At 36.5% G+C, this 72,089-nt stretch overlaps 2 pseudogenes; both read left to right on the plus strand.

The window, feature by feature from the left end:
* Positions 1-12,164: 12,164 nt before the first annotated feature.
* LOC127108028 (acyl-CoA-binding domain-containing protein 4-like) lies at positions 12,165-26,330 on the plus strand (annotated as a pseudogene).
* Positions 26,331-35,210: 8,880 nt separating this feature from the next.
* Positions 35,211-36,554, plus strand: LOC127137677 (uncharacterized; annotated as a pseudogene).
* The last annotated feature ends 35,535 nt before the right edge of the window (positions 36,555-72,089 follow it).

Here is a 72,089-nt window from a genome sequence, read left to right on the forward strand (position 1 = left end):
ATACGATTGTGATCGAGTTGAAGAGATTGCAGAAGCACTTGAAGAAGATCTTAAGGATTGTCCCGAAATGTTTGAGAGGTTGGTAAGTGATGCAGAGAAACCTTTGTATGATGGTTGCACTAAATTCACAAGATTGTCTGCGGTATTAAAGTTGTACAACTTAAAGGCGGGCAATGGATGGTCGGATAAAAGTTTCACAGAGTTATTAGCCCTTTTGAAAGATATGCTTCCTGAGGATAATGTTCTTCCCAATCGAACATATGAGACCAAAAAGATGTTGTGCTCTATTGGCATGAGCTATGATAAGATACATGCATGTCCAAACGAATGCGTTTTGTTTCGAAATGAGTATGCATCGTTAAATGAGTGTCCTAAATGCGGTGTCTCGTGATATAAGAACAAGTTGTCTCCGGCAAAAGTCTTGTAGTATTTTCCTGTTATTCCGAGATTTAGACGCATGTTTCGTAGTGAAACCGATTCAAGACACTTGACCTGGCATGCAGATGAAAGAATTATAGATGGAAAGTATCGACATCCGACAGATTCACCACAATGGTTGAAAATTGATAATGATTATCCTGAATTTGGAGAAGAATCAAGAAACCTTCACTTGGCATTATCTACTGATGGAATGAACCCACACGGTATCCAGAGTATCTCACACAGTACATGGCCTGTGATTATTATGATTTATAACCTACCTCCATGGCTATGTATGAAGCGTAAGTACATGATGTTGTCTATGTTGATTTCTGGACCTAAACAACCAGGGAATGACATAGACGTGTACTTGAAGCCCTTAATCGAAGATTTAAAGATTTTGTGGGAGACCGGTGTGGAGGTTTATGATGGATATAAGAAAGAAAGTTTCAACTTGAGGGCGATGTTGTTTGGCACAATTAATGATTTTCCAGCATACGGAAATCTATCAGGGTATAGCATAAAAGGTCAATGTGCGTGTCCTATTTGTGAAGATAAAACAGATTGGAAGCGCTTGGAGTTTGTTCAGAAGAATGTCTTTCTCGGTCATCGGAGATTCTTAAATTCAAATCATCACTACCGTGGATGGAGAAAGGCGTTCAATGGAGAGACAGAACAAGGCAGAGTTCCACCTATATTGACGGGTGATCAAATTTTTGAAAAGGTGAAAGAGTTGGATACTCAGTTTGGCAAGCCTTTTGCCCACACACTTGTCAAAAGTGGGTGGAAGAAGAGGTCAGTTTTTTTTGAATTGCCGTATTGGAAGTCCTTGTATGTGAGACATTTTCTTGATGTTATGCATATTGAAAAAAATGTATTTGAAAGTGTTATTGGCACGTTACTCAATATACAAGGAAAGTCTAAGGATGGCCTTAAGGCAAGAAAGGACTTGATAGCGATGGGAATAAGAACTGAATTAGGACCCTTGAAGAAAGGAAAACGAACATATCTACCGCCTGCTGCTTATACTCTATCTAGAAAGGAGAAAAAAACATTGTGTAAGTTTCTAAGTGAAGTTAAAGTTCCAGAAGGGTACTCTTCAGATATTAGAAGACTTGTGTCTATGAAAGACCTCAAGTTAAAGAGTTTAAAGACCCATGATTGCCATGTTATAATGGAACATTTTCTCCCAATATGTATACGTTCTATTCTTCCAGAAAAAGTAAGAAGCTCTATAACTAAGTTGTGTTCTTTCTTCAAGTCAATTTGCAGTAAGGTGATCGATCCTGCGATCTTACCAATGTTGCAAAAACAAATCGTTATTACTTTGTGTGAGCTTGAAATGTTTTTTCCTCCATCATTTTTTGACATAATGGTACATCTAGTTGTTCATCTTGTGAAAGAGATACAATTGTGTGGACCAGCTTATATGAGATGGATGTACCCTGTTGAACATTATATGAAAATATTAAAAGGGTAAGTGAAGAACCGAAGTCGACCAGAAGGTTGTATGGTTGAAAGATACATTGTTGAAGAAGCGATTGAGTTTTGTACTGAATATTTGTCTAATGTTTAGTCAATCGGACTCCCCAAGTCTCAACTTGTCGAAAAGAAAGAAGGAAAAAATCTAATTGGAAATAAAATCGTGGCAGTATCAAGGGTCGAACGGGATCAAGTGCATTTGTATGTTCTGCACAATGAGAATGAGGTTGAGCCGTATGTTGAAATTCACAAGGATGTTCTCTGAGGTTTAAATCCCAATAGAAATGAAAATTGGATAGTACGAGAGCACAATCGGTGTTTTATACCTTGGTTTAAGGATCATATTTATTCAAAGTATTATTCAGATCCCGCTTCAATAACAGAAAGGTTGAGATGCTTAGCATATGGTCCAAGTTTCCATGTTTTTTCTTATAGTGCATACGCGATTAATGGATACACATTTTATACCAAAGAACAAGATGATAAAAGTACTATGCAGAATAGTGGTGTCACTGTGGTAGCTGAAGCAATGCACATATCAAGTGTGAAGGACTTAAACCCCAAATTTGCAAATCTGTCGTATTTTGGTGTTATCGAGCGCATTTGGGTGTTTGATTATGAGAAGTTTCAGATTCCTATATTTGGTTGCAAGTGGGTTGAAAATAATAATGGCATTCGAATGGATAAGTCAGGATATTTGCAAGTGGATCTTAATAGGGTGGGATACAAAGATGAGTCTTTTATTCTAGCCTCTCAAGCTAGACAAGTGTTCTATGTCAATGATCCAAAAAGTACGAAATGGTCTATAGTTCTTTTTTCCAACAAAGTAATTGATGAAAACACTGGAGATCAAGGTGATATTGATGTTGAGATTGAATCATTTACTAGAAATGATCAAGATGAGAATATTATATCAAATGATTCATATATTAGAAATGATCATAATGAGGGTATTTGGATCAATCCAACCGTCTGTGTTGTTAAGAGACATGTAGAACATATTCCAACCAAGAAAAGAAAGAGAACTTAGTGAAAAAGGTATAGGTCAAATGATTTTAATTGTTTTCTTTATTACAGGTAAAATGGCTTTTATGATTTTAATTGTTTTTATATTTGTCATCTGATTTTAATTGTTTTCTTTATTACAGGTAAAATGGCTATTATGAAGTCAATCATTCGTGCAAGGGGCAAGGGATTGAAAGTATCAATTGATATTTGTGTAGATGGAGATGTTCCATTGTCGTCAAGCCTCATTCGCGTAGATGATGATGCTGGATATTTGAAAGTATCCCTCTACGACAATGGAACATGTCCATCTAAACAAATATCAATTCTATCTTCAAAAGATAAGGGACCAAAAATATAAGGGGATTACGTAGCAAATCGAGTCAGTTGCATAAAAAAAAAAGGTATAAACACAATTATATGATATTTATGCATAGAAAATGTTAATTCTTGATCTTATACTTCACCTAACTAATTTTATGATATTTTAGGTTCATGCTATTGATATTGAACAAAAAGAGGTTGTTGCTAAGAAGACTGCGGCTAGCAAAAAAAACATACATCTCAGAGATGCTTTTGCTACTTAGTTTAATTTCTTTTTAAGTTATGAATTGGTTGTATATTTAGAATCTTTAGAAGTTAAACGATTATATATCAGTGGATTGTTGTATATGTATGGATTGTTGTATATAAGGCTTGTTGAATGCAATGTGTGAAAAAGGGCTTCAAATTATACAGTTTTGGGTGTACTGCTTCAATATACAGGTTGTCTAAAATAAATAAAAAAATAAAGCGTTTTTAAAAAAAATAAAAATAAATAACCACCCACTTTAGAGGGCGCTTTCCAAAATAAGCGCCCTTTAAACCCTTTACATTTCACCTTTAGAGGGCGCTTTCCAGTAAAAGCGCCCTCTAAACCCTTAAAAGTTTCCACTTTAGAGGGCGCTTTCCAGTAAAAGCGCCCTCTAAACCCTTAAAAGTTTCCACTTTAGAGGGCGCTTTCTTTAAAAAGCGCCCTCTAAAGTGGCCCTTAAAGGGCTTAAAGAGCCACTTTAGAGAGAGCTTTCACCAGGAAAAAAAGCGCTGTCTTTACCTATGCCAGCGCCAGATTAGAGGGCGCTTTAAAGCGCTGTTATAGGCCAAAAAAAGCGCCGTCTTTTCCCTTATTTGGCGTAGTGATGGCACACTAACTATTAACCACTAACCATTAACATTTACTTTTTGCACTTTAGATTTATGAAATTATCATTCTTGTACATATTATTAATTTGCTTTTTCCTTTGCTCATTGGAGCACATGTTTATGTTAATGCCATTTGCCTTTTGCTCACTTGAGCATATAATTATGTATATATCTTTTGTGCTTGTGTTTGTCTGTGTGTTGTGAATCAAATGCAAAGAATTGGACAAAATGGACTTAGACTTTAGGACTTTCCCAAGCAAATGAAGTTTGAAGAGCAACTAGGCCTCATGCCTTTAGAGTGCTTAAATGTCAAAGAGCAACTAGGCCTCATGCCTTTAGAATGCTTAAAGCTTGAAGATGAACATTGAAAGGACCATATTCTAAACTCCCTCTTGTCCATTCTTTGATTGTTAATAGAACTTTTTGATGTGTGTGTTTTCTTGTGCTAGGGATTCTAACTTGAGCCACATTGGGGAACCATTACCATGAGCTTCTAAGAGAGAGATATCCAAGATACCCTTGAAGAGCCTTGTCCAAAAATTCATTGATTGTTGATTCCTTGAGTTTATGCTTGTGATTACTTATTCCAAAGGATGGGAGCTACTTGGATCATCAATATGATCTCAAGAGAGGAACTCCTTTTGTGGTTTTGTTCCCTTTTCCCTCACCTCTTGTATGCTTAGGATCTTAGCAATTCTTCTTCTTCTCTCCACTCTAACCCAAGCCAAAACTTTTGTGCAAACATTTAACATTTGTTTTCAACATTAGAAACCTAAGCCTTATGCTTTTGATTTTTTAAACTTTGTTTTCACAACACTTATTTTGAATTGAACTTCTAAGTCAACTTTGACCATTTTTGTAAATCTCTTTTCATTGGTAAATATAACCCATTCAAATGTCTTTTTGTGGTTTCAATGGCCACTTTCTAAATCAGTTTTTTCATAAGCTTTAGCTATTAGGTTTGAGTTATCCTTGAGATAGATGTAATACTCACCTATATCCTTAGTGAGGGACAATGAGTCTTCCATGCTTATTATAGGGTTAACCCCTTACTAGCATGTTGAAGCTATCCTCACATGGTGGATTTGTGGTTTTAGGTTGAGTTTTCTCCCTTGGATAACAAAAAACCTTAAGGCTTTTGGACCAATCAATCCACTCACTCATTTTGAGATTTTTACCCCGAACTACGAGGTTTTTATCCTAATCTTTTTAAGATGGTACGTAGGCAATGGGTTCATCCATTCAAACACAAAATGTAAATAAACTTGTATATTCTTTTCTCATCTCATCAATCATGTTTGCACAAATAAATTGTTCACAAAATACCAATCTTACAACAAATGTAAAAAGGGCTCCCTAGGAGTACCTAGGATGTTTTGGATGCTTAAAACCTTCCCATTGCATAACCAACCCCCTTACCCAGATCTCTGACATTTTTACTAGTTTTTGATTCGATAAAACTTTTAGGTTTTTGTTCGCTTTCCAACCATTCCTTTGGATAAATAGAAGTGCGGTGGTGACTCGACTTGTATAGTTTATCTTGGATTTAGTCAATATCTCTAATGGTAACGAATACCCCGCTACAAATACTATTGGGACGAACCAATCTTATTTAAGAGTGATGTCAATGTTTTCTTACTTTTTTTACGGAATGTGATCGGTGTCAACACACTGTAAAACAAGATAATCGTAACTTTTCATTCCACGTAACTTCCCTGTTTTCGCGTTAGTACACCTTGTTACCTTAGAAGAATAACCATCAGGCATTCTCAACTCATTTAACCACTAGCAGATTGCTTTAACTTTTGGGGGAGTTTCAGTGTAATTAGCCATGGGTTTTAATAATTTTCAATTAGGTGGGTATCAACTCAAATTCTTTTCAATTTATCATAATATATTAAATCTAATACAACATATTATGTTATAACACATAATATGCCATTTAGGTTATATTTGTCACATCAATTAAAATCTTATGTGTCACCTTTAAGATTGAATCTTGAAACAAATTTACACAATTATACCTTTACTTTTATTCTAAAAACATATGTTACAAAAATATTATTATTAAATATCTCACAAGAGTTAATAATTAAACACAATTATTACTCTTTCTATAACTTAGTTTTTTCACCTTACATCTATAAAAAATAATAATAAATACAATTTTTTTTTAATAACTACACTATTCTCTTTTTATAGAGTCTAATCTCAAAAAATATAATACCTACACTATTTTGTTAAATTACAAAACATCACAAGAAGAAACGATCATTTAAATATAAAAATAAAAACCTAATGACTGACAAAACAATTTATATTAAATATTTAAATTTCTTACAAAATTTAATAATTACAATAATTTTATTAGTTTATCAATTTTTATAATAAATTTAAATTTTATTTACGAATTAATAAAATATAGTTACACTTCAAATTTTATTCCAAATATGTTACAAAATCTTAATACTATATATCTTTGAAGAGTCAATCACAACTAAACATAAGTATCACTCTTTATATAATTCAATCTTTTAACTTTACACCTAAAAGAATAATGACTATACTATTTTGTTAATAATTACACTATTTCTTTTTTTTTTCTAGGGTCTAATACCTGAAAATATAATAACTACACTATTTTGTTAAATTAAAAACCATTTAGAACAAAAATAAACGGATCATTGAAAAATTAAAAAAAATAAACAGATGGCTAACAAAAAAATGATATTAAATATATAAGTTTTTTACAAAATTTAATAACTATAATAAGTTTATTAATAGATCATTTTTTGTAACTAATTTGAATTTTATCTACAAATTAATAAATAAAAAAAATATAAAATAGAAATATTTTGGTTTCTAAAAATTAAAAAATAATAATAATCATGTGATTAAACTTTTTAACAGAAAATCATCTTAATATTTGATCAACTTTTCTAACTAATTGGAATTTTTTTATTTTATAATTATAAAACTCTAATGTATAATTTAAAAACAGAATATACACTTCCTCACTAACATGAAATATTTCCAATACCTATAAATAAAAAATTACTCTAAACTAAAAAAAATAGGCACAAAATTTAAAATAATTAACATAGTTTAGTCCGACAAAAAAAATCTATTTTTTATCTATTATAATATATTAAATCTAATCCAGCGGATTATGTTATAGCACATAATATGCATGTAGATTATATTTGTCACATCAATTAAAATCTAATGTATCACCTTTAAGATTGAATCTTGAAACAAATTGACACAATTATACCTTTACTTTTATTCTAAAAACATATGCTACAAAAATATTATTATTAAATATCTCACAAGAGTTAACAATTAAACACAATTATTACTCTTTATATAACTTAGTTTTTTCACCTTACATCTAAAAAATAATAATAAGTACAAGATTTTGTTAATAACTACACTATTCTCTTTTTATAGAGTCTAATCTCAAAAAATATAATACCTACACTATTTTGTTAAATTACAAAACATCACAAGAAGAAACGATCATTCAAAAATAAAAATAAAAAACTAATGACTGACAAAAAAATTTATATTAAATATTTATATTTCTTACAAAATTTAATAATTACAATAATTTTACAATTTGATCAATTTTTATAATTAATTTAAATTTTATTTACAAATTAATAAAATACAATTACACTTCAACTTTTATTCTAAATATGTTACAAATATCTTATTATTATATATCTTAAAAGAGTTAATCACGTCTAAATACAAGTATCACTCTTTTTATAATTCAATCTTTTTACCTTACATCTAAAGAAAATAATGATCATACTATTTTGTTAATTACTATATTATTTATTTTTTCTAGAGTCTAATACCTGAAAATATAATAACTACACTGTTTTGTTAAATAAAAATTGTTTAGCACAAAAATAAATCGATCATTAAAAAAAAAAGGATGGCTAACAAAAAAATGATATTAAAAATATAATTTTTTTACGTAATTTAATAACTAATATAATTTTGTAAATTGATTAATTTTCGTAACTAATTTGAACTTTATTTACAAATTAATAAATAAAAAAATTTAAAATATAAATATTTTGGTTTCAATTTTTTTTATAAAAAATAATCAGGTTATTTAACTTTTTAATAGCAAATCATCTTATTATTTGATCAAGTTTTCTAACTAACTGGAATTTTTTTAATTTTAAAATTATAAAATTCTAATGTATAACTTAAAAACACAATGTACACTTCCCCATTAACATAAATATTCTCAATACCTACAAACAAAAAATTTACTCTAAACTCAAAAAAATAGTCACAAAATTCAAAACAATTAACATATTTTAGTCCAACAAAAAAGTTATGGAATAATGTTGAAATAATTTTGTAATTTCTTTATTTATTTAACTAAAAACTTAAACATATCTCAATATGATGCTATATATAAAACTTATCTAAAACAATTAAAAATGTAAAAAATTAAATATAAATTTATTTTAAGAAAACAACAATATATTAAGAATTACAATATTCAAATAAACACAAAGTTGATTAAAAAATTGTTAAAACCTCCGCGCAACGCGCGAGTTACCATCTAATAATATATTAAATTTGAAGCACGCATTTAATCCAAACAACTCAACATCATTTGTGAAACATCATCCATATTCCTATGTGGCATCTTCTAATATTTATCTTCACTTCTTAAAATGCAATATTACATAGTGTTAAAAGGTCACAAGTTTGAATCATGACAAATACAAAAAATATATTAACTTAATAATCTTATATGCTCTGATCAATATTATTTTCATAACTATTATAGAACATTAATTCTATTTTTCTTTCAATTATATTTTAATTATAAAAATTATAGAAAAACATTTTATATATATTTTTAATATTATCTCTCTAAAATAATTTTAAATTATTTCTATTATATATTCTTTATACCATATGTCAGTAGAATAAATTAAAGATAAATAATAATATTCTTGACTTTTCACATTAAAAATATAGAGTTTGCAAAATTTGATATATAGTTTGCCCATTTTTTGTTACGGTGATCATAAGGAGTATAATAAAATAGAGGTAATAATGTCGAAAATAAGAACTCTCGTTTTTCAACTACTATCAACAATAAAATCACTTAAAAATATTACAATATATCATTACTAAGAAAATAAGATTAAAAAAATTAAAATAACATACAAAACATATTAACCTATTAAATACTTGCAAACTTTTATGTATATATTATTTTCATACAATTTATAAAATATCTATTATAATATATCAAATAAAAAACGTGCACTCTTAAAATGAAATAAAGACTATTTTGATATATCATTTTAATATAGTGTCTCTAAAATAGTTTTAAATTCTTTCTATTCTACATTCTTTATATCATGTCAAACAACAAATAAATTAAGTACAAACAACAATAGTATTTTCTATATAATTATCCTCATATTTTAACTAATAACAACAACAATATCACATAAATATTTTTTAATATCATTCATAACAAATTAAAATAATTTGTTTTCTTGAAAAAATTTATTTACTAAAGTCATTAGCAATTGAAACATTGATATTCATTCTATAACTAATATTTGACAATATAGACATAAGTTTGAATATATTTTGAAAATTTTATTTAATAACAATTGAAAATAAATTTTAAACTTTATTTAAGACTAAGAATCAAAGCATATCATCAACAACTTAAAATTAAATATCTAAAGAAAAAGATAACTACCAAAATTAAAAAAAAAATAACAACGCATATCTTTTGGAATTATTTAATTTTGTAAAATTGTATTTTAGATATCATTCAACTTATAAGGATATATCTTTTATTTAAAGTAAAATTTAGTTTTTATTTTTAATTTATTGATATCATTTTCTTAATTACAAATTCTTTATAAATCATTAAAAAATTAAAATTATCGATCATCTCTTATCTATTATCTATTATCTATTATAATATATTAAATTTAAAGCACACACTCTAATACAAACAACTCAACATCAGTTGTGTCACATCATCCATATTCTTCTGCGACATCTTCTAAAATCCATCTTTATTTCTTAAAATATAAATTTCATAGTGTTAAAGGTCACAAGTTCGAATCTTAACAAATAAAAAAACATATTAACTTAATAATTTCCTATATCCTTTAACCAATATTATTTTCATAAATATTATAGAACTTTAACCAATATTATTTTAATAAATATTATAGAACTTTAATTCTATTTTTCTTTCAATTATTAAAACTATAGAAAGAATTTTGGTATATACTTTTAATAAAATCTCTCTAAAATGACTTTAGATTATTTCTATTTATATTCTTCATAGCATATGTCAGAAGAATAAATTAAAGACAAATAATAATATTCTTGATTTTTTACATATAAGATATAGAGTTTGCAATATTTGATATATAGTTTGCCCAATTTTTTTTACGGTGATCATAATGAGTATAATTAAAAATAGAGGTAATAATATCAAAAATAAGAACTCTCATTTTTCAACTACAATCAACAATAAAATCACTTTAAAATATTACAGTATCATTAGTAACAAAATAAGATAATTCTTTTTTAGAAAATAACATACAAAACATATTAAGCTATTAAGTACTTGCAAACTTTTATATATAAATATATATATATATATATATATATATATATATATATATATATATATATATATATATATATATATATATATATATATATATATATATATATATATATATATCATACAATTTATCAAACATCTATTTTGATAAATTAAATCCAAAGTGTGCACTCGTAAAATGAAAGAAAGAAATTTTTGATGTATCATTTTAATATAGTGTCTCTAAAATAGTTTTAAATTCTTTCTATTCTAGCTTCTTTATATCATGTCAAACAAATAAACTAAGTACAAACAACAAACATTTGGATTTTTCGCAAATAAGGATTTAAAGTTTATAGATTGTTTATTTTTATAATATAAAACATAGTTAGTAGAATAAAAAGCAAATATGGTATTTTATAAACAATTATTCTCATATTTCAACAAGTTATAAAAAATTAAAATATATTTTTTTCTTAAAAAAAATAAGTTAGTGAAGTCATTAGCAGTTGAAACATTGATATTCATCATATAACTAATATTTGACAATATAGAAATAACTTTGAATAGATTTTGATATTTTAGTTAATAGTAATTTTATATAAATTTTAAACACTATTTAGGACTAGAAGTCAAAACATATCATAAACAACTTAAAATTAAATATCCAAAAAAAAAAAGATAACTTCCAACCAAAAAGATATAAGATTCAAAATTAAAAAACAACCAGTCATGTCTTTTTGAATGGATTAATTTTATAAAATTATATTTTAGATATCATTCAACTTATAAGGATATAATTTTATTTCAAGTAAAATGTAGCTTTTATTTTTAATTAATTGATATTGTTTTCTCAATTACAAATTTGTTATAAATCATTAAAAATATAAAATTATCAATCACATCTTTAAAAATAATTCTTAACATAAATAAAATTCAATAAAAAATAAATAAAATTAATTTACACCCGTACATTGCGCTGATCTTAATCTAGTAATATATTTAAACTGAGCCACTAACTAATCTTTTGACAATTCACTATCTTACTTGCTACATCATTAAAAATATGATGTGACACTCTTCGAAATACAACCTTCCAAAACCTCAATTATTCCTCTAACTAAAATTCATATATACCTATTAATTTATTTCCTTTGAGTTTGAATTTCATACATAAAATTTCATACATGTGCAAATTGTGCATTTATAATACATCAAAACATATATTATTATAAGTTACATATGTCTACAATTAATTTTCAAAACTCAAATTATTTAAACTTCACACTATTTTCTATTAGGCACACTTATTCACCACAAAAAAATTAATTAATTAAGTTTTAAAGAAATCAATAGAAAAATTATTATAAGGATACAATTTACTCTATTTTTCCTATACTAAATTTATTTAAAGAAATTGATGAGAAGTGGAAGAGGACTTGACTGATACTAAATGGAGACTACACTTCAGATGCCTCCAGATTGGTAGTTGAGAGAATTTTAAGTAGGACTTGTTGTGCATATGTTTAGTGTTATTTAAATCGCTTTGGTAATTAACAATGTTTGTCTTATTATGTTGTGTAGGATTTATTGGTTAACTAAGTCTTTGAAGGTACCTTTGTTCCACCAAGGCATGATATATTAGTAGAATTAATTGGAATAGAGGAACATGGTCGGTGTGTCCGTGGGGTTAGATACGACATCAGCCTGAGAGTATTTTTTGGTACATCCAAAAGAAGCATTGGACAAGTGTCAAATGAAACATTGGAAGAGCTTTAGAGAAAGATAGATACTCAAAAGCAAGAATTTGATGAGAATTTAGAAGTGGAGCGGGAAACCCGAATGAAAGAATTGGAATAAATAAAAGAGTTATATGTGATATGTGAGAGTGAGAATTGTGCTATCTGAAATGTATGATATATATTGTGTTAATTCTGTTTTGTATTACTTTGTGTATTTATGATGAAGAGGATCACTGGAACCGTTCCACAATATACAAATGAAGAGGATGCTGCTGATGATCAATTTCCTGGTAGATATGTTGTACGTGGTGCAATCACAAAAGTCAGTTGTTCAGCCTCCCCCATCGGTAGAGAGATCCAATATGATTTATTATCTTATCGTGTTATGTAGGATTTATTGGTTAACTCAAGATATGAAGGTACCTTTATTCCAAAACAAAGGCATGATATATTAGTAGAAGCAATCGGAACAAATGACATTGGTGGCCGTGTCTGTGGGGTTGGAGATGGCATCATCTTGAGAGTGTTTTTTGGTACGTCCAAAAAAAGCACAAAACATGTGTCAAATGAATCATTGGAAGAGCTTTAGAGAAAGATAGATACTCAAAAGCATAAACTTAATGAGAAGTTATAAGTGGAGCGAGAAAATCGAATGAAATAATTGGAAGAATTAAAAGAGTTATATGCAGTATATGAGAGTGAGAATTGTGTTTTATGAAATGTATGATATATATTGTGTTAATTCTGTTTTGTGTTACTTCAGTAATTTATGATGAAGAGAATTAGTGGAACCGTGCCATAGTGTACAAATGAAGAGGATGATGCGTATGATCAATTTCTTAGTAGATATGTTGTACGTGGTGCAATTACAAAAGTCATCTGTTCATCCTCCCCCACCAGTAGAGAGATCCAATACGGGTTATTGGCTCCATCTGAAGAATCATATTCCAAAATTACGGCTTACGTTGTGCGCAACGAAGAAGCGGTGTTTACTCTTCTGCTAGAACATGATCCTACGATTGAGGGTTAAAGGAATTATTTATGATTCCTAAATATATAAAGGATATGATTAGTGGAAAACAATGGCTGGACATATGGATACTACAAGTTTGGTGCACGTAAGTATATCTCACTATATGGTACGTTCATTGTTTTGTATAGAAATAATTCCTCGCACGTTTTTTGTATTTTATTTAACCTTTTAGATACATTCACCGTGTATGTATAGAACTAAATAAGTCGACTACTTATGGATTGTTGGATCCAATTAGAGTATGATTTATAAATAATTCCACTAAAAATATTGAAGAGTACTCAAGATCATGGATAGCGGATGGGAAAGAATGTTACTTAGCACCATTCCTCAATAAGTAAGTAGTTTTAAAATTATGGTTTCTCTATTATATTTAGTTTTCATGTTTTACCATATAATTATTATATATTCTTGTATTGTTCATTCAGAGAATATTATCAATTGAACATCATATCTCTTCGAATGAATATGGTAACTAGATTATGTTCGTTACACTATAAACTTGATCTTACGATGAAACAAAATAGTACTAGCTAATTTTATGTTTATGAGACTTTTTGTGAAATTTTATCATTGTTTTTGTAATTATATTAGTGTGTAATATTTTAAAATTATTTTTAATATACAGGGTTTTCGAGAGGCAGTATAGGTTGAAGAACTCTAAATGAGGAGACAAGCAGAGGGATATGAGTGTGGGTACTATGTAATGAAACACATGTTTAACACTGTCTCTGCCGGCATTTTTTATTCGTGGGATCAGATATATAATGTCATGAAATATTTTCAATAACATGTTAATTTGCTATCATAATTCAAATCACGGGATATTAGTTTGTTAATTGAAAAGGAGGGGATGGTATTATGAATGGTTAACTTGATATTTTGTATATATATATATATATATATATATATATATATATATATATATATATATATATATATATATATATATATATATATATATATATATATATATATATATATATATATATATATATAGATATATATATAAAACAGGTAATACAAATACGGGTCTATAATATATGGAGAAATAAAATAAAGTATTTAATCACGTTTACTTATACAAAGCGTTGTTATAGATAGAGCGTAAAATATTACTAACTATACATTCAATAGGTTTCGAATCCACAACCATTCGCTTTATATCACACCGGTTGTATATTTTGACCATTACGAAATATAGGGTGCTATATAGTTTATCACAATGGTCCAACGTCTGTGGTGGAAAGCATCATACATACAATCACACCTTGCCTCACAACGGCTGGTCGGACGTGGTTGTATCCATTTTCCAACCGTTATGATGGGTGTTTTTCGTAGTAATGTAGGCATGTTTTATTTCACAAAACTAGAATCCAACATCACTTTAGCAAATAATTTCAAGCATTGATCAGGTAAATTCAAATTTGACTTAGGAGCGAATAGTCTCACACATATTGATATTCTAGTGTTTGAGGACCCCCCAAACAATAACGTATTAATTTCTTTCAACAACTGATATAACTTTTGCACTTTCTCATTCAATAGCTCTTCCTCATCAAAACTTTGAAGTTCGTCATACGCAACATTTACCTCAAATGCATCACTGACCATTTCATCTATCAAATTAAATTGTTCCTTGTATTGCATATGAAATTGACTTCTTGAAGCCTCTGTATTTATCTCTGGTTCAATATGTGGTAGTTCTTCTCCATTGATTTCTCAACCCAATCATTTTTCTTAAAACCCACTTTCTCCAAGTTACATTTCACCACCTCTTGGTCACTAATTATATATCTACAACCATACTTTAAACACAAAAATTTTACCCATATTTTACTTCAACAACATTCTTGAGCAAACGCAAATGTGATAAACACTTTAAAATCTTTCTTAAAATGTGGTTTATGTTCGTGTCTACCTGGAAATGCTTATCGTATATCCAACTATTATATTAATGATAAAATTTCATACTGCAAAGGACCAATGATGTTGTCATTCGGATTTTTAAATGGGGTATAATTTATCTATCAATTTTTTAATTTTGGTTAATTAAATCAAATAACTAATATATATTTAACCATAACAAAAAATATTAACTAACAAATGAGGTACATTTACGGTAACAACACAACTTAGTAATTTATTAACAAACTAACATACACCAAAGCTAATAAACTAAATTTATTAACATACCAAGATAATAACTCAAACTAATTTAATAACATACCAAAACAATAATAAACAAACATACAACAAAACTAATTTATTAACATACAAATATAATAACAAACTAACATACAACAAATTAATTTTTATTAACATACCAAGATATTAACAAACTAACATACAACAAAACTAATTTTTAAAATACTAAGAAAATAAGTAAAACTATTATTTTACTACATTATATTCTTAATAAATTGTCTTTTAAATATATTATCTATATTTTTTAGTTTAATTATTCTACTGTATTTATTTTCAACTATTTTATATTTTACATATTCAAACTCTATTTTAATTAATTTGCTATATATATATATATATATATATATATATAAGGTCCTTTTTTATAAAAGTCTATTTTAGCAAATTTTAACTTAAAAAATGATTAAATGCACCTCAAGATTTGTGATTTTTTTTTTAAAATAACCATATTTTTCAAATTAAATACTAAAATGACCTATTTTTTAAATTAATTACCAAAATAACCACTTTTGCTTACTTAGGCGCCAATTGAAGTAGAACATCTAATTGGCAATAAACTGAGGCGCCTAACTCATTAGCGCATGCATGCATTACAAATGAGCATAGGCGCCAATGGCCTAGGCCCATGCATGCCTTGAATCCACCTGCATTGGCGCATGCATACACTATATTAGTGTATGCGCCAACGCATGTGGCGTATGCACTTTCCTTTTTTCTATTTTTTAATATTAAATTTTATATTTATACTTAATTAAATTAAAAATTATATTATATTATAAAGTAAAACTACATAAAATTGACAAGAAAATCAATGACCCGCCCGATTGAAACGCCCCATATTCCACATCCAGGTGCATTAGTCTATCTTCAAGGTCTCCCACGATTTCCCTGAGGTGTTTGGGATATTTGAGTGCTGATATGATGCAATGGTGGCTGATGTGAAGGTATGGTGGAAGCTCCACTTGTATTTGATAGGTTTGTCATCATATTACTCTAATGGTTGGGGGATTATCGCCAACGGCGCTTCTGTAATTGAGTTTGATGTCCATGTTGTCGTAGTTTGGTGGATTGTGGATGGTATGGTTTCCCGAATTAAGGCATTGAAACGTTTTAGAAACGAAGCAATGGTTCATGTGGTGTACTAAAGTCAAACAATGGTTGGGTGTTATGACGATGGGATGTTTGGGTGTTCATTGGGTTGTGATGGCATGACGCTAAATCGTATGAATCATCTGAGCTATAGACTTTTTTGGTGGTTGCGTATGGTTATTGGTGGTTAGGGATTGATTCCTGGTTTTGAGTTTGGGTCTGTGGCATGAATTGGTTGCGAGGTTGGATTTTTAGTGGTTAGGTGTATATGGTAGGGTGGTGGTGTGAGGTTGGTCGTTGGGTTTGGGTGGATTGACATTGTTCTTGGGCGGAGATTTGTTGTTGGGAATTTGATGACGAAGCTCGTTGGCATGGATCAATCAAATACCTTGGCTCAGACACAAACTGTGGTGTTGTAACCGACCTAAACCATTCTATATAATGTTGAGTTGGTATAGTACCATGTATGACTGGTACTTTTAAGATGTGATGTTGTCGATTCCTCCAATGATGACACATATCTTTTGCGAAGTCTCTCCAATTGGAATAATCCCATTGGCCATCGACTCTTTGTTGATGCCAATCCCCCAAACACATTGGAGGTTTTGGAATTTGTTGTTGCATGCCGAACTGCAGTTTTACACGGTCACTCTGGTGCATCTCCATAGTAGTGAACTGGATAATTGGTGTTTTTGTTGTCCAAACTGTAGCATCATCATGGTTAACCTGATGATCAAGACCCATATATTTCCTCCAGATAAACTATACAAGAATATGACATGATTAGATGATATGTAATTGGATATTTTTTTAAATCAAATGTAGAGTTGTGTAGTAGTATTACATTGTCTGATCCAATGTGGTCTAAAAAATTACAATAGATTACTACAGTGTGTTTGGGACACCTGTTGTAGTTCATCCCTTTAACTGACCACCTAGACCGAAAAGATTGGAAATATATTAGTTACTGTTAGTTGTAGTATTAAGTCTAATAAATTAGATGGTAAAACGTACAAGTATTTTTGTGGCTTTTTTACACAACGAACTATATAGATGGGATAAAACAGTTGAACCCCAACTATATATGTTTGCCTTATAAACATTTTGTAACAACGACAAATACAAAATATTTACCGTATTACAAGTACTTTCAGGAAATAAAAAATTACCAAATAGAATCATAATATAATACCGAGCTTTAATTATATTTTCATACTAAGTAGGTTCTTCGTTTAATGTTATACTTGAATAATATTGTTTAAGATTTTTTAAAATTGATACCTTGACCCCTAGGTTGACCAGAAGTCTCTCTCGTAGTTGTATCTTCACAGAAAGGGGCACCCAACAATTCATCGCATATAGAGTTATCTTGGTTAACTCTACCATTTATGACCTTACCATCGATGTGTAGACCTAACAACATGTAGACGTCCTCAATTGTGACAGTACACTCGCCAAAAGAAAGGTGAAATGTGTGGGTCTCGGGTCTCCATCTCTCTAACAAAGCAAGAATAAATTTGTAGTCAACCGAGTATGGGACTATGTTGATGAGATTACCAAAATCGCATCCTCAAATATATTGTTCTATCAAAGGATCGTATGGTACATATTCATGTACACGACATTAGAATCTCTTTGGGTCCTAATAAAACATAAGTAAGAAAGAAGTAAGAAGAAGTAATAAACAATAGAGACATTTTGTTACGAAATAAAAATAAGAATAAGAATAAGTAATAAATAATATAGATTAAGTAATAACATACAAATGTCGCAATATTATCGATTGTTCCTCGATGTTCATCACGCATAGTCAATAGAGACATATTGTTGCAGAGAGGTTGACCATTGTAGAGAGTTTGAGTGTTTCAGAGAGGTTGAGTCTTGCAGAAAGTTGAGTCTGACATAGATATTGAGTGTTGCAGATGTTGAGTGTTGCAGAGGTTAAGTGTTACAGGTATTAAGTGTTGCAGATATTGAGTGTTGCAGATGTTAAGTGTTGCAGAGGTTGAGTTGTTCCAATATTTATATATGAGATATGTTGGTAAGTTGTAGCATGTGATGTATAAGTGTAGGTGTCATTGGTAAGGGCACATGCCTTTTACTTTTGCATTCATGTGAGGATGTGCCGAAGGTAAGGGCACATGCCTTGTGTTCAAGCATGCATGTGAGTAGGCGTCATTGAATAGGGCACATGGGTTGCTTTATGCATATGATCATGTGTCATTGATAAGGGCGCATGCCTTGTCCTGTTAGGGAAGAAGAATATTTGCAGAGAATCATGCAGGCGCATGCCTTGGCTTATTAGGGCAGAAGAATCTGACAGACGCCATTTGTAACACCCTTCTAAAATACCCCAATAATTAATTAATTAAAACAACAAAATATAGATCAGAGTAAATATGCCATTAAGGGTGTCACACTTGACACTTCACACACCATTCATCAAAATAGCTTGTCATGCTCATTTATAAATCAAATTAAGACATTGCACAATTCGCAGCGGTAAGGGTGCTTGCCTTGTCTTCTCTCTGCATGGAATCCTGCAGATTCTTAAAAAAATTGATATGTGATTAAGATATTTTTAACTGCATGCTAATATGTGATCAATATACTCCCCATAAAACACTAAACTTACATTTTAAAAAATGTCTCCATCACCATATTACATGATCAGTGCCCGTACCGATGGTGAAATATTTAAGTGTCACTTATTCGGTTTTTGTTTTCGCAACATAGAAGTAACCCGATTTATAATAAATCGATGATAAAAATTTTCACATTTGAAAAAAAGAATAGAAAATAAATTGCATTGTATTCAGGTGGGAGAAATCATATACAAAAATATGGTGTTCTTTGCAGACAACCAAGTAAAGTTTTATCAGGTGAAGATTCGAGATAATGACGATGTTCAGCATATGTGTCTCAGTCATGAACAATCTAGGTACAATGATACAAAATTATATATATTAACACAACAAAATAAATTGTCTGAGATCGTTGATTCGTCACAAGTGTTCTGTGAAATTGATGACGACGAACAAGCTGAAGTCAATGTTGTTGACGAGGAAGAAGAAGAAGTCGAGTTATTGGTTGATTCAATGGTGAATGATGAATAACTAGAAGATCCATTACCATCTATTCATGTAAATTGTCCACCTCAACACACGGCAAGCTTGAATTTGGGTGCAGATGAACCTTCGTCTGATATATTTTACAATCCTTATGTGCAAATTCAAGGATCATGGAAAGAAGGAGACAAATTTCTCACAAAAGAAGACTGTGTCATAGCCATTAAAAAATATCACATGGAATTATCAGCTTATTATAGGGTTGATCGAACTAATGCAACGAGGTATAAGATTTATTTTCGAAATGAGTTATGTTTGTTCCAGTTGTCAGCATCTTAACGGAAGAGGAGTGATTCTTGGGAGATTGGTTCTATGGGTCATGTTCACACATGCTTAATCATGAACCCAATGCATCTGAAACCTTTCTATAACCGCTTTAGTGCAAGCAACCTATTTCAGGCTAGAGGTGTTGTTTGAGACGAGACGTTCCAAATGGAGTTTAGTGTTACAATCTGGACAATTGTTTAGTGATGCTTCAATGAAATTCATTAAAGATGAAGTTGCCAAAGCTAACAAACATGTGGTCACGATGTTTTACCGTACTAAAGGTTGGTACAATGTTGTTGAGTCCATGGATCACAATGAAGGTATATCAAGGGAACACTATCGAGTGGAACTAGATAGAGGTTGGTGCTGCTGCGGAAATTTCCAAGCCTTTCATATGCCCTACTCCCATGTCAGAGCGACATGTTCAATGGTTTGTCGGGATTGATCTTACTTACTATCTGACGCTTACAAAGTCATAAACCTTTGCAATGTTTACAAAATTAGCTTTTAAGTGGTGGCAAAAGAGGATTATTGGTCTGCATATAAAGGGGACATTCTCCAGCATAATGAAATAATGCGAAGAAAGAAAAAGGGTCGCCCAAACAACACCTGTATTCGAACTGAAATGGATACAACGAACAAAATGGTTAGATTATGTAGTTCATGTCACCAACCCCGTCATAATCGTACTAATTGTCCCAGTGTTGGACCAAACAAAACAAGATAATTTTAATTGTAACTATTTTCCTTTATATTGAAAGTAACATTCATTTCGTATGATAACTTTGTGAGAAAATACCATCACAAAAAAAATACAACACAGACAACACATATGCAACACTTAAACAACCACACAAAATACTACAACAAATAAAATACCATCCGTAACAAATACAACACATAAACAACATAACTATGCGATTACAACAACATAACTATGCGACTACAAGCATCAAAACAATTTTGTAATTAGTATACATCATCCTGTAAACATCTTTTTCAGTCTTAATATCCACCCATACAAGAACTTCTCTATTTTGGTTGAACGTGATATCAAGCCATTGAATTCTTCTGATCCTTTCACCCTATGCAATTTCTCCATCTAACCAACAGTTCAAGGTCCTATTAAGACATTCAAATGTTTCTATATTCCAAAATCAGATCTTTATCGGAGGTTACACTGCTGAAAATATTAAATCAACATTTTTCTTGTGAATGTATCAATATTCATACATTTTAAAGAAAATAAAATTGAAGGAAATCGAAGGAAAATGGAAGGAGGGTAAGGAGTTATGTGAAAAATTATTGGAGATACACTGTGTATTTATAGATCAGCACACATGCATACGCCATTGCCTTAGGCGTACACACACACATGGCACATGCATGCGCCAAAGCATGTGGCGCCTTCACATGCATGCACCATTCCATGTGGCGCCTTCAGTGGATGCATGTACCATTAATAAGGGCGCCTCCTTTGAATGCCAATTAGATGTGCTAGTTTAACTGGTGTATAAGAAATGAAAGGTGGTTCTTTCGGTAATAAATTTGAAAATTAGGTTATTTAAGTATTTAAATGAAAAAAAATGGTTATTTTAAAAAAATCAAGATTTATAAAAGTCTATTTTATGAAGGTCTATCTTAATGTGTGTATATTTTAACTAAATGACTAATTCTCATATTTAAATAAATAAATATTTTATTAAATTTTTTAATAAACTTGTTTTTAAATTATTAACAGAATTAATTTAAAATATATATTAAAAATTTAGAATTAAATATATTTTATAATATCTGTTTTTAATTTAGAATACAATAAATCTATATTTGATAAAAAAAAATTGATAAAAAGAGTATTACGATTCTTTTAAACATATTTGACATAATAAAAAAATATATTTATAATTATTTGAAAAATACTATAAGTTCTTAAAATATATATATATATATATATATATATATATATATATATATATATATATATATATATATATATTCTTAACATTCAACCTAGTCACACATGCCCACTCCGTATTCTAGCGTATTGAAACAACTCATGTTCGAACGTCCAACCCGAACAAATTCATAATTGGGAAAGAAGTGAAAAGACTCCATAGTCTCCACTAACTTATAGTTTTCTAAGTTAGATTTACAATGCAAGAAACGATACTCCAATCTGAGTTACGAAACATAAATTATGTAGAAATAAAAAACAACAGTTAGAGAAAATCTGCCTTATGATTCCAAACACGTATAAAATTTTATTTGAATTAATTCAGTCAGAGATGAAACATTAGAAAATGATTTGAATCAAGTATAAAATTTGATTTGAATCAGTTCATCAAGTACAAAGCTATGATTTGAATCATTTCTATCGGAATCCAAAGAAAAGGCTTCTGATTTGACTTAGAACTTCTCTGATTCGAATCAAACCTGTGAAGTTCAATATTTTCATATTTTTCCATGGTTTTCTCAATCCAATCCAAAGGGGGGAATACTTACATTCAAGTCCTAAGGATAATTACATGTTAGGGATATGGATCAAACATGCAATAATCCTTTCATGCATTTTATCAGGAAATCTTATCACTACCATATATCATATTCATGATGTTCTAAGGGTATTCATTACAGCCAAAAGTTGTTCTACACTAACTAAATTATCAAAGGCACTACTAACATATCATGAACAAGAGTCATATTTCCAACATGCATGCACAAGTGATGACACATTTTACAATAGAGTCAAGTAGATGTCATACTTTATTAGATGTTTCACAAACCCTTTACCCAACATGCAAATCCCATTATTTTCCCCAATATCTTAACTAAGGTTCACCTAAATGATTAGTGGATGATGATAAATCAAGATGAAGTTGATGATAGTTGCAAGGTGAAATGAGCTTGGTGTCGAATTATTGAATTCTCTTATTCTTTCCCTTGCTTTTACAGTTCTCTCACCCTTCCTCTTGTCCTCAAAGTATGAATTTTGCCTTCAAAGAACAAGGAAGAAATTCTACACTAGCCCAAATCCCTATTTAAGAGGGAAATGACTTGTATACCCCTTCCACCTAATTAGCTCAACCTCTAAGAAATTTCCAATTAGTAGAAAATGGTACCACTTCATAATTAATCTCATTAACAAATAATTAGCACGTTAATTGGTTGGTAGTCGTATCAGGGTGTTCCAAATAAATGCATACCTAGAAACCTAATGAACTAGACAAAAGGCTTTTTTATTTTTTGTGTGTTTTGGTTGAATTTCTATATTAAATTTTTCTTGTAATTGACAACGATGAAAATGACATCTCTGCAACTTCAAGTTTTCATTGGGTTTGAATGAAGATATTAAGTTGTTGAGATTAATGAGCAAGGGAGAAAACAAATGGCTTTTAAAATAAAAATGTCTTGCTTTTTGCGTGTGGTAGCCCATTACAAATTGCAACGGTAATAATGCCATTCACTGCACTCACCAACTTTCAGCTGCCTTGGAAAAGTGCAAGCGTACTGCGTGAGGGTACTCCTCGAAAACTCAATACAACTCTGATGACACAACTACTTTTTTCTGAATGGGTAGGAAACTATATTCCCAATTGTGTAGGATAACCCCTCACAAAAACAAACGTGGCAGTTTGCTTGGGGCTATCCCTCGCAAACCTTCATCCACTTACCGCCTACAACATTTGAATAAATGTTGGTTTCCCACCTCAAGTCTAGTTAGGGGTGACCCCTTATACACTTGTTTGTTTATTTTATTTCTTTGCTCTATTGCAAGGGGTATCCCCTCGGAATAATGTTTTTTTGTTTTATTTTGTCAAAGACTACCTCTAACAAAGCATGTTTTTTTAATGAGGTGATTAACTCCACGCAAAAAAACTTCTGTCTATAGACAATTTTCTTGCAGTGTCTTAATGTCTCTTTCATAAGCTTTTGAGTTTTTGTACCCTTATTTTTAGGATTTAAAGTCGTATAAAAAAAGAAATAAATTTTTATAGCTATTTAATTTTTGCAAATAAAAAACAACATCCAAATATTGTTTAGATCAGAAGTCCTATTACACGCTTCTCTTTTATTTCTTTTGCCATAACACTAATCTTATTTTACACATCTAGTCCTATTTTTTAATAATATGTTCTATCTTTCTTTTGCCATAACACTAGTCTTATTTTACAAATCTAGTCCTATTTTTTAATAATAATGATATATTTATCTTTTGCGAGTAACACTAGTCTTTTCTGGGCAAATAAAAAACATACGAATATTGTTTATATCAAAAGTCTTATTACACGCTTCTCTCTTGATAAAAGAACACGTTTCTATTTTTTTGCTTTTGCCATAATACTATTCTTTTTTTATACATCTAGTCCTATTTACTAATGATAAGTATTATGTTTGGTCGTTTTTTTTCTCTTCTTAGAGTAACCAGTTGTCATCCATTGATTTTAAATTGTAAGTTGCTTTCAATTTATTATTTCTCACTTCATCCTACATTTATAAGTCAAAGTCTTTTATTTATGACATTTTTTTGCCAAAATCTTTTATATATATTCCTTTTCATAATTTTAGGATGATCGGCCATATATATATATATATATATATATATATATATATATATATATATATATATATATATATATATATATATATATATATATATATATATATATATATATATATATATATATATATATATATATCATACCCCGATTTTGGTCCTGAAAATTTTTTCCCATCAATCACTCGTTTGTGTTCTTTCTTCATGACCATTCCATCTGGTCATGATACTATCCAAAAAAAAACATTAGTTGTTGGACTTGCTACCACGACCAGTCCATGTTTGTCTTTTGGGCTTTGTTTCTTGATTTTTGGTATAAGATGATTAATCTCCTTAGCCATGCGAGATTTGAAAACTTTTTCATTTGTTAGAATCAAGTGAACCTCATATTTCATCTTTCGTTCCAATTTCATCGAGGTGATTATTCATCTGTCATTTGTCTTATTACCAGTTTCATCCCCCTTTCGAGTAAATCATGTGTCAAGTGCAAAATATTTTATTTTGGGTCATCATGCATATTCATTTTCTCATTCATTCATAATTCAAAGAAATTCCATACATACTTCTTCATTCACATTTATATTCTCCATTTCACATTCAAGATTCTACATTTCATATTCAAAATTTTCATTCATATTTCTTCATTACATTGGAAACTTTTTCATTCATATTCAAGAATTTCCACATACTCATTCATAGTTCGATTACTTCGTTCGTTCATTTAATCATAATCATCCATGTACATGGCATATGAATAACTTATAATCAAAAAACATCTCATCACATGAATACATGAAGTTTGTAAGATGCAAAAAGGGCTCTCTTGAATGACCTGCATATTCTGGACTTGGAAACTATGACTTGGGATGAAATTGATGTCGTTGGAGTGCCTCCTTCCCCAAGGTCTGATCATGCTGCTACTATACATGTGGAGCGATACTTGCTCATCTTCGGAGGGGGTTCACATGCAACTTGCTACAATGATTTACATGTTCTCAATTTGCAAACTATGGAATGGTCTCGCCCCACACAACAAGGTGAGATACCAACTCCATGTGCAGGACATGCTGGTGTGACAGTAGGAGAGAACTGGTTCATTGTTGGTGGTGTCGATAACAAGAGCGGGGCTTCAGAGACGGTTATACTGAACATGTCTACACTGGCTTGGTCAGCAGTAACATCTGTTCAAGGGCGTGTTTCTATTGCTAGTGAGGGTTTGAGTTTGGTTGTAAGTTCGAATGATGGAGAAGATGTACTTGTATCTTTTGGAGGATACAATGGACGTTACAACAATGAAGTATATGTTCTTAAACCAAGCCACAAATCCACCTTGAAATCCAAAATAAATGAAATATCCATACCAGCCAGTGTTTCTGCTGTGCCAAATGCTACAAATGCTACTCGAGATTTGGAGCCTGAACTTGGAGCAGGACAAGAAGGGAAAATCTAGGAAATTACTTTGGACAACGCTTATCCAACAACTTTGGATTTGAGAAGATGGACTTGGTCAAAGCTCGAGGCTAAAACTGGAGACGAACCCTCTACAACTTTGGACCCTTGTGCTGGCCATTCTTTGGTTTATTCCATGGGGAAATAAGCTCCTGTCAATTGCTGGCCACACAAAAGATCCTTACGAAAGTATCCAAGTGAAACAGTTTGATCTGCAAACAACAACATGGTCAACTCTAAAGACCTATGGGAAAGCTCTGAGATGCATGCATACCTTAGTTTGTAAGCTTACAGTAGTAGCACACCTGCGACTATCACCACTGTCATATTTAAGTGTACTTGGAGAACCATTGCACGGAGAGGATATTACAACCTCTACTCAGAAGGGAAGTTTGTACTAGGAGAGAGTTGTATGTTGCATCATGCATGCTCTCCATACCACACCTTCACCTGATTGGTGGAGACGGGTACTGGTACTGGCTCCTTGCTACAGGCCTTCATCTCAAGGAATTACTACTAATGCTGTTTTTTCTTCAGAGATGATTTGTGAGGCAGTTATTGATAGAATTGTAGAACTATCCAAATTAACAAATTCAGAGATAAATTGTCGGCGGGACTGGTTTGTCTTCCCTAATATTTTTTATTTTCTTACGAAAAGTGGATGCCAAACTCATTATGTAACTTGTGGAGCTGGTACCAGAGTGTTTCTGTTAATTAAGAGAACTACAATCCTACTACAGAGATCTGCACGTCATGCCCCTTGGCCTTCTCCTTACTTGGATACTTTTGGTGACAAGGATTTTAAAATGAACAAAGGAAAAACCTGCAGCAGCTCCACCAATGACGGCTTTCCTGTTATATCCTTTGTATGTTTGGAGACCTTTTTCCTCCGCTTGAGGATTCTAATTAAGATGGAATTCTCATACTCCTGTATGATAAATTGTTCTGCTAAAAAGAGTGGAACCAGAGAGAACCAATACAGAATAGGATGTTCAGTTCCATTCTGTTCTTGTGCTGAATGCTGCATAATTAAACCTTCAACAGCATGAAAATGTTGGATCACCTACTGTCATGAAATGTGGGCATACTCCACCCTTAACGTTCAAGCTCCAAGATGGCCTCTAAGTACTGTTCTAAGTCTGGCTATGACGGAGGGAGCGTTCACGTATCCATCACAATTTCACCTTCTGGAACTAGATCATACGCACGACGAGAGAGGAAAAGTCAAATTGCTTATGCCGTGGAGGATGCAATTAGATCTGCTGATTTCAAAGATTACAGCCTTCAGACACCAGAGTCTTTGTCATGTTGGAATCCAGATTGTATTGGTTTTAGTCTCATAGAATACATCCTGTGCAATATTTGTAAGGATGAAAGGCCTGGCGCTGTTTTGGTTTTCATGACTAGGTGGGATGATATCAGCTCTCTGAAAGAGAAGCTCCAAGCACATACCTGTAGCGGGGTATTCGTTACCACTAGATATATTGACTAAATCCAAGATAAATCATACAAGTCGAGTCGCCACCACACTTCTATTTATCCAAAGGAATGGTTAGAAAGCAAAGAAAAACCTAAAAGTTTTAACAAAAACTAGTAAAATAGTGTCAGAGATCTGGGTAAGGGGGTTGGTTATGCAATGGGAAGGTGTTAGGCACCCAAAACATCCTAGGTACTCCCAGGGAGCCCTTTTCACATTTGTTGTAAGGTTGGTATTTTGTGAAAGTTTATTGTGCAAACATGATTGAAGAGATGATAAGAGAATATACAAGTTTATTTATATTTTTGTGTTTGAATGGATGAACCCATTGCCTACGTACCATCTTAAAAAGATTAGGATCAAAACCTCGTAGTTCGGGGTAAAAATCATAAAACAAGTTGGTGAATTTATTGGTCCAAAATCCTTAAGGTCTTTTGTTATCCAAGGGAGAAAACTCAACCTACAACCACAAATCCACCATGTGAGGAAAGCTTCAACATGCTAGTGAGGGGTTAACCCTATAATAAGCATGGAAGACTCATTGTCCATCACTAAGGATAAAGGTGAGTATCACATCTACCTCAAGGGTAACTCAAACCTAATAGCTAAAGGTTATGAAAAAGTTTGATTAAGAGAGTGGCCATTGAAACCACAAAAAGCATTTGAATAAGTTATATTTACCAATGAAAAGTATCTACAAAAATGGTCAAAGTTGACTTAAAAGTTCAATTCACTATAAGTGTTATGAAAAAAAAGTTTGAAAATCAAAAGCATAAGGCTTAGGTTTCTAATGTTCAAAACAAGTGTTAAATGTTTGCACAAAAGTTTTGGCTTGGGTTAGAGTGGAGAGAAGAAGAAGAATGGCTAAGGTCCTAAGCATACAAGAGGTAAGGGATAAGAAGCAAAAACCACACAAAAGGAGTTCCTCTCTTGAGATCATATTGATGATCCAAGTAGCTCCCATCCTTTTGAATAAGTAATCACAAGCATAAACTCAAGCAATCAACAATCAATGAATTCCTGGATAAGGCTCCTCAAGGCCTCTTGGATCTCTCTCTTAGAAGCTCAATGGTAATGGTTCTTCAATTTGGCTCAAGTTATGATCCCCTAGCACAAGAAAACACACACATTAAAAAGTTCTATTAACAATCAAAGAATGGACAAGAGGGAGTTTAGAATATGGTCCTTTCATAGTTCATCCTTAGGCTTTAAGCATTCAAAAGGCAGGAGGCCTAGTTGCTCTTTGACATTTATAGCATTCTAAAGGTCCAATGCCTAGTTGCTCTTCAAATTCCATTTTTGCTTGGGTAGGGTCCTAAAATTTAAGTCCATTTTGTCCAATTATTTGCATTTGATTCACAATGAACAGACAAACGCAAGCACAGAAGATATATACACAATTATATAGCCAAGTGGGCAAAAGGCAAATGGCATTAACATAAACATGTGCTCCAATGAGCAAAGGAAAAAAGAAAAAGATTAATATGTGCAAGAATAGTAAATTGCATAAAAGTAAAGTGCATAAAGTAAATGTTAATTGTTAGTGGTTAATAGTTAGTGTGCCATAAGGCAAAATTTAGCGTTATGTTAAGCAATCGTAATTGGACTTATGTAGAAGTCACAACTATCTGAGGCCGGTCAATAATAATGTAGGCAACAACACAAGGTAGAAGTCTTGATTAGTGAACCAAGTTCCAACAACTTGCCATGCCAAAAAGAAGAAGATAATTGATCTTTTATTGGTTTAAGCCCTTTGCAGGATTTAGGAAACAACCTATCCTTAATGCAAATCCATTCACTTGATCAATTGATCAAGATGAATTGGATTTGGATCAAGGAAGATTAAGTCTCCCTAATCAATGCTAACTTATCAACCTTCAACTCATTGATCAAAAAGGAAAAAGAAGAAGAAGAAGGAGATGAATAATGGAAATGAAAATGGAAAAAATTAAAGTGCCTTAAATAAAATAAAATGTACCAATCATCATATGTTGACCAATAACATTGAAAGTCAAAGTCAAACCATCAAAAACAGAAGTGAGATGAAGATTGGAAGTCAAGAAATGAACAAAATATTTTTGGCATTTTTTAATATTTAAAATTGAACTTGAATTAAAAATAAAAGAAAGGTCAAACTTCAAATCACTTCAAATCAACTTTGAAAAGTCCAAGTGATTTATCCCAAGTCCAACAAGGTCAAACAAAGTTTGACAAAAAATTTCAGCATTTTTAAAAGTCAGAAACTATTTTTAATCAATTAAAAATGAATAAAAATAACCTAATTGAACTAAAATCTCAAATAAATCTCAAATCAATTAAAAAATTGATGAGAATATTTTTCATAGATTCATCATCATTCAAATAGGTTAGGAAATTATTTTTGTATTTTTTGAATATCAAAAACTATTTAAAATGAATTAAAAATAACCAGAAAAGAGAAAATTCACAAAAAATATCAAATGACAAAATAAAAAAAATAAAAAAAATCATTTTTAGAAACTAGAAATTATTTGGAGACTGATGCAATTGGTCGCATATTTTTTGGATTAAAAATGAAAGAATTATGAATTTTTGAAATAAAAAGGAATTAAAGAAAATAAAATAAGAAATTAGAAAATGTGGAAAATCCTGGCGCGTTAGATCTCCTTTCATTAAATGACATGGATGATCTGAAGGCAGTGGCATGCGCACGCATCATAGGACCAAGTCAATGCAACCACACACAGATTAAATAAAAGTCATAACATCTAAAGGTTGGGATTGAATCTGGAAATGAGATCCAACGGTCCACATTCAAACTGGCAATGGGACGGCCACCGGAGCCACCTTCTTCTCCGGTGAGCTTGTGTTTTCCGGCCAAAATTGTAGACAACCAAATCTTAACCAAAATGCACGATCTATACATCTTTGGAAAGCTGGGATGATGTACATCATCCCTATGCCACTCAATTCCACTCTAGATCTCTATATTGAGAGAGATCAGAGATGGAAGTTATGTGGTGTTCACCATGAACTTAATGGATTTCAAAAATTAAATGCACAGTCATGATGCCTCTATTGAGAGGACTTCAGCCAACACAAGTTCCAAGCAAATAGGTCAATATATGATGAGTTTCGAAGGAAATACCAGTTGAAGAGCAAACTTCATTTCTGAAAACTTGAGCTCGATTCCTTTCTTTTTTTGCCAAAACAGAAGATCAATGAGTTGAAGGATGAAGGTTTAGAAGCTTTAGATCCAAGGATTCAACCAGATGTAGTTGAATTTTGGATCTGAAAAATTTGAAGAAAAATTGAAATAGCTTCTTTGGTGAGGTTGGGGAATCACTTCAGCAGGGTTTCAGGCGCCTTTAGGTTGAGTTTGAATGAAGCTGAGCACTTCTATTTATAGCAAAACAAACTGCAAGCAAGGTGAATTCTCATGTGCGTGGAATTTGGACTCTTCATGCATGGGCCTGTACAGGCGCGTGCAAAGCCCAAAAATGGATGAAAATGCAAGCTGAACTCAAATGCTAATGGTTTGGATGTGTAATTAGAGCTGCATTGGCTTGTGTATGAAGTTATGATGTGAATTCCATAATTGTGCCTAAATGTTCACCTCATCGGAAATGCCAATTGCCAAATCCAAACATGATCATGTGAGTAATGGTTGGAAAGGTTTTGATGTAAGGAACAATTGTTATGTTGGGCAAAAATCCATTTGAAGTATGGAAATTTATGAAATTTGAGTTTAAAGTGCAAGGTGCATGACATGTGAAGGCAAGGTTTCCAAATTTGGCCAATATTCAAGCCCCTCTGTTTCAATGATGCAAGCCTTAAATGAAAACACTTCCAACATCAAAGTTGTAGATCTTCTCAAGATAATAAAAATGGACTTAAAGTTGGGCACTTGAAGTTGGACTTTTTTGCCTTTTAATGCCTTTGGTCCAAAAGGACCTATAATGTCTTGCATTATCACATGTATTTCCTTTGAGATTTTAAAGTTTTGTTCAACATAACATTTGAAGTAGACATCTTAATATTTCCAATTCATTTGATCCCACCTCAAAATCATAAAAAATGAATGAGTTATGTTCTTGGGAAGCTGACCCAAAATTAGGGTTTCAGTCAAAATGACCTATAATGTCTTGGAATGGATGATGACCTTCCAAGCTTCATATTGTCCTTAAGAACATGTTTGCTTTTGGAATCATCTCCATCTGACCAACACATCAGAAGTTAGGTTTCAGTGCATTTCAAAATAGTCAGATGAATTGACTGATCAACTTCTCAAGTCCATAACTCATACCTTGATGAATTGATGATTGAGGGCACTCAAATAAGTTCAAATATGCATGGAATTATGAATTAAAGAACTTCCCTTTATTGTATTTGGCCATGGGCTGAGGTTGCTTCAGGAGCAAGGCATTGTTGTACACAAATGAATTAGGGTTTCCTTGAAGAACAAGACCTCAAAAACTTTGACTTGATTTGATCAAAATGATGAATTGAGATGCTAGGGAGGCATATTTGATGAATTGAGAGCTTTGGGAACCATTACCATGCTTGCTTTCATCTTCTCTTGGCCATGTCATTGCACAGATGATCTCCTAGAAGCTTTGAACCTTGTGATTGCTCAAGCTACAAACAAGAAATGTTAGTGACATATTTTGGTGCTTTTGGTTAGTAAACAAAAATAAGAAAAGCAATGATATACAATTCAAGCATGCTTGGTGATCTCAAACCACTCACAAGGAGTCCCACCCAATGGCAAGGGGAACCAAGATGCTTATGATCCTTGAGGCTTTTGCAAATGAAATGTTATGATGCCATGAGGGATCTTAGGGCCAAAATTGGGGTCTTACAATACTGTCTTGGGATATCCAAACCGTGTTTTGTTGCTTACGTGTCATGGCTCAATGGCTAGTTCAGAGAAAAAAGAAATATTTGAAGAGCCTGAAGATGGAGTGAGAAAAATAGTGCTAGCATCAAATATTGCTAAAACGAGTATCACAATAGATGATGTTGTTTTTGTTCTGGACTGTGGAAAAGAAAAAGAAACATCATATGATGCACTGAATAATGCGCCTTGTTTGCTTCCTACATGGATCTCTAAGGCTTCTACTCATCAAACAAGAGGAAGAGCTGGCCGTGTTCAACCTGGAGAGTGTTACCATCTTTATCCTAGATGTGTATATGATGGTTTTGCAGAGTATTAATTGCCAGAAATTTTGAGAAAACATTGCTAGAACTCCCCATTTTCCATCACAAACAATGAGCCCTTCAAATATGATTTCAGCTTTTGGTGCTCAACCTACACCTATTACCGGATTCTACCCAATCATCCCAAATCAGCAGTTTTCTATGCAAGCACCACAATAACACCATCACCGACACGCTTATTTGCTAGCTGCTTCAAAAGTGAGCCCGATTTGTCACTCTACCCAAGGATGAGTACAAGGTGTCTTTCGATCACTTCGTTCTTTCCTTTTCTAAGTGAATAAACCTTCTCCGATATGGCATCCGAAACAAACCCAAGCAGCATGCCATCTGCGCTAATTGATACATAGACGATTCTCTGGCCCATTCCTTCTGTTTCAGCATGATTTCCTACGTCGGACACTTAAGTCCATGAATGGCAAAGTGCTTCATCCATGCTACTGCCGGTAACCGTATACCGCGCCAAACCGCCAAAAATATTTCTCAGAAGCAACAAGGGGTACTATTTGATGGTCATATGTCGTGGGCTTGTGAGGCATTTTCAAAGCATCATGCAAAAGAGTTGATCTTATCCCGAGCTCTACATTGGTGTTGGACATTATTCATGATCAAACTTTGGAATCATGGTCTTCTTGGTGCCTGCACAATGAACAACAATCAGTTCATGATTTTCAATATACTTCATTTTATGTTAATTTGACCGGACCTGGAGGAACTTCCACTGTATCCAGATATCCACCAGATATTCCTCATAGCAACCATTCAACTTCTCTTCCGGATTTTGGAGCATCAAGAGTTTCTGCTCACTATAATCCTTATGCATCAACCTTTGAGCAGCCGTTAAGTTCAAAATTCAGTTCAAGCTTTTTACGACAAGAAAATGATATAGTTTATGGTAAAAATTATGGTCCTTCTAGATATAGGGAAGGGGATAGTGTTGGATCAAGACATACAGCATCGCCAAAACCAGCAGGAGCTATTGATCGGATCTTGCCAGGGTCTGGTGAACAATATGATCCACTTTTTAATAGCATTGCGCATTCATCTCTTGCTTAGCTATAATGAAGTTGATCCTGCCATGAAGCACTATTGCAAGTACACTCAGCTCGAAGAAACAATATCATCACTTGAACTTGAAATTCAGGTGCGGAAAGAGTGGGGGTATTTAGCAGGACAGTTTTTGACAGTAGAAGCTAATAAAAGAAAGGTTGAAAGGCTAGAAAAGCTTCAGGAAGAACGTAGGAAGCTGCAAAGAAAGATTGTGTTCCACTCTGAATCCTGGAAATACAAGAAGTTGATGAAAGAATGTGATGAGTTTCTCAATCACATTGCTGCTTTGGAAGTTTTGGTGAGTAATGTTGAAGCAGAGGATCTACAACAAGTTATTGACCGCACTCACAGTTGGCAGGAAACAATAATGTGTTTCATTAATCGGTTGATGGATGAGTACTCAGCATTTAATGACATTATTCAACCAATTCAAGTTGTTGTGTATGAGATGAAATTTGGGTTATCACTTGTTCTATCAAGCATATTAGAAAAAGAATATTTGAGAAAAGTTGGGCATGAAAACATCAACCTGGTTTATGATAACAATGGTGTTCTAAATAGTAATTAACTGATCAATCAAAGAATTCAGAGCCGGCTTTTCTTTTCAAGAGATTAATACAGTTCAGTGCAAACAAAATGAAGTCATTGCTTTGCAAGATTCCAATTGCATGTTTACGGTATACCGTTGTTGTATGTCTGATGTTCATCCAAGTGAAGAGAGTAATGTAGAATTACTGAAAGAGGAGAATCTAAGGAACAAATGGAACTGGAAGGGGAAAGTTCTTTACCCGACAACAAAAGTTGTGATTTTTCTGATGGAAATGAGAAGATTAAGAATGTTGCTTCTGTTGGGTTTGGTGAGCTTTTCAGATTTGCTGATGGGTTGGATTATATTCTCATGACAGTTGGAACTCTTGGAGCAATTGTACATGGTTGTTCATTGCCACTTTTTCTTCGGTTCTTTGCTGATCTTGTTAACTCTTTTGGTTCTAATGCTGACGATTTGGACAAGATAAACATTGTTTCTGATAGGAAATGTGGGGTCCACTGAATCAATGGGTTTGATGAAAATGGAGGGTTTTTCTGATTAGGGTTTTGATTTCTTCTTCTTCACTCTCTTTTGCTGTTAATGACTTGTTTTAGATTAAGAGCTTCTATATCAGTTTATGTAGCTGATAGATTTTCATGTTTTTTTGAGGACATCTGAGTTCTAATATTGGCAGGAATGGATATTGTACAAGAAAGTTTGTTATTGTCCTTCTCGCCTAACCCACCGCAGTTACCAATTGATGAGGAGCTTTATTGATGGTTGAAGAGAGGGCCCAGGAAATACTGTGTACAATTCAGCCTAATGTTGTTTTTGAGGTGAATAGAAAGTAGATCATTGATTTCATTCAGAGGCTGATTGGAGGTTACTATGGGGGAGAGGTTTTCGTGTTTGGATCAGTCCCACTGAAAATCTACCTTCTAGATGGAGAAATTGACTTGACAGTTCTCAGTCAAGAAAGTGTAGAGGAGGATTTGGCGCAAGCAATATGCAATCTACTTGGAAGTGGAGAAGACCTCGAATATGAAGTGAAAGATATACATCATATACGTGCTCCGGTAAAGGTTGTAAAATGCACAGTGAAAGGTATAGCGGTTGACATCTCTTTCAACCAGATGGTTGGACTCTATGCTCTGCGCTTTTTGGCAGAGGTTGACCAACTTGTCGTGAAAAACCATGTCTTCAAACGCAGTATAATCTTAGTCAAGCTTGGTGCTATTATGAGATTCGACTTCTTGGTGCACACCATGGCCTGCTCTCAACATATGCTCTTGAAATATTAGTTTTATATATTATCAATCGTTTTCATCCATCATTGTGCGGTTCTCTAGAGGTGCTATACAGATTTTTTGACTACTACAACACATTTGATTGGGAGAAAAACTATATCACCATAGATGGTCCGCAACCATTATCCTCCCTTCCAGAAATTGTTGAGAAACCAGAATCTAATCGAGGTGATTTGCTTCTCAGTAAAGAGCTTCTGAAAAATTACAGGGAGATGTGCTCTTTTCCAAAGGCATGCGAGACTACACCCAGTGAATTCCCCATCAAGTGCATGAACATTTTGGATCCTCTAAAAAAGCGACAACAACCTAGGCCGCAGTGTCAACAAAAGCACTTTACATCGAACTCGTTACGCTTTTGCCTTCGGTGCTGAAAAGCTTAAGGAGATTCTTGATCTTCAAGGAGAAAGCATGGGTGGAGCACTTGAAGTGTTTTTCATGAACACCTTGAATAGAAATCGGAAAGGACAAAGGCCAGATATCGATGTTCCTGTTCCTGCATTTGGTACGGGAAAATCTGAAGAGCCTGTCCTTGTTGGAGATTGTGACAGTTTCTATGGTGGCTTACAACATGTTCAGATGTACCGTAACTATGATGTGCCGCTTGCACCTCCAATTTCCCCACCGATACCATTTGATGCTGACATGCTTAAGCTACAACAAAACTGGCTTAGGTATTATCATAGAGGTACTAATGTATACGTCCCTAGACAGACATTCTTTCATCCAAATGCTCGTCCGCATCCAAGTTATAGCCTTGATGAAATAGGGAAATCGTGAGGAACAGGCACATACATACATGACATGACTCTTACTACCTACTAAAATACCCGATAATTCTTCTCCTAGACGAGGCCACGAATGCATTGGACTCCGAGTCAGAAAAGCTGGTTCAAAAAGCTCTTGATAGGTTCATGATTGGTAGAACAACTCTTGTAATCGCGCATCGACTATCTACTATTCGCAAAGTGGACCTTGTCGTTGTACTTCAGCAAGGAAGTGTTTCTGAAATTGGAACTCACGACGAGCTCTTTGCTAAAGAGAAAAATAGATTTATGCCAAGCTTATCAGAATGCAGGAGACGGCAAATGAAAGTTCAACAAGCAATTCCAAAAAAGTAGTGCAAGGCCTTCAAGTGCTAGGAATTCTGGTTTGTATTGCAGTGGCGACTTGCCCTTGTTCTCGTTGTTGTTTTCACGGTTTTTGTCGCAGCCACTGTCTTATAGAAAATGTTCATGTCGGTTTTTCTCTGGTGACATGGAAGCTGCTCATGCTAAGGCCACACAACTAGCTGGGGAGGCTATAGCCAATGTAGCAGGACTGCTGCAACACATAACACACAAAATCAGTTCAAGTCAAAAACACATCCTATTTTCATCTAAGCAGGTTTATAGTGGTGAAGCCTTTCTTACCAACAGTAAAGTTTTCAAAATGAAGAGAATTGAGGTAGGGACCACCAAGCTAGGGTGAGGACAAAAAAAACTCCAAGCACCCTCCGTACGAACAGGCTTCACTACACAACAGAAAACACAGCAGAGGAAAGAGATGAGTAGCATATAAAAGGGAAATTACTATTCACAGAGAACCCTAATTTGGGAGAGGGGCGGCTACCATTCAAAAAAGAAAAAGAGAGGATTCAAGAAGACTGTTCACACAGAAAAATAACCCTCCATACTCCACGCTTCAGCTATAAAAACCACAAATCCCTTAAGCTCTCCGCCACCACCCTTGTTACAACCTGAAAGGCTACAATCGGAACCGTCCCATCACAACTCGACGTTCTTCCGGCAACAACAACAACATTCGACTCAGTTCTATTACCGAGTTTCGTTACCTGCAGCAACAACAACCCAAAGCGGTAGCAACCTTGGTATTTCGGTAACTCACATGTTCGAGTTCTTTCTTTTTCCGTGTGTGTTTCCATGTGCATCATTTGATTTTTTTTTGTGTTTAATCTTCATTTTCATTTGTTAGTGTATTTTGTCAAGTCTTGAGTTTTTTTCTCTGAGTTACAGTAAAAAGATGGAAGTCATCAAGCCAGTCCTGCTACTGCTACTGTTACATTTGTTATTTAGTTATATTCAACGCCTGTTTATTTTATTTATAGTAGTGCAGGCGATACTTGAATAACAAAATAGTTCTAGCCTAGTGGCAGAAACGTTGGTTGGTAAACCTTAGGTTCAGGATTTGATCCCTGGGTTCTAGCATTCTTGTTTTTTAATATACTTTCCATTTCCTACTAGTTTTTATTATTATTACCATTTTTTATTATTTTAAACCTTTTATGATTTTTTTTCTCTTTTTTTAAAACACTTGTTGATTTTAATGTTTGTCCTTGATTTATTGTTTAAACATCAATTTTTAATTTATGGATTTGGCAATATTCTTGTTATTTATCCATGATTATATTTATCGATATATTGATAGTATTTCGCCGCATTTTGGTTAATCGCATATGACATTTCAATTATTGTCAACATGCGCAAACCGGCTTTGAGCACATTATTTAGGTTTTGTGTGTCCCTCAATTTCCATCCGTGCAAATCTCAATTTTACCTCTTTTCGATTTAATTTTTAAGTGTGTTGTAAATATAACTTGTTGTGTTATTTTCTTCACATGGCTTGCTCTTGGGCCTTCTTACAATGAGACAGTTCTCTTGCACTTACACTCATACATCGCATTGCTTGTTGTTTGGGCCCGATTTAATTATTCTATTACTTTGAATCCCCATTCGATAAAATGTACCCCCCACTCCCCTGGCATGTAATAATTTTACTGTTTTATTTCTTTATTGCTTGACTGTTTAGTTAGCTACTAACACAAGAATAAAATCAACCATTTCCAAAAGATCAAAAATAAGACTCCATCCAATTTCGAGTGTTTTCTCAATAAACAAATCAATCCATTTCTTCCTCCCATTCTATTCCATTTCTTTCAAACCGTCATCAAATGCTCGATCCAATGTCAAGTCATTTTTCATAATAAAAACTTAAAAAAATATTAATTCATATTTAAGACCTTTTAAATAAAGATGGAAATCAATCGTGGTGGATACCACGCATTCCTGAGACTAGGGTTCGAGGTGGATGCCTCGCCTACCCTAGCTCTCGCCATCATACAAATTTATCTATTCTGGTTCTCTCAAACACTCATTCAAATTTCTCTTAAACGTCCATCAATTCTTGATCCAATGTCAAATCATTTTCACAACAAAACTCAAAATACTTAATTCCTATCTAAACACTTTTCAATAAGGATGGAAATGGAACGTGGTGGATACTACGCATTCCTGAGATTAAGATTCGAGGTGGATGCCTCGCCTATCTTATCCCTCGCCATCATTTAAAATTGTCAATATGGTTTCTTCAAACCCTTTCTCAATCAAAACTCAAAACACTTAATTCTTATTAAACATTTTTGCAAATAAGATGGAAATGGAACATGGTGGATACCACGCCCTCCTGAGACTAGGATTTGAGATGGATATCTCGCCCATCCAAGTTCTCGCCATTACTCAAAATACATCAAGCTAATCAATTTCTTTTCTCACCGCCGGGTGAATAATCCTTCAAACCTTTTCAAAAACGAAAGGTACTTTGTTTCAAAACAATGCAAGGCAATGTTTCTCCACCTATTTTGGGTAGTCTAACAATGTTTTCGACGATTTGACACAAAGTAGCTTTCGCTAAAATCGACCAACAAACAAATATTTTTCTACCCATAACTACGTAAGCCTTGATTTCTCTATTGAGATATTGTAAGACTCCAATTTTGACCCTAAGATCCCTCATGGCATCATAGCATTACATTCACATTGCCTCAAGGATCATAAGCATCTTCGCTCCTTACCTTTGGGGTGGGATCTCTTGTGAGTGGTTTGAGATCTCCAAGCATACTTGAATTGTATATCATTGCTTTTCTCATTTTTATTTACTAACCAAAAGCACAAAAATATGTCACTAACATCTTTGGTTTGTAGCTTGAGTAGTCACAAGGTCAAAAGCTTCTAAGATATCCTATAGGCAATGATATGGTCAAGAGAAGATAAAGGTAAGCATGGCTATGGTTCCCAAAGCTCTCATCCATCAAATATGCCTCCCAAGCATATCAATTTATCATTTTTTATCAAAGCAAATCAAAAGGCTTAAGACTTGTTCCCCAAGGAAACCTTATTTCATTTGTTCATCAACTGTGCTTTGCTCATGAAGCAACCTCAACCCATGATCAAATAAAATTAAGGGAAACTCTTCAATTCATCATTTCATGCATATTTGAACTTATTTGTGTATCCTCAATCATCAATTCATCAAGATGTGAGGTTTGGACTTGAGAAGTTGATCAGTCAATTCATCTGGCTATTTTGAAATACACTGAGACCTAGCTTTTAATGTGTTTGTCAAATGGAGATGACCCTAAGAGCATATATGTTCTTAAGAACCATATGAACAACTTTAATGTTCATCAAAATTTTACTTGAAGCTTGGAAGGTCATCATCCATTCCAAAACATTATAGGTCATTTTGACTGAAACCCTAATTTTAGGTCTACTTCACCAGGACATAACTACTTCATTTTTCATGATTTGGAGGTGAGATTTAATGAATTGGAAAGATTACGATGTCTACTTAAAATGTTATGTTGAACAAAATTGCAAAATCTCAAAATAAATACATGTGATAATGCAAAACATTATAGGTCACTTTGGACCAAATGCATTGAAATGTGAAAAAGTCTAACTTCAAGTGCCCATAACTTCTTCATCGAAAATCCAAATGATGCAAAATATGAGTTCAAATTGATTTACTTGAAAATATCTACAACTTTCATGTTGAAGATTTTGTCATTTGGAGCTTCCATCACTGAGACAGAAGGGCTTGAACTTTGGCCAATTTTGAAAATTCCACATATGCATGTTTTGCACCCTACACTTCTAGTTCAATTTTCACTAATTTCCAAGGCCCAAATGGAGTTTTGATCAACATGACATTTGTTCCTTATGCAATAAGCTTTCCAACCATTATTCATAAGGTTGCATTTTGATATTGGACATGGCATTTTCGAAGGCTTCAATGTAATAGTGCATTTTGTGAAAATCATTTCAATTGCCATGCGTGATCCAAATACACCTCATATGCACGTCCAAAACATATTTGGTGATGTTTAGCTTGCCATTCCAATCAGAATTGGGCCCTCTATGCGCCTGTACAGGCCCATGCATGGAGGCCCTCTTCACTCATGCACACGATTTTGCTCATGCATTCAGCCTTGCTCATCTATAAATACAAGGCCTTGGCTTCATAATTTCTCAACCTTAAGGAGCCCCAATTGCTGCTCAATTGAAAACTCAACCCTCACTAAAGGAACTATTGCATTTCTCTTCAAATTTTTCAGATCTGAATTTTGATTTCATCGATCAATATTCAGATCTCAAAGTTCCTAAACCTTTTCTACTTGATCCATAGTGCTTACTGTTCGTAAAAGAATCCAAAGATCTTGACTCACATCCTTGCAATTCAAAGGTTTTATTCAACTTAATTTTTCTTTGAACCAGCTTGTATATTGTTCCATTTGCTTTGTTATTGTGTGATCTGAACTCCTCTGCATAGAGGCAACATTATTGTGCTTTCAATTTTTGAAAATCATTGAGTTCACTTGAACACCAGAGAATTTCCACCTCTGATTTCTTCCAATCTAGAGATCTAGAGTGGAATTGAGTGGTACAGGGGTGATGTACATCTCCCCAACTTTCGAATGATGTCTGGATCGTGCATTTTGGTTGCCTTTTGAATCTCTGCAAATTTTGGACTTTGCCGGAGCTGGCCGGAGAAGACGGTGGCGCTGGCCACCATCCGTTCTCCAGATTCAATCAGGAGCGTCCATCTCCTTTTCCAGATTGAATCTCAACCATGCCTTGTTATGACTTTTTTTGAGGTTCCATGTGATGCATTAACCTTGGTGTTTGGTGAGCGTGCGCGCGTGGACTCTCTGATCTGCCAGCTCAATTAATGAGCTTAGATCCAATGGCTCACGCTTTTTCACATTTTCCATTTTCTGATTTTAATTTCTTTTATTTCTTTTAATTCCATTTTATTTCTAAAATTCATATCTCTCTCATTATTGGTCCAAAAATTGTGAGACCAATTGCATTATTTCTCTTTTAATTTCAAGTTTCTAAAAATGATTTTTAATATTTTTATTTTATCATTCGATATTTTTCATGAATTTTCTCTTTTCTGGTTATTTTTAATTTATTTTAAATAGTTTTTGATATTCAAAAAATACAAAAATATTTTTCCAACCTCTTTGAATGATGATAGATCTATGAAAAATATTCTCATCAATTTATTAAATGATTTGAGATTTATTTGAGATTTTAGTTCAATTAGGTTATTTTTATGCATTTTTAATTTATTTAAAATAGTTTATGACTTTTAAAAATGCTGAAATTTTTTGTCAAACTTTGTTTGACCTTGTTGAACTTGGGATGATTCACTTGGACTTTTCAAAGTTGATTTGAAGTGAGTTTGAAGTTTGATCTTTCTTTATTATTTTAATTCAAGTTTTATTTGAAATATTAAAAATGCCAAAAATATTTTATTTGTTTCTTGACTTCTAGTCTTCATTTCGCTTATGTTTTCTATTGTTTGACCTTGATCTTCTCTATCTTTGGTCAACACTTGTGGATTATTACATACCATTTCCATTAATGCACCTTAATTCTTCTTCTTCTTCTCCTTCTTCTTTTTCTTTTTTGATCAATGAGTTAAAGATTGGTGGTTAACATTTATTAGGGAGGTTTAATCTTCCTTGATTCAAATCTAATTCATCTTGATCATAGATCAAGTGAATGGCTTTACATTAAGGATAGATTGCTTCCTAAATCATGCAAAGGACCTAAATCAATACAAGATCATTTCTCATCTTCTTTTTGGCATGGCAAGTTGTTGGAGTTTGATTCACTAATCAAGACCTCTAACTTGTGTTATTGCCTACATTATTATTGACCGGCCTCAGATAGTTGTGACTTCTACATAAGTCCAATTACGATTGCTTAACATAGCGCTAAATTTGTCTTATGACACACTAACTATTAACACTAACTATTAACCATTAACATTTAATTCTTGCTCTTTACATTTATGCAATTTACTATTCTTGTACATATTATTCATTTGCTTTTTCCTTTGCTCAGTTGAGCACATGTTTATGTTAATGCAATTTTCCTTTTGCTCACTTGAGCATATAATTGTATATATATTATTGTGCTTGTGTTTTGTTTTGCTTGTTGTGGACCAAATGCAAAGAAATGGACAAATAGACTTAGTTTCTAGGACTTTCCCTATGCAAATTGGAGTAAAAGGACCTTAATGTTGAAGATGGATTAGAAGGATCAAACCTCTAGACTCACTCTTGTCCATTCTTGATTTTCCTCATAAGACTCTTTGATGTGTGTGTGTTTTTGTGCTAGGGGATCCTATGAGAGTTCAACTTGAAGAATCATTGCCATGTTCATCCAAAGTGAAAGATATAAGAGCCATTGGGGATCTTCTAAGAAGCTTGTTTGATTATGTTGATTGCTTGAGCTTATACCTATTTTGCTTGCATATTCCAAAGGATGGGAGCTACTTGGATCATCAATGTGATCTCAAGAGAGGAACTCCATTTGTGGTGTTATTTCTTATCCCTTATCTCTTATATATTTAGGACTTTAGCCATTCTTCTTCTTCCCTCCACTCTAACCCAAGCCAAAACTCTTTTGTGCAAACATTAACACTTATTTTCAAACATTAGAAACCTAAGCCTTATGCTTTTGATTTTCAAACTTTCTTTTCCTAACACTTATTTTGAATTGAATCTTTAAGTCAACTTTGACCATATTTTGTAAATACTTTTCATTGGTAAATATAACTCATTCAAATCCTTTTTTGTGGTTTCAATGGCCACTCTCTTTATCAAAACTTTTTCATAACCTTTAGCTATTAGGTTTGAGTTATCCTTGAGGTAGATGTAATACTCACCTATAACCTTAGTGATGGACAATGAGTCTTCCATGCTTATTATAGGGTTAACCCCTCACTAGCTTGTTGAAGCTATCCTCACATGGTGGATTTGTGGTTTTAGGTACAGTTTTTTCCCTTGGATAACAAAAGACCTTAAGGCTTTTGTACCAATCAATTCACCAACTCATTTTGAGATTTTTACCCCGAACTACGAGGTTTTGATCCTAATCTTTTTTAAGATTATACGTAGGCAATGGGTTCATCCATCCAAACACAAATTATAAATAACTTGTATAATCTCTTCTCATCTCTTCAATCATGTTTGCACAAACAAAATTTTCACAAAATACCAACCTTACAACAAATGTGAAAAGGGATCCCTAGGAGTACCTAGGATGTTTTGGGTGCTTAAAACCTTCCCATTGCATAACCAACCCCCTTACCCCGATCTCTGACATTTTTACTAGTTTTTGATTCGATAAAACTTTTAGGTTTTTGTTCGCTTTCTAACCATTCCTTTGGATAAATAGAAGTGCGGTGGCGACTCGACTTGTATGGTTTACCTTAGATTTAGTCAATATCTCTAATGGTAACGAATACCTCGCTACAGAAAAGTGGCGACTCTGGTGGGGACATTTGCCTAGTGGTTTTGTCTACTTTTCATATTGGTTGTATTGTTGTGTATATTATTTTGGTGACATATTTTTGTGCAATTTAGGATTACTGTATTGTATGTAATGATTGAATTGCTTGAATATTAATTCCTTGTATGCTTGGTGATCCTTGTGAGATGAGTTCTATACCCGGACTCGAGTGAACTTAGGATAGGAGAATGGCATAGTCTTGTTGACTTGTGTGGAGTTATTCCTTAGCAAGTTGACTTACAAGTCCATTCACTTGGTGGAGGTCATGATGGGATCAATAATGTCACACAAGTAGTTGTGGTTAGACATTACTCTTTCCAATATAGACCTTAGAAGCCAAGGACCTTAGTTTACCAAACCATCTTGGCCTATTCTTAGGATGTAGTGTGAAAGTCGTTCAAGTGTAAGATTTGATACGATTGTTAAGCGATACTACACTCATAAGAGTCTCTCTTGAGAATATTTTTGGAATACGAGTAGTCGTTTCTCCGATAATATCCGAAAGATGGGATGATGACTATGGGAACCTCTTATAGAACATGTTTGGCAGGTTTAAACCCTAGTACACTCTCGTTGGGTGGTTCTTAACCAAGACTCCATGCTCGTGACTTGGAACAAACCCTTGATTCATGGTTGATCGGTTCTTGTATCCTTAATATCAATGGAACTTGGGTATTGATAAGGTGTAAACCATAATCCACTAAAATGGATGATTGATATTAAGGATGACATGATCCATCCCTTGACCTTTGTTTGGTGTGCTTTGCTTGATCCTTGAGTGTGATTGTTGCATCCATGCATTCATGCACCCATTTGCATCCATATCATCAATAAGAATTTTTCAAGGAACCTAAGAGGTCTATTTGCAAATTTTCAGACATGGAAAGAAAAAGAAGGAATACAAAGAAGTACAGTTTTAGACAACCCGACTTGAAAGAGCTAAGGAATTTGACATCCTATGTATTAGATCCCTTGGGTTTCAAGGCTCGTTTTGGGAAGCTTCTATCTGTTCTGACTACTCAAGTAGATGAAGGATTGATGAGTGTATTGGTGCAGTTCTATGATCCCTTGTACCGTTGCTTCACATTTCCGGATTTCCAGCTTTTGCCTACACTTGAGGAGTACGCCTACCTTGTGGGTATACCTATTCTAGACCAGTTGTCGTTCAGTGGCTTAGAGAGTGTTCCTACTTCTCAAGAGATAGCTGATATGTTGCATATAGATGAATCTCTAGTTGGTGCTCATATGACTACCAAAGGTGGAATTGAAGGTCTCCCTTCTGAGTTCCTCATTTCTCAAGCTACTATGTATGGGAAGGCCATGAGTGAGGACGCCTTTGAGGCCATATTTGTACTTCTCATCTATGGGCTAGTGTTATTCCCCAACATCGACAAGTTTATGGATGTGAACACTATAAGGATTTTCTCTACTCTTAATCTCGTTCCGACTCTGTTGGGTAACACTTAATTTTTTTGCATATGAGGAATGCAAAGGGTGGTGGTACCATTGTGTGTTGTTTGCCACTGTTGTACAAGTGGTTTATTTCGCACTTGCCACAGACGGTCGCCTTCAAGGAGAACAAAGGATGTCTACGGTGGTCTACGAGACTTATGTCTCTCACTAATGATGATATCTTTTGGTACAACCATGTATATGATAGTGTGCAGATTATCGACTCTTGTGGTGAATTCTCCAATGTGCCTCTTCTTGGTACATGTGATGGGATTAACTACAACCTTATTTTGGCACGTCGACAGCTTGGGTTCCCCCTAAAGGCTAAACCCAATAACATTCTGTTAGAGGGTGTGTTCTTTCAGGAGGGTAAAGATCCCCAGGGCTTGAAGGGAAGGATGGTCCGCGCTTGGCGCAAGATCCATAGGAAAGGAAGAAAGGAGCTAGGTCCGAAGAACTGTATCGCTTTGGAGCCTTATACTTCTTGGGTTAGGAGGAGAGCTTCCGAGTACCTCATGCCTTATGAGTATCCAAGACCTACACCTTTAGTTTGGTTAGGCCTTCAACCCTCCCCAACCAAGGAGTAGAGGAGTTGAAAGACAAAGACCATTCGCGTGCTTGGATCCGTGAACGAGAAGAGTTGCTTCAGTAGATCAAGGAGAAGGATGCTTTGATAGAGTTCCTGGAGCACCAGGTTATTGATGATCCTGCTGATGCATGGACTTCTCTACTTCCTCAGTCCTCCATATTTTGGAAGAGGAAGTACGATCGACTCGCCAAAGATAAGGCAGACATGGAGGCAGCCTATGAGAGGGAGGTGAAGAGGCTTCGTGCATCCTATCTTCCTGTGTCTAGAGCTTTAGATGATTGCTTCTAGGGTTCCATAGGATATTCATTTTCCTTCTCTCTTGTATTATATTGGGTTACCAAGACTGTACTTCTCTGGTGTAAAAATATTTCCAAATGTTATTAATATGATATTTCCATATGTGATAAATGTTCCAATATTTGCAAATAGAACTCTAAAGTTCCTCTGATAAATAAAAAAATAAATCATATGCACAAGCATTGCATGCATCATGTGCATAAGCAGGTTTTGCTCCAGGCTTCTTGTTCTATGGTCTAACTCTGTGTTCTTCATTTATTTTGAAGACAAGCTGACTCACCGGTACTACACCCGAGCCAACGCATCAAGACTAATGGATCATTTGGAACAAGAGAACCGTGAGCTTAAGGAGGAAGTAGCCAGATTGATTGCCTTGATGAAGTCATTCATGGCTGCCCAGAGCCAGTCGTCTCCGACACCTTCAACTCCTCTCCAGAGGACAGTCATCTCTGAGATTGTCTCTTCAATTATGCCTGCGGCCAACGCCCACTTCGCACCAACAGCCATGCCAGCCGGCTTTCCGTGGGGAATGCCTCCCAACTTCATGATTGAGGCTCCTGCACCCACTTCTGCTTCTCTGTCGGCATCTAGCCCGGTCCTAGCCATTCCTCCTCCTGTCGTGCATACTATGCCCAGAGTAGACAACACCATCTACCATTCTGAGCCGTCTGAGGGCCCAGATGCCTATGAAACGATGGATGCTATGAATGATCACTTTCTTGAACTCCGCAAGGAATTGAAAACTCTTCGAGGAAAAGACCTTTTCGGTGAGTCTGCTGCTGAACTCTGTTTGGTCCCTAATGTGAAAATCCCTGTAAAGTTCAAGGTACTTGACTTTGAAAAGTACAAGGGAAATACTTGCCCTCTCAGCCACCTGTTCATGTATTCCAGGAAAATGTCGACTCAGACCGATAATGACCAACTTCTCATTCACTATTTCCAGGACAGTTTGTTCGGTGCCGCCCTGAGATGGTATATCGGCTTGGATAGCGCGAACATCCAATCCTTCAATGACCTTGGCAAGGCCTTCGTCAAGCAATACAAGTATAACGTGGATATGGCTCCCGATAGGGATCAATTGAGAGCCATGTCCCAGAAGCACAAGGAAACTTTCAAAGAATACGCCCAGAGGTGGTGAGAGGTAGCAGCACAGATTGTGCCCCCGCTGGAGGAGAAAGAGATGACCAAGATCTTTTTGAAGACCTTGAGTTCTTTTTATTATGAGCGGATGATCGCCAACGCTCCTTCTGACTTCACCGAGATGGTGAATATGGGGATGCGTCTTGAAGAAGAAGTCAGGGAAGGGCGCCTGACCAGAGAAGAAGGCTCTTCTACCAAACGATATGGGACGTTTGGAAAGAAGAAAGATGGTGAGGCACATGCTGTGACCTCCCATGTGAAACCAAGAAGACCCTCGGTGAGGAGGAAGACCGTGCGTCATGCCGGTAACCAGCACCAGGTGGCTCACATAGCACCTGTGTTCAGAGATAATCAACAGTATCAGCATCACAACAATAATCAGCAACAACAACATCCACAATATCAACAACAACAACATCGTCCTCAACAGCAGGCCTACCAGCCTCGAAACAATAATCAAGCCAGTACAAGCTACGAGAGGAAGAGGGTCACCTTCGATCCTATTCCCATGACATATGTAGAATTATATCCCTCTTTAATAGAGAGGAAGTTGATTACTCTACGAGACCCACCGGCTATACCTACCAACCCTCAGTGGTGGTATAAGCCCGAATTACACTGTGTTTATCATTCCGGTGCTCTCGGACATGACGTGGAAAATTGCTACCCACTGAAGACCAAGGTTCAAGACCTTGTGAGATGTGGTATTCTGTGTTTCGAGGACGTAGGTCCTAATGTAAAGAAGAACCCATTGCCCGAGCATGGGAAGTCTGTCAACATGGTCCAAGGCTGCCCTGGTAAATACAAAGTCAAATATGTCAGCAATATTTGACAATCTCTGGTCGAGATGCATAGATTGCTGTGTGAGTACAGTCATTACGAGCACGACCACGATAGATGCCGAGTTTGCACTGTTAACCAAATAGGATGTCGCCAAGTGCACAGAGATGTTCAAGAAATGCTGGATGAAGGAGTCATTGAGATACTTCAAAACAAAAATGTTGACGAAGATGCTGATGAAGTCAACGTAATTTCTCCGGTATTTCGGATCCCTGAGCCTGTTATTATCAAGTACGATGGTAGCAAGCAAAAGGCTTCTCCTTCTTTGACCATTAAACCAGCTGGCCCGTGCCATATTCTTCTGAGAAGGAGGTTCCCTATCGCTACAATGCTGTAGCATTAGAGGATGGGAAAGAGGTGCCCCTGCCCTCTACCTCTGTTGTTAATATTGCTGACGTCAGCGGCCTGACCCGTAATGGTCGTGTCTTCTCGGCTCCACCGAAACCTCAAGCTGATGTTCGAAGGGCTGACGTTGCTGATTACGCCGAACGCCCAGTTGGGATTGTTGTGAATTCTCTGAATCCTGCACTTGTTGCCAAACCTGCCTCTACATTGAGAACTTCTGTCTCTATTGGCCAGAGTGGCAATGCGAAAGAAGACTGTGATGAGATGTTGAGGCTCATCAAGAGAAGTGAGTAGAACGTAGTAGATCAGCTTCTACAGACGCCATCCAAGATCTCTGTACTATCCTTGCTGATGAATTCAGAACCACACCGAGAAGCTCTGTAGAAGGTGTTGGATGTGGCGTATGTGGATGATGACGTCACAATAGAATAATTTGACAGTATTGTTACAAACATCACCGCTTGTAACAATTTGAGTTTTTGTGATGCTGATCTCCCCGAGGAGGGAAGAGACCACAACTTGGCATTACACATATCTATGAGATGCAAAGATGATGCCATGTCCAATGTGCTGGTGGACACTGGGTCATCATCGAATTTGTTGCCAAAATCCACTCTTGCGAAATTGTCATATCAGGGGCCTCCCATGAGGCAGAGTGGAGTGGTGGTGAAAGCTTTCAATGGGTCTCGTAAAACTGTGATTGGAGAGGTTGAACTCCCAGTCAAAATTGGACCAAGTGATTTCCAGATCACCTTCCAGGTCATGGACATTTACCCATTGTATAGCTGTCTGTTGGGCAGACCATGGATTCACGAGGCAGGTGCCGTGACATCCACCCTACACCCGAAATTGAAGTTTGTCAAAAATAAGAAACTAGTGGTGGTAGGGGGAGAAAAGGCTCTCTTGGTTAGACATTTGTCTTCCTTCACTTATATAGATGCTGAGGATGAAGTTGGAACGTTGTTCCAAGCTTTATCTATTGTTGAGCCTATTAAGAAGGGAACTTCTTCATTTGCGTCCTATAGAGATGCTAAGTTTGCCATTGAGCATGGTACAACTGTTGGATTGGGGCAAATGATTAAGCTGGAAGATAACAAATCCCGGGCTGGCATAGGGTATTCTTCTGGTGTCTTCAACAAGCAAGGGTTGTTCAAGAGTGGTGGATTCATCCACATCGGTCAAGACGAGGAAGCTACTGCTATTTTGGAAGAGGATGCAGAGGATTCTGGAAACTTTGTCATCCCCGGAGGGGTCTGCAATAATTGGGTCGCTGTTGATGTTCCAACAGTTTTCCATAAGTCAAAGTAATGTTCATTGTGTTTAAAAACCCTCCTCCCATGCCAAAAGGAGGAGTGATGACATCGTTGGCTCATAAATACAATGATATTTTCATTCAATAAAATCATGTTAAATGTTTGTTTTTCCAATTATTTTCCCTTTTCGCTTTTGCATGAAATTGGTGATCACATAAAACCCTAAAAAAATAAAATAAAGTCAATCTTTCCATCTGCATAATAATTTGCCTTGTTTGAATTCTAAAATCTCTTTTATATCCAAAATCATTATGCAGGTTAATCAAACCCATTGAACATAATGATCCAACACCATCTCCCAACTTTGAATTCCTTGTATTTGAAGAAGAAGAAGATGATGTTGAAGAGATTCCTGATGAGATTACCCATCTACTTGAGCATGAAGAGAAGATCATTCAGCCACATCTTGAGAATCTGGAAACAGTCAACTTGGGGTTTGAAGATTGTGTTCGCGAAGTAAAGATTGGGGCACTCCTGGAAGAATATGTAAGAAGGGGTTGATTGAGTTGCTGCGAGAATATGTCGATGTTTTTGCCTGGTCGTACGAAGACATGCCTGGTCTAGATATTGATATCGTGCAACATTTCCACCCTTTGAAGCCTGAGTGCGTCCCTGTGAAGCAGAAGCTTAGAAGAACTCATCCTGATATGGCAGTGAAAATCAAAGAGGAAGTTCAGAAATAAATTAATGCGGGGTTTCTGGCGACTTCTACATATCCTCAGTGGGTGGCCAATATTGTGCCTGTGCCTAAGAAAGATGGAAAAGTCCGAATATGTGTGGACAATAGAGACTTGAATAAAGCTAGTCCGAAAGATGATTTCCCTTTACCACATATTGATGTGTTGCTAGATAATACAACTAATTCAATGTCTTCTCATTTATGGACGGATTTTCCGGATTTAACCAAATTAAAATGGCACCCGAGGATATGGAGAAGACAACATTCATCACACCTTGAGGAACATTTTGTTATCGAGTGATGCCCTTCGGTTTGAAGAACGTCGGAGCCACGTATCAATGAGCTATGACTACCTTGTTTCATGATATGATGCACAAGGAGATCAGGGTGTATGTTGATGATATGATTGCAAAGTCAAGAACGGAAGTTGAAGATGTAGAGCACTTTTTGAAGCTTTTTTCAGCATTTGAGGAAGTATAAGCTTCGTCTGAATCCTAACAAGTGTACATTTGGAGTCCGTTCCGGCAAGTTATTGGGTTTTGTTGTCAGTGAAAGAGGTATTGAAGTTGATCCTGCGAAGGTCAAAGCAATACAAGAGATGCCTGCGCCCAAAACCAAGAAGCAAGTCCAAGGTTTTCTTGGCCGCTTGAATTATATTTCCCGATTCATATCCCATATGACTGCCACATGTGCGCCGATATTCAAGATCCTCCGAAAAGATCAGTCTCATGATTAGACCGAAGATTGCCAAAACCCTTTGATAGTATTAAAAAGTATTTGTCTAAGCCTCCGATTCTATCTCCGCCTGTGGAAGGGAGACCATTGATTATGTATCTGACAGTTCTCGAAGACTCAATGGGTTGTGCCCTTGGTCAGCAAGACGAATCAGGGAAGAAAGAGTATGCTATCTACTACCTGAGTAACAAGTTCACTGAGTGTGAGTCGTGATACTCGATGCTTGAGAAGACATGTTGTGCTTTGGCTTGGGTAGCTAAGCGCTTACGCCAGTATATGTTAAATCATACGACTTGGTTGATATCCAAAATGGATCCAATCAAGTATATCTTTGAGAATCCTGCTCTAACTGGGAGGATTGCCTGTTGCAAATGTTGTTATCTGAGTATGATATAAAGTATCGAGCTCAGAAGGCGATTAAAGGTAGTATCTTGGCTGATTACTTGGAACATCAACCAATTGAGGATTATCAGTCAGTTCAGTATGACCTCCCGGATGAGGAGATTCTGTATTTGAAAATGAAAGATTGTGATGAGCCTACGCTCGATGAAGGGCCAGAACCTGGTTCTCGATGGAGCATGGTGTTTGATGGCGCTGTAAATCAATATGGAAATGGTATTGGGGCAGTGATTATTACTCCTCAGGGCACACATTTTCCTTTGACAGCAAGGCTAACTTTCAAATGCACGAATATCATGGCTGAGTATGAGGCATGTATTATAGGATTGGAAGAGTGTATTGATCTTAGGATCAAGCATCTTGATGTTTATGGTGATTCGGCCCTTGTTGTTAATCAGATTAAGGGTGAATGGGAGACGAATCAGCCTGGCCTCATCCCATATAGAGATTATGCAAGGAGGATTTCAACGTTCTTTACTAAAGTTGACTTCCATCATATTCCTCGAGATGAGAATCAGATGGCAGATGCTCTTGCTACACTTGCTTCAATGATCGTGGTTAGACTTTGGAATGAAGTTCCCAATATCACCGTGATGCGCTTGGACAGACTAACTCATGTATTTGCAGTAGAGGAGGCGCAAGATGATAAGCCGTGGTATTATGATATCAAGTGTTTTCTTCAAAGCCATATTTACCCGCCTGGGGCATCTATGAAAGATAGAAAGACTTTGAGAAGATTATCTGGCAGTTTCTACCTCAATGGCGATGTGCTCTATAAAAGGAATTTTGACATGGTTCTGCTCAGATGCGTGGATAGACACGAAGCAAACCTGTTAATGACTGAAGTCCATGAGGGTTCATTTGGTACTCATTCCAATGGACATGCCATGGCTAGAAAGATGTTGAGAGCAGGCTACTATTGGCTGACAATGGAGTCCGACTGCTGCAAATATGTGAAGAAATGCCATAAGTGTCAGATTTATGCGGATAAGATTCATATTCCCCCAACACTTCTGAATGTGATTTCATCACCTTGGCCCTTCTCCATGTGGGGAATTGACATGATTGGCATGATAGAACTGAAAGTGTCCAACAGTCATAGATTTATTCTCGTAGCAATTGATTACTTCACCAAGTGGGTTGAAGCGGCATCATATGCAAACGTGACCAGGCAGGTGGTTGTAAACTTTATCAAGAATCAACTCATATGCCGTTATGGTGTGCCGGATAAGATCATTATTGATAATGGATCTAACTTGAACAACAAGATGATGAAAGAGCTGTGTAGCGAGTTCAAGATAGCACATCATAATTCCTCTCCTTACAAACCCAAGATGAATGGGGCTGTTGAAGCTGCTAACAAGAATATCAAGAAGATTATCCAGAAGATGGTTGTTACGTACAAAGATTGGCATGAGATGCTGCCATTTGCTTTGCATGGTTATCGTACATCTGTCCGCACTTCAACAGGGGCAACCCCTTTCTCTCTTGTTTACGGCATGGAAGCTGTGCTCCCAGTAGAGGTGGAGATCCCATCAATGAGAGTCTTGATGGAAGCCAAGATGACTGATGCTGAATGGGTTCAGAGTCGTTATGACCAGCTGAATTTGATAGAAGAAAAGAGATTGACTGCCATGTGCCATGGTCTGTTATATCAGCAAAGGATGAAGAAAGCCTTTGATAAGAAGGTCAAGCCTCGTGTGTTCCGAGAAGGTGACCTTGTGCTCAAGAAATTCTTGTCTTTCGCGCCCGATTCCAGGGGCAAGTGGACTCCAAACTATGAAGGTCCATATGTTGTTAAGAGAGCCTTTCCAGGCGGTGCTTTGATACTTACAACTATGGATGGGGAGGATTTCACTCGTCTTGTGAATTCAGATGCAGTCAAGAAATACTTCGCCTTAAAAATAAAAACAGAATAGCTTGCTAAGTTGAAAACCCAAAAAGGCGGCTTATGCAAAAATGAGCGTCTCGATGGATTGAAAATCTGAAAGGGCGATCCAGGCAAAAGTTAGAGACATAAAAAATGAATATATATCCCGCTAGATTGAGCACCTCACCCTGGGGCAATCTAGGCAAAACTTAGGGATTTGGCAAGTAACTGCATCCCGACAAGACTTTGTTCTACAAGCTGTCATCCATCAGAGATTCTCACTCAGTCATCGTCAACTGAAGCTTCAAATACATCGGATTCAGAGTTGGTGGAGAAATGGTCATTATGTTCAATTTAGCCCTTTTCCAATATATATCACCAATTTCAAATTTGTAAAAATCTAAGGAGTCTTGCCATTTGCAGACTACCATTCCATCAAATAAATTTGAGCCTTTATCTAATTATTTGCACTCTTATTTGTTTCTATTCAACAAATGTTTTGCATGTTCTAATTTAGAAAAGTCATTGTTTTAAATAAATAATTTTTTCATAATTTGTTTTTAAACAAAGTAAAGATTCACAATGATAAAAGGATATTTGGGATATCTTCAGTGCTCTCCCAAAGATGGTATGATTCCCAAAAGGTAAGACATTTGTTCATATCCCCGACATGATTGTATCCCTTTCCTTCAGAGTTTTTGTGTTTTCCTCCTGAGCAAATTGGTTGATGAAGAAGTTTATCTTCCTTCAGTAGAGTTATGATCCTTCCTCCTCAGCAGATGTGATTTCTTCATAGTGGTGACCCTGGAAACTTCTGTTTGGTGATTGTTCCCGACAGAGTTCCATTATCCCCTCTGATAATTTCCTCAGTAGAGTTTCTTCCGCGGCGGATTTTATCTGTATGTTAATCTTGTCCCCGACTGGGATGACTGATGCTCATTCCCCTGCAGAGATCTTTGTTTCCTGGTATCTCTGGTCCCCATCAGATAGGATGTTCCCCAGTGGACCTGGCTTTCTCTCTCGAGATGTAGTACCAGATGTTTGTCCGTCGATCTTTGGACCTGTTTGAGTCAGATATGTCTGTTTTGTCAGCATTCATCATACATAAACCATGCATATATGCATATAATTTCAACATTCAAATATTCATGTCGCATTATTTGCCATAAATACCTTTGTTTTGTTGTCCCATGCTATTCGGTGATACATATTTCACTTAGCAGATGTCTGTGTCTGATCTCCCCATGTAGAGTCAGCTCCATAAGCAGAAAGCGTCTATCCTTCCTTCCATACTCCCCACTGAGTTATGTCCTCGTGGATGATTGTTACTCCCGTTTCCTCCTAACACATATATTGGGAAGGAATTCCCTCTGAGTTATATCCTCATAAGGGATGAGTCTTGTTTCATCGTGCCACTCTAGTTTGTTCCTAGATTGGCTTCTTGTGTTTTCTTCCTGCGCTTCCCCGTAGGTTAGATGAATGATTGCTCAGTAACCAGTAATCATCCAATCTTTTCCCCGGCGAAGTCTGTGGTTTTCTACCCTCATACCGGTAGTTGTAAACCCTATGTCTATCCCTTTGCAGAGTTAACCTTATTTTTGTTCATCCTAACTGATAGCGGTTACTCTTCCGTGGTTTTCTACCCAGTATCCAGTAGATGTAATCCCCTTTGTGACGGTTATCTTTATCCAATATTCGGTATTGATAGTCCTTCACCCTTTTTGAGTATATCTCCCAGTAACCGGTGATATATCTCCCAGATCATTGCTTTTGTCAATGGATCCCCCAGCGAGTCATCTTTCATTTGCCGGTTGTCGGTAATGATTGTTTCTCCCCTTGATTTGGTCATGTAGCACCTCAAATTTGCACCTCCCATTTGTACATTCATTTCATTTTTAGGTCATTAACATTGCATTTAACATTGCATAGTACCATGCATCTCATCAGTCAAGACTGGCATCAGGAGATTCAACTGTGCAAGAGAGCAAGAGCATTTCCATGAGATGAAGACCCTATGGTTGTTCCAATGAGTTTACATGAATCAAGGATCATTTTGAGGCAATTTGGCCAAGTGTTGAAGGCTCAAAGGCATCAGTTCATGGCCAGGTCATCTGAAACCCTAAAAAGTTAATTGCAAGTCAACTGAGGGCTAGGAGGTGGAGAATTGGTTTGAGACACTTCATTCAGGCCTAAAAGAGGTTTATTCATCATGTCTAACATCCATCTTGAAGGATTTGAAGCCAGATCAAAAGTTTCCAAAAATGGAAAATGACCTGTCATTTGGAAGTTTCCAAAAATGGCAAGTTTTTGGATCAAATTCAACTCAACTTTCCAACATCAAAGAAGCTTCAAATGAAATTTTGTCCAATATGAAAGTTGAAGATCTTTCTCTCCCATTTCCAAAAAGTCCAAGATCATGGATTTATGATGTGTGGTTAAGATGGTATGATCAAATCATGACAAAGGGTGCTTAAAAATTCAAATGAGCATAACTTTTGAACCAAGGCTCCAAATTTGGTGGTTCTTTTTGCATTTTGTTCCTCATGACTTGTACTTTCCAAATACCTCATTGCATGGCTTGAAATGTGAACATATGATGACATGCTCATGCATACTATTTTTGAAGAAAAATTTATCAAATTCAATTTGGATGATCACATGCATAAAATATCTGATTTTTAGTGTGCATGGGCTTACTTTGAGTGGAATTGGGCCAGCTTTGGGCACTGTTCACGCATGCATCTCATGCATGAGGTGAAAATACCAATTTGAGAACACACCTTTGAACTTGCTAATCCTTTTTGGTTTTGGCTTAAAATTGATTTCAGTATCATTAACCAAGCATATAAAGGGATAATCACAACTGCATTTGCCATTAACATCCATTTCAGATCTGAATCTTGAATTTGACAAAAAAATTCTCTCAAAATATTTTTCAAATTCTTCACACAAACTTCCATTTCCTTGCATAATTCTGGTCCCTGGTAAGGTGTTGAGTGAATTTGCACGTAAATCTTGGAGCATTCATGCCATAGCTGACCACACATGAAGCTTGAAGCATCCATGGAGTTTTTAAATTGAGCTGGTTTCACGTGTGCTTAAGCTTCAATCTCTTCACCAATTATCTTAAAAAGCATTGTAGAGGATTTCTGGACCATCACAAGCCTTGAAACAAGCCAAACCCGAATCTGCTCTTCAAGAGGTAGGATTTTTTACTCTCATAATTCTCAAATCCATGTGTATGTTTGTGTAGATCTCGTGTTGTTCAGAATTCTGGTGAAAAAATCAAGTAAAATGGCGCATTATTCATGAAGATATGAGTGTTTGAATTTTGAGTGTCCAATTTTGATTCCTTCGATTTGAATAATATATGTTGTTTTTGATTGATTCATTGCTTGATCCGTGTTCACCATGAAAAAACCTGTTGAATGATGCTATGGTTTTTTATTTCTGTAGTTTTTATGGAAATCTGGATTTCTGGATATGAACTTCATCGTCTTCATCTTGAAGAAGATGAAGATCATAGGTAGCCACGATTTAGCTACGAGTTCTTCATGCATTTGCTACGAAATCCTGTGTTTGCTACGAATTCTGGGGATTGGTTTCCAGCGCCAAGGGTTTTGACCAAAACGAGGTCGTTTTTGGTGAGGCGCACGTTTTCAAAATTGGACCAGGTTCGATCCTGGCCGAGCGAGCTTTTCAAATTGTTTTACATTTTCACATGTTTCCCTCCCTTTTCCATGCTTTGGTTCATTTTTGATTTCCAAATTTTCTATCAACTTCAAAAAATCATATAAAATGGAAAAATCATCCAATTGATCCCCAATTTTTTGCAAAATACTCCTTGTTCTGTCTAGTTTTTTATGATCATAAATTGGAAAGTTGTGCATGGCTGGAAAATTATTTTTATTCTAGGGTGATTGAATACATGTCCATCTGTGACCTTGCCTTGTTTTAACCATCATGAAATGCTTGTTTTAAATCCAATGGACTTGAAATTTTACATGCTGATTCTAGACACATTGATGAACATTTTGGCTTTGGTTTGACATTTTTCCCATGCTCCATTTCTGTATTGTGTACATGCTAACATGTTGTGACAATTTGTGTCACACCTTTAGATGTCTTACTTGTACAATGTGATTTCCATGCCAAATGACTTCTAATGCTTCTGATTTTTTGTGTGATGGATGTTTCGGATGTGTTGAATGATCATGATTTTTCCAGAATTATTTGAATCATTTTTGATTTGATTTGGAATTTTGAATCTCATTATCCATTTGCATGCCTTGAATTGGTCATTAACTTCTCTTGCCTACCATTTGATCTTGCTTATTGATTTTGATGTGGCACTTTTTAGGACTTGTTCTTAAGTGATTAAACATGATTCATGTTAAGTTTGAGCTTCTGTTTTGGATTTTTGATCCTCTTTTGACCCTAGGCTTTGACCTAGTGGTTTATTGCTTACATTTGAGTTGTAATTTCAGGTTCAAGTGTACATCTCCATGGTTGATGTTGCTCCTTCACTTAAGCTTTGTCATTTGTGGTTATTTGCTAACCTTTGTGTGTTTTACAGGTTGAGAATAATTCATTTGTGCTTGCCTTGTGGTTTGCTCATTGTGCACATTGGATTTGCCTGTCTGTTTGATATTAACTGTTGACTGTTGGTCTGAACTGTATACTGATTGGTTTAGCTATTTCCACAGGTACCTAAGTTGCTTTAAGTTCATTTGAACTTTGCTTGGCTTGCTTGTGGTTTGCATACCACTGAGGTATAATTCTTTGATCTTCGTGTAGTCGGGAAGTCCTATTGTTATTGGAAGGCACCTTTCTGAAGCCCTCCTTAAGAGGCAATGCTTGTTGATGTTTACTTTGTGCCAAGCAGGTAAAGACCTCTTAAGAGGCAATTGGCAGATAAAAGGGATGTGTAATCCATCCCCTGCTATTCAGTTGTTTCATTCACTTTGCTCACACACCATGTGTTGATGCATTGTGAATAAGAATCCAAGATCCTGTTGTGTCAGTCATGTGGAGAAGAGTTCCTACTTTCTGAACTCCCACATTTTCTATCTGAGTCAAGCTCTCCCAGGCCAGGGATAAGAGCTGTGAGGCACACCCCTCACTTCCTATTTCACCTGCTTCACCCTAACTCTCAATGTTAGGGTTAAGAGCTAACAACACCTCATTCCAGTTGGCTTGTTTCTACAGCCTAGCCTTGTATGAGCCAAAATTGTGTGCATATAGTGTGTGTGCTTGCTTACTTGTGCTTGTGTTTGTTTGATGGTGCTGTTTAGGATAACTTGCTTCCTGTGCAAGTTAGGATTAGGTTAGCTTGCTTCCTGTGCAAGTTAGGATAGAAACCTCAACATAGGGATCGTATGCATGACAACTTCTAGGCTCGAGTCGTAGTCTCCCTAGTAGTTTGTTATCCCCTTTGTCTCTGGTTAGGCTAGAAGTTCTTTCCCTGTTAAGGGGAACTACGTCGCCCTGATCCTCATACCAGATGAGGTACGTAGGCAGGAGATGAGCTGATCTCTCTGGGCGCTCTTTTTCTTTTTTAACCCTCTTGTGTGTGTCTGGAGTCTGACATAAGTCCAGCGATTGGCAGTTGGTTTCCTGTGTGTGTGGTTGTTTTGTTTGGAGTCCGACGTAAGTCCAGCGATTGGCAGTTGGTTTCCTGTTTGTGTTTTGTTTGGCGTGCGCTAGCCGAGCTACGAGTGCTCTGATTCTTCTCTGGTCAGAGAAGATACGTATGCATAGGATGCGACATCCTAGCGAGCACGTTTCCCCGTCTGAACTACGTCGACTCTGATGTCTGTGTCTGACAGACTACCTAGGCCCTGATGCAATATCCTACCGAGTTACCTTCTTCCGTCTTTCATCTGTGTTTCCTACCAGTGTGTGTGCAGTGTTTTGAGTAGTTTCTAGCAACCTTTCTTCTATTCTTTTGTGCGTGGATCCCGTCGAGTACGACGGATGCATAGGGGTGCTAATATCTTCCCTTCACATAACCGACTCCCGATCCTATCAATCTCTGGTCGCGAGACCATGTCCTTTCCAGGTTTACTTCGAGCGTTTCCTTTCCCTCTTTTGGGATAAATAACGCACGGTGGCGGCTCTGTTGTTTCGTTTTCTCCGCCGGTTTTTCGCGTAATGCGACAGCTGGCGACTCTGCTGGGGACTATCCCGAGAAGTTGACCTCTTGCTGGTCCATCTTCCCTAAGCGAGTCACTCCTAGCGCTCTTTAGATTAGGGTTTGGTTGCTTTTACTGTTTCATTTATTGCATTTATGATTATGATGCGATTTATTTATGTTTGCATTTATGTTTGCATTTATGTTTGCATTTATGTTTGCACGCATCATACTTTCATTGTGTTGGCTGTGTGTCTGTCTCTCTGTGGGGTGGGAGTTACAAGAGGTAAAAGGCCTAATACCCAGGCTATGAGTGAACTTTAGGACACCTAGGAATAGAGTGATTCATGGGAAGCGGGTGGTATTGCGCCACTTAGCAGAACATGATATCACGAGCAGTTCAGACTCGGATGAAGTATTATCGTTACATGCATCTAGTGTGTATACGATGATATTCTTGAAAGGGTTATTTATCCTACGTTTCTCTTGACCTTACCCTGGCCTAGATGACACCCGTGAGTGGGGAGGGAATTGAATAATTACAGGTACCGTTGGTGACTTGATCAGTTGGTGACTCTTGGGTCCTGTTGGTGACTTGATTCTTGTTATATGGGTCTCAGATGACTTTGGGTTCCATATGACTTTGTGGTTCCGATGCCGAAGCTTTGATCCTGTGCTCCGTGATACACAGCCAACCAGTCATAATTGCATCATAGTATGTTTATTTTCAAAAAAATAATGCAAAAAAAGTGAATGATAAAAAGAAAAAAGAAAAAAAGTTGATCCCCTCATGCATATCATTTCTCAGGTTCATTTAGGAGTCTTTTCACAGTGATAGATGGCATCCATTCCAGAGTTGAAGAGGAAGACTTGCACCTACAGTTTCTACCGTGAGCCCTTGACATCTGTGGTTGAGTTGAGTAATATGGTGACCGGTGGTAATCAGAAGGTGTTTGAAGACCAACATGGGGATATTCTGATGCTGTTAAGGATGGTGGTTGACTCAGTACCATTGCAGACGCTTCTACAGTTTTATGATCCAGAGCTCCGTTGCTTCACTTTCCAGGACTATCAGTTGGCACCCACTCTTGAAGAGTACTCCATCCTGATGAATGTTCCGATCAGATACCAGGTGTCTTTCTTGGATGTTCCAAAGGAGGTTGATTTCAGAGTTGTTGCTAAGGCTCTTTATTTGAGTATCAGAGAAGTGAGTGATAATTGGAGATCAAGTGGTGATGCTGTGGGTTTGTCTTTGAAGTACTTGGTGAGCATGGCTAAGGAAGAAGCGAAGAAAGGGAATTGGGAAGCTTTCAACGCTCTGTTAGCTGCCATGATCTATGGAGTGGTGTTGTTTCCTAGCATGCCTAATTTTGTGGATCTTGCTGCTATCACTATTTTCATCAGAGGAAATCCGGTTCCTACCTTGTTAGCTGACACTTATTATGCTATTCATAGCAGGCATTGTAAGGGTGGAGCTATCAGGTGTTGTCTCCCTTTGCTACTCAGATGGTTCTTATCCTTGCTGCCAACCAGTGGACCTTTTGTGGATACTCAGAGCACTCGTAGGTGGACTCAGAGGATTATGTCTCTCACATCCTATGATATCAGATGGCAAGCTTACCGGTTGAATGTGCGTAGTGTCATCATAAGTTGTGGAGAGTTTCGTAACGTGCCACTCATAGGGTGTATACTTTGAGAAGCGGAGTAACCCAGATAGATTGGAGCAAGTAGGAAGAGCTTGGAAGAGCATTGGTGTTAAGGATGGATCCGTCTTGGGGAAGAAGTTTGTTATTGCTATGCCTGCCTATATTGAGTGGGTCAAGGATAAAGTTGGATCTTTGTTGTTACCCTATGATAGGATGGATTCATTGCAAGAGCAGCCACCTTTGATCCTTTCTGAGAGTGTGCCTGCTGAGCATTATAAACAAGCCTTGATGGAGAATCGTCGGTTGAAAGAGAAGGAGCAAGATACCCAGATGGAGCTTTACAAAGCCAAAGATGATAAGTTGAATTTGGCTCATCAACTCAAAGGCATGCAGGGTGAAGATGCTAGCAGATTGAGGAGCAAGAAGATGTCCTACGAAGAGATAGAAGCTATGTTGGATGGGGAACACCGTGAGCGTCTGAGGTTGCAGCGAGCGGAAGCCAATTATCAGAAGAAGATAAGAGACCTGGAAAAGCAGCTCAGAGACAAAGACATTCAGTTGAAGAAGGAGATAGACCTGAGGAATGCATCAGAGAACCAGCTTGGAGGAGAAGTTGTAGAGCTCAGAAGGCAGCTGAAGGAGAAGATCACTCCTCTGCCAGAATGTTCAGAGTGTGACCGGTTGATTGATCAGTGCCGGTATCTGAAGACTCTCATTCCGGGAGGACATCTTTCTTAGCTTGTATCTGTTTGTGTTGAGAATCACCTCCAGGATTGTTGGATGGGATTCCTTGTACTCTGATCATTTAGATCTTTGCTTGAATATTGTTGTATGATCCGTGTTTCTCATATCTATAGATGAGGTTGTTGATGTTTATTCAATGTATGTTGTTTCCTTGTTGTTGCAGGTGGCCATCTTTTCTAAGATGAATTAGGCTCTTGAATTCCTAGGGAATGAACATATCATGTGCATCATACGCATCATTAGCATCATATCCATATCATTCTTGCATTACAGGTGTTCTTGAACGAGACTTCTCATTCTGGTTCTGTTTCAGGCAGGATTGCTGATCAACGACCGCACCGCTACTCTATGAGGTTGAACCAACAGAGGAATATGGATCAAGTGCAAGCTGAGTTAGCAGAGATGAGGGCTAACATGGCCCAGTTCATGCATATGATGCAAGGGGTTGCGCAAGGTCAAGAAGAACTTCGAGCCCTAGTCCAGAGACAAGAAGCTGCAATTTCACCAGTCAACCATGCTTTGCCAGAGGGAGGCCCAATCAATGACCCTGCTACTGCTGCTGTGCCCATCAACAACTATGCTGTGGGTGATGAGATGAGGGGTATTAGAATCAACGATCAACCTATTACTCCAGATACTGCTAATGCCAGAGTAGCCCGTGCTCTGGCCCGTAATCCTGCTCCGTTGGTTGACAGGCAGGAGGATATGTTCACTCTCCTCAGTGAGGATGATGAAGTTGTGGGAAGAATTGACGAAAGGGACCGAAAGGTTGATGCCCTAGCTGAGAAGATCAGAGGCATGGAGTGTCAGAACTCTTTGGGGTTTGATGTTACAAATATGGGTCTGGTGGAAGGATTGAGGATTCCCTATAAGTTCAAGGCGCCATCTTTTGATAAATACAGCGGTACTTCTTGTCCTCGCACCCATGTGCAGGCTTACTACAGGAAGATCTTTGCTTACACAGACGATGAAAAGATGTGGATGTATTTTTTCTAGGATAGCTTGTTTGGAGCTTCCTTGGATTGGTACATGGAATTGAAGAGAGAATCCATTAGAAGCTGGAGGGATCTGGGCGAAGCCTTTTTGAGGCAATACAAACACAACATGGACATGGCTCCGAGCCGAACTCAGTTGCCAAGCTTATGCCAGAAGTCTGGGGAGAGTTTCAAGGAGTACGCCCAAAGATGGCGTGAATTGGCCGCAAGAGTGCAACCCCCTATGCTGGAAAGGGAGTTGACTGATATGTTTATTGGAACTTTGCAAGGAGTGTTCATGGACCGGATGGGAAGTTGCCCATTCGGTAGTTTCTCTGATGTTGTGATCTGTGGAGAGAGAACCGAGAGCCTCATTAAAGCTGGAAAAATTCAAGATGTTGGTTCTTCATCTTCAAAGAAGCCATTTTCTAGGGCACCTCGCAGGAGAGAGGGTGAGACTAATGTTGTGCAACATAGAGGAGATGTATACAGAGGAAATGTGAACAGAGGTCCATATCGCCAAGTTGCTGCTGTAACTATTCCAGCACCTCAACCTCGACAACAGCAACAACAGAGAGCACCTTAACAACAACAACAACAACAATGTCCATTTCAGCCGAGGCAGAGGATGCAGGATCGTCGTTTCGACCCGTTGCCTATGACATATGTTGAGTTGCTGCCCGAACTGCTCAGGTTGGGGTTTCTTGAATTGCGTACAATGGCTCCGACAACGACGATACCTGCTGGGTATGATGCCAACGTTCGTTGCGAATTTCATTATGGTGCACCGGGACACCATATTGAAAAATGTCGGGCTTTTCATCATAAGGTCCAAGATCTGATCGATGCTAAGACGATCAACTTTGCTCCAGTGCCTAATGTTGTGAACAATCCTATGCCTCAGCATGGTGGGCATAGGGTGAATAATGTGGAAGGTGAGGAGGCCTTGGATCTGGTGGTTGATGTTGATGAGGTCCAGACGTCGCTGTTGATTGTGAAAGAGCGTCTGCTGAATGGTGGAGTACACCCGGGCTGTGATGAGGGTTGTTTAGACTGTGCTGATTCGGAGAATGGTTGTGACCAGTTGAAGAATGGTATCCAGGGGCTGATTAATGAGGGTTGTCTGCAGTTTGCTAGGGACGTGAAGGATCGTGGGGTGGTGTCAACTGTCACCATTTATTTCAAACCGTCTGAGGGGCGTGGCCAGAGAACTGTTGGTGCTTCTACAACTGTTGGTACTCCTGTTACCATTCCTGCTCTCGTAACTGTCAGTGCTCCCACTACTATTGCTGTGTCTGGCAGAAGGGCTGTTGAGAACAGTAGGGCTGTGCCGTGGAAGTATGATAATGCTTACTGCAACAACCGAAGGGCAGAAAGTCAGATCAGGCAAGTGAATCAGACTCCTGTAACTATTGGCGTACCAATCAGAGCTCCAGTAACTGTTGGTCCTGTTGTGGACAATGTAGGGGGACCAGGAGGTTTCACTAGGAGTGGTCGTCTGTTTGTACCGCAGCCGTTGAGAGACAACAATGCTGAGGCTCTCGCCAAAGCAAAGGGTAAGCAAGCGGTGGTTGAAGAAGAACCTGTACAGAAGGAGGCGCCTGAGGGCTCGTTTGAGAAAGATGTGGAGGAGTTTATGAAGATTATTAAGAAGAGTGACTACAAGATTGTAGATTAGATGAATCAAACTCCGTCCAAAATCTCTATTCTGTCCCTGTTGTTGTGCTCTGAGGCACACCGTAATGCCTTGCTGAGAATGTTGAATCTGGCTTACGTGCCTCAGGAGATCTCTGTCAACCAGTTGGAGGGTGTTATTGCTAATGTGAGTACAAGGCATGGTTTGGGGTTCACAGACTTGGACTTGACACCTGAGGATCGCAATCATAACAAAGCCCTGCACATCACCATGGAGTGCAAAGGCGCAGTATTGTCACATGAGTTGGTGGATACTGGCTCGTCTTTGAATGTGCTACCCAAGAAGATTCTGAGCAAGATAGATGTTGAAGGGGTTGTACTCACTCCTAGCGATCTCATAGTTCGATCTTTTGATGGATCCAAACGGTCAGTTTTTGGTGAGGTTACATTGCCTGTAAAGATTGGCCCGGAGGTGTTCAGTATTGTCTTCTATGTGATGGATATTCAACCAGCATATAGTTGTCTTTTGGGGCGTCCATGGATACATGGAGTTGGGGCAGTTTCGTCAACTCTCCATCAAAAGCTGAAGTATATTTGGAATGGTCAAGTCGTAACTGTGTGTGGCGAGGAGGACATTCTGGTGAGTCATTTATCCTCTTTCAAATATGTGGAGGTGGATGGCGAGATCCATGAAACTCTGTGTCAGGCATTTGAGACCGTTGCTCTTGAGAGGGTGGCTTTCGCTGAGCAGAAGAAGCCAAGTGCCTCAATTGCATCATACAAGCAAGTTGTGGAGGTTGTCAAGGCTGGCAAGGCAGAAGGCTGGGGCAAGATGGTTGATTTTCCCGTCAAAGAAGACAAGTTTGGTATTGGTTATCAACCTTTGCAAGCAGAGCAGGGTGAGCAGAAAGGGCCGAGTACCTTCACCAGCGCTGGGTTGATGAACCATGGTGACGTCTTTGCAACTGGCAGTGAAGATGGTGACAGTGACTGTGATCTGAACAACTGGGTCCGCCCGTGTGATCCAGGGGAGTTGATCAACAATTGGACAGCAGAAGAAGTGGTCCAAGTTACTCTTCAGACAGAGTAATTTTCTTGTGTTTTTCATTTTGCATGAAAAACCCTACGTTCTGCCCAAGGCGTAGTGGTTCATTGTAGGGCCTCATCATGTTTTTCAATGATTATCAATTAATAAAGGACGTTTTGCAATCAAAATTTAGTGATCCCTGTTTTTCTGTTTTCGTTTCTCATTCTTTCAAAACAATAAAAATGGCAATGTTTTTGTTTTTTTGTGACTTTATTGAACTCTTTTTTCTAAAATAAAGCATTAAACGTGCATAATTGATCTCGCGGACTCCACTATAAACAGTTCTGTTATGGCTCAGTATGATTTTGATAATCCCATCTACCAAGTTGAAGAGGAGAGTGAGGAAGATTGTGAACTCCCCGCAGAATTGGTCAGATTATTGAAGCAGGAGGAAAGGGTCATCCAACCTCATCAGGAGGAGTTGGAGATCATTAATCTTGGTACTGAGGACGCCAGAAGAGAGATCAAGATCGGGGCTACTTTGAAGGAAGATGTCAAGAGAGGGCTGATTGAAATGCTGAGAGAATATGTGGAGATATTCGCCTGGTCGTATCAAGATATGTCTGGGTTAGATACAGATATTGTGGTGCATAGGCTACCTCTCAGGGAAGATTGTCCTTCAGTCAAGCAGAAGCTTCGAAGAACTAGTCCTGACATGGCTGTTAAGATCAAGGAAGAAGTTCAGAAGCAGTTGGACGCGGGTTTTCTGTCAGTTACTACTTATCCCCCATGGGTGGCCAACATCGTTCCCGTGCCGAAGAAGGATGGAAAAGTCAGGATGTGTGTCGATTACCGGGATTTAAACAGAGCAAGTCCGAAAGATGACTTCCCATTACCTCACATTGATGTATTGGTTGATAATACTGCTCAATCCTCGGTTTTCTCTTTCATGGATGGATTCTCTGGTTATAATCAGAGTAAGATGGCGCCAGAGGACATGGAAAAGACGACATTCATTATGCCTTGGGGCATGTTCTGCTATAAGGTGATGCCATTTGGGCTGAAGAATGCCGGTGCTACCTATCAGAGGGCTATGACGACTCTCTTTCATGACATGATGCACAAAGAAATTGAAGTGTATGTGGATGATATGATTGCGAAGTCGCAGACAGAAGAGGAGCACCTGGTGAACTTGCAGAAGTTGTTTGAAAGGCTGAGAAAATTCAAACTGAGGTTGAATCCAAACAAGTGTACGTTTGGAGTGAGATCCGGGAAGCTGTTAGGTTTCATTGTCAGTGGGAAAGGGATTGAGGTTGATCCAGCAAAAGTTAAAGCTATAGAAGAGATGCCTGAACTGAAAACTGAAAAGCAGGTTCGTGGGTTTTTGGGGAGATTGAACTACATTGCACGGTTTGTATCTCACCTAACTACCACGTGTGAATTGATATTCAAATTGTTAAGGAAGAATTAAGCAATCAGGTGGAATGATGACTGTCAAAAAGCTTTTGACAAGATAAAAGAGTATTTGCAGAAACCTCCAATCCTCATACCTCCAGTTCCTGGGAGGCCTCTGATAATGTACCTGTCAGTGACTGATAACTCGATGGGGTGTGTATTGGGACAGCATGACAAGTCTGGTCGAAAAGAGCATGCCATATACTACCTTAGCAAAAACTTTACCGACTGTGAAATAAAATATTCACAGCTTGAGAAAACTTGCTGTGCTTTGGCCTGGGCTGCTCGCCGACTGAGACAGTATATGTTGAACCATACTACCTTATTGATTTCTAAGATGGATCCAGTGAAGTACATCTTTGAGAAGCCGGCTCTCATCGGGCGTGTTGCTCGTTGGCAGATGATTCTAACAGAATATGATATTCAGTACACGTCGCAGAAGGCCATCAAAGGTAGTATTCTGTCAGACTACCTTGCCGAGCAACCGATTGATGATTATCAGCCGATGATGTTTGAATTCCCTGATGAAGACATCATGTATCTGAAGATGAAAGATTGTGAAGAGCCTCTTGTCGAGGAAGGACCGAATCCTGATGACAAGTGGACACTGATGTTTGATGGGGTTGTGAATATGAATGGCAACGGTGTTGGGGCAGTACTGATTAATCTCAAAGGTGCTCATATACCTTTTTCTACCAGACTGACTTTTGATGTAACCAACAATGAGGCTGAGTATGAGGCTTGTATCATGGGGATTAAAGAATCCATTGATCTAAGGATCAAAACTCTGAACATCTATGGAGATTCCGCTCTAGTGATTAACCAGGTCAATGGAGATTGGAATACTCACCAACCGCATTTGATTCCTTACAGAGATTACGCCAGAAGGATCCTGACTTTCTTCAAGAAGGTGAAGTTGTATCATGTCCCCCGAGATGAAAATCAGATGGCTGATGCCTTGGCTACTTTGTCATCTATGATCAAAGTTCATTGGCATAATCATGTGCCACACGTTGCTGTGAATCGACTCGAGAGGCCTGGGTATGTGTTTGCAGCCGATTCTAGGGATTGGTTTCCAGCGCCTAGGGTTTTGACCAAAACGAGGTCGTTTTTGGTGAGGCGCACGTTTTCAAAATTGGACCAGGTTCGATCCTGGCCGAGCGAGCTTTTCAAATTGTTTTACATTTTCACATGTTTCCCTCCCTTTTCCATGCTTTGGTTCATTTTTTATTTCCAAATTTTCTATCAACTTCAAAAAATCATATAAAATGGAAAAATCATCCAATTGATCCCCAATTTTTTGCAAAATACTCCTTGTTCTGTCTAGTTTTTTATGATCATAAATTGGAAAGTTGTGCATGGCTGGAAAATTATTTTATTCTAGGGTGATTGAATACATGTCCATCTGTGACCTTGCCTTGTTTTAACCATCATGAAATGCTTGTTTTAAATCCAATGGACTTGAAATTTTACATGCTGATTCTAGACACATTGATGAACATTTTGGATTTGGTTTGACATTTTTCCCATGCTCCATTTCTGTATTGTGTACATGCTAACATGTTGTGACAATTTGTGTCACACCTTTAGATGTCTTACTTGTACAATGTGATTTCCATGCCAAATGACTTCTAATGCTTCTGATTTTTTGTGTGATGGATGTTTCGGATGTGTTGAATGATCATGATTTTTCCAGAATTATTTGAATCATTTTTGATTTGATTTGGAATTTTGAATCTCATTATCCATTTGCATGCCTTGAATTGGTCATTAACTTCTCTTGCCTACCATTTGATCTTGCTTATTGATTTTGATGTGGAACTTTTTAGGACTTGTTCTTAAGTGATTAAACATGATTCATGTTAAGTTTGAGCTTCTGTTTTGGATTTTTGATCCTCTTTTGACCCTAGGCTTTGACCTAGTGGTTTATTGCTTACATTTGAGTTGTAATTTCAGGTTCAAGTGTACATTTCCATGGTTGATGTTGCTCCTTCACTTAAGCTTTGTCATTTGTGGTTATTTGCTAACCTTTGTGTGTTTTGTAGGTTGAGAATAATTCATTTGTGCTTGCCTTGTGGTTTGCTCATTGTGCACATTGGATTTGCCTGTCTGTTTGATATTAACTGTTGACTGTTGGTCTGAACTGTATACTGATTGGTTTAGCTATTTCCACAGGTACCTAAGTTGCTTTAAGTTCATTTGAACTTTGCTTGGCTTGCTTGTGGTTTGCATACCACTGAGGTATAATTCTTTGATCTTCGTGTAGTCGGGAAGTCCTATTGTTATTGGAAGGCACCTTTCTGAAGCCCTCCTTAAGAGGCAATGCTTGTTGATGTTTACTTTGTGCCAAGCAGGTAAAGACCTCTTAAGAGGCAATTGGCAGATAAAAGGGATGTGTAATCCATCCCCTGCTATTCAGTTGTTTCATTCACTTTGCTCACACACCATGTGTTGATGCATTGTGAATAAGAATCCAAGATCCTGTTGTGTCAGTCATGTGGAGAAGAGTTCCTACTTTCTGAACTCCCACATTTTCTATCTGAGTCAAGCTCTCCCAGGCCAGGGATCAGAGCTGTGAGGCACACCCCTCACTTCCTATTTCACCTGCTTCACCCTAACTCTCAATGTTAGGGTTAAGAGCTAACAACACCCCATTCCAGTTGGCTTGTTTCTACAGCCTAGCCTTGTATGAGCCAAAATTGTGTGCATATAGTGTGTGTGCTTGCTTACTTGTGCTTGTGTTTGTTTGATGGTGCTGTTTAGGATAACTTGCTTCCTGTGCAAGTTAGGATTAGGTTAGCTTGCTTCCTGTGCAAGTTAGGATAGAAACCTCAACATAGGGATCGTATGCATGACAACTTCTAGGCTCGAGTCGTAGTCTCCCTAGTAGTTTGTTATCCCCTTTGTCTCTGGTTAGGCTAGAAGTTCTTTCCCTGTTAAGGGGAACTACGTCGCCCTGATCCTCATACCAGATGAGGTACGTAGGCAGGAGATGAGCTGATCTCTCCGGGCGCTCTTTTTCTTTTTTAACCCTCTTGTGTGTGTCTGGAGTCTGACATAAGTCCAGCGATTGGCAGTTGGTTTCCTGTGTGTGTGGTTGTTTTGTTTGGAGTCCGACGTAAGTCCAGCGATTGGCAGTCGGTTTCCTGTTTGTGTTTTGTTTGGCGTGCGCTAGCCGAGCTACGAGTGCTCTGATTCTTCTCTGGTCAGAGAAGATACGTATGCATAGGATGCGACATCCTAGCGAGCACGTTTCCCCGTCTGAACTACGTCGACTCTGATGTCTGTGTCTGACAGACTACCTAGGCCCTGATGCAATATCCTACCGAGTTACCTTCTTCCGTCTTTCATCTGTGTTTCCTGCCAGTGTGTGTGCAGTGTTTTGAGCAGTTTCTAGCAACCTTTCTTCTATTCTTTTGTGCGTGGATCCCGTCGAGTACGACGGATGCATAGGGGTGCTAATATCTTCCCTTCACATAACCGACTCCCGATCCTATCAATCTCTGGTCGCGAGACCATGTCCTTTCCAGGTTTACTTCGAGTGTTTCCTTTCCCTCTTTTGGGATAAATAACGCACGGTGGCGGCTCTGTTGTTTCGTTTTCTCCGCCGGTTTTTCGCGTAATGCGACAGCTGGCGACTCTGCTGGGGACTATCCCGAGAAGTTGACCTTTTGCTGGTCCATCTTCCCTAAGGGAGTCACTCCTAGCGCTCTTTAGATTAGGGTTTGGTTGCTTTTACTGTTTCATTTATTGCATTTATGATTATGATGCGATTTATTTATGTTTGCATTTATGTTTGCATTTATGTTTGCACGCATCATACTTTCATTGTGTTGGTTGTGTGTCTGTCTCTCTGTGGGGTGGGAGTTACAAGAGGTAAAAGGCCTAATACTTAGGTTATGAGTGAACTTTAGGACACCTAGGAATAGAGTGATTCATGGGAAGCGGGTGGTATTGCGCCACTTAGCAGAACATGATATCACGAGCAGTTCAGACTCGGATGAAGTATTATCGTTACATGCATCTGGTGTGTATACGATGATATTCTTGAAAGGGTTATTTATCCTACGTTTCTCTTGACCTTACCCTGGCCTAGATGACACCCGTGAGTGGGGAGGGAATTGAATAATTACAGGTACCGTTGGTGACTTGATCAGTTGGTGACTCTTGGGTCCTGTTGGTGACTTGATTCTTGTTATATGGGTCTCAGATGACTTTGGGTTCCATATGACTTTGTGGTTCCGATGCCGAAGCTTTGATCCTGTGCTCCGTGATACACAGCCAACCAGTCATAATTGCATCATTTGCATCATAGTATGTTTATTTTCAAAAAAATAATGCAAAAAAAGTGAATGATAAAAAGAAAAAAGAAAAAAAGTTGATCCCCTCATGCATATCATTTCTCAGGTTCATTTAGGAGTCTGTTCATAGTG

This window comes from Lathyrus oleraceus, chromosome 1 (genome assembly GCF_024323335.1).
Source record: "Lathyrus oleraceus cultivar Zhongwan6 chromosome 1, CAAS_Psat_ZW6_1.0, whole genome shotgun sequence".
NCBI lineage: Eukaryota > Viridiplantae > Streptophyta > Magnoliopsida > Fabales > Fabaceae > Lathyrus > Lathyrus oleraceus.